This window comes from Pelophylax lessonae (assembly GCF_965119305.1).
Source record: "Pelophylax lessonae genome assembly, chromosome: 3".
In the NCBI taxonomy this organism is placed as follows: Eukaryota; Metazoa; Chordata; class Amphibia; order Anura; family Ranidae; genus Pelophylax; species Pelophylax lessonae.
In genome coordinates this window covers 196,560,242-196,632,330 of record NC_138770.1, presented here as the reverse complement: position 1 = coordinate 196,632,330, position 72,089 = coordinate 196,560,242, and the positions used below count along the sequence as shown (strand labels likewise).

The 72,089-nt window shown below is 43.1% G+C and overlaps 1 protein-coding gene across 1 annotated transcript; it reads right to left on the bottom strand.

Annotated features, from left to right (window-relative positions):
* Nucleotides 1-14,110: 14,110 nt before the first annotated feature.
* LOC309550441 (autoimmune regulator-like) lies at nt 14,111-68,589 on the bottom strand (the record flags this gene model as incomplete). The annotated part of the gene is made up of 13 exons (XM_082250820.1): nt 14,111-14,305; nt 19,892-19,960; nt 26,341-26,827; nt 31,434-31,507; nt 35,339-35,429; nt 36,636-36,751; nt 47,681-47,731; nt 55,621-55,718; nt 60,530-60,625; nt 63,702-63,782; nt 65,922-66,056; nt 67,487-67,661; nt 68,443-68,589. The coding sequence occupies 13 exons, from the start codon at nt 68,587-68,589 to the stop codon at nt 14,270-14,272; spliced, it is 1,656 nt and encodes a 551-aa protein (XP_082106946.1). The 3' UTR covers nt 14,111-14,269.
* Nucleotides 68,590-72,089: the final 3,500 nt, after the last annotated feature.

Sequence of the window (72,089 nt, the reverse complement as noted above, 5' to 3'; positions counted from 1 at the left end):
ACACTTTGGCAAGCCAGGCAGTAGCAGGATGCAAACAGGAACAGACTGGGAGTATGCTGTAGAGAAGTCAAGAGCCAAGCCGAGGTCAAGTATAGGAGCAGACAGCAGGAAACCAGGAGTAAGCCAAGGGGTCAGGAGCCAGGAGAAACAACGTCAGACAGTCCGGGTCGGCAACAGGGAATCACGATCAGCAGGTTACAAGGCACAGGGAACACGGGAGGCTGTTGATCATCCAGCAACTTGTTGTTGAGATTGCTGGCTTTAAATAGGCCGTTTAGCGCCAAGCGCCATTACGCACTTGCGTATGCGCGTGCGCATTGGCGCACGCACATTTCGGACTGCGTTCGCCCGTGATTGGGCGCGCATGCGCGTTCGCGCCAATGCGCGAATTCGCTGATTAGCAATGACGTTGGTAGTGCCCTGACAGAGAGAGTTTTGTTAGTCTGAAGATATTGGAGATTTTTATGGTCCGTGTATATAAGTATTGGTAATTGGGTGCCTTCGAGTAGATGTCGCCAATTCTCCAGAGCCAATTTTATAGCAAGCAGTTCCTTTTCACCCACGGGGTAATTTATCTCTGGACTGCTTAGGGATTTAGAAAAAAAGGCGACTGGATGAAGTGGTGAAGTGTGAGTTGGTCGTTGGGAGAGTATTGCTCCTACTGCCATGTTTGAGGCATCTACTTCCAGAATGTATTGGAGGGATGGGTCTGGATGGCGTAATATGGGAGCAGAAGTAAACCTTGTCTTTAACAGGTGAAAAGCTTTATTTGCTTCATCTGACCATTTGAATGTTTTTTTAATGCTAGTGAGCTGTGTGAGGGGTCTCACAATGGCAGAGAAGTTTCTGATGAACTTCCTGTAGAAATTCGAAAATCCAAGGAATCGCTGTAGCGCCTTGCGTGTGGTTGGTGTAGGCCAATCCTGAATGCAGGATATCTTACTCATGTCCATCTCGATTCCTGTTTTGGATATGATGTAGCCTAGAAAGAGTACCTCTTCTTTATGAAACAAGCATTTTTTCAGTTTCACATAAAGGTTGTGTGCAAGCAATCTCGATAATACTAGTCTTACATGTCTTATGTGTTCAGACAGGGATCGTGAATATATAAGTATATCGTCCAGATATACCACAACACAGACATCTAGTAAGTCTCTGAAAATATCGTTTATAAATCGTTGAAAAACTGCAGGGGCGTTGCATAGCCCGAATGGCATTACAAGATATTCGAACAATCCGTATCTGGTTCTGAATGCAGTCTTCCACTCGTGTCCAGCACGGATTCGAATGAGATTGTATGCTCCTTTCAGATCCAATTTTGAAAAATAGGTAGCTCCACGCACCTGCTCAATGAGCTCAGGGATAAGCGGTAGAGGATAGCGATCTTTTATTGTAATAGCATTCAATTGCCTATAGTCGATGATAGGCCTGAGACTTGAGTCCTTATTGCGGACAAAAAAGAGTCCTGCTGCTGTGGAAGAAGTGGAAGGTCTAATAAAACCATTCTTCAAATTCTCATCCAAATAGTCTTTGAGATGGGAAAGGTCATCCTGTGAAAGAGAATAAACATGACCGAACGGCAATTTGCTATTTGGGAGTAGATCAATGCTACAATCATAGTCTCGATGGGGAGGTAGTGCTTGAGCATTTTTCTCAAGAAAAACCTCAGAGAGATCCTGATAACATAGTGGTGCAATCTCATCTGTCACCACAGACAGGATCTTCCCAAAAGACGGGAGGTTACACGTACCCTCGCAATAGCAAGAGAGGAAGGCCAGGGTCCGTTCCTTCCAATCTATGGTTGGTTGATGTGTGTGCAACCAGGGAAGTCCCAACACAATGGGAAAGTGGGGTGAAGGTATTAGATCGAAGGTAGTGGTCTCCATATGAGACCCGTTAGTAGTGACTAGGAGTGCCTGTGTCTGATCAGTGATCGGACCAGAGGATAAAGGAACACCGTTAATAAGACTTACTGAGACAGGTTTAAGTTTAGAAATAATAGGAACTTTATTTAAAGCAGCAAAACGTATGTCAATATAATTTCCACAAGATCCTGTGTCAATCATGGCCTTAGTAGTAATCCTGTTCTGGTCCCACTGTAATGTTAAGCAAACAGAAAGGTAAGGGTTAGTGATTGAAGTTGTCAATCCCCCTAGGAGGACATGTGAACACTCACCCTTCTTTTTGTAGACTAGGGGACAGACGTTTATCTTGTGATCCGGGGATGCACAGTACAAGCAGAGATTACCAGATCGTCTTTTGGCTCTTTCCATAGTTGATAGAGGTGGGCGTATGGTTCCTACCTCCAAAGGAACGGGGTCAACGGCCGAAATCCGAGAAGAACTGGATAATGGCATTCCCATTTTCTCAGCCTTTCTTTCTCGTAGTCTTCTATCTATGGTGATACTGAGTTGTATCAATGTATCCAGGGTTTTTGGCAGATCCGCTCGGGCGAGCTCGTCTTTAACGGCCTCTGATAGGCCAAGCCTAAATTGGGTTTTCAGAGATGCATCATTCCATTCTGAATCAAGGGTCCATCTCTTGAATTCTGCGACAAAGTCTTCTACAGGTCTCCTACCTTGTTTCAAGGATCTTAATTGAAGATCGGCAGTACTCTGCCTATTGGGATCATCATATAGGCTAGTGAGTTCTGCTAGGAACAAGGCATAGGAGTTGAGAAGCTGGTCGTTTTTCTCAAAAAGAGAGTCTGCCCAGGCCCGAGGATCGCCTGTTAGGTAAGAAATAATAGTACAAACCTTAATGGGATCAGTAAGGTAGGTATGGGGTTTTAGCAAGAAAAGTAACTCACATGCGTTTTTAAATTCGCAAAATTTTTTGCGATCGCCTGTAAATACCAAAGGAGGATTTATTTTGGGTTCAGGGGACTGAGCAGTGGTAAGTTGTGTCAGTCTAATTACCTGCTGCGACAGAGCCTGATTGTCTTCTTTTAATTCAGCAAGTGCGTGTATTAACGCAGTTACTTGCTGTTTTAATTGTGTCATCTGAGTGGTTATTTCTGCTGAATCCATTTGTGGTTCGTTCAATCTGTAACGCTCCTGCGTTTTACGTATGATGTGGATTTTCAGCTGCAGAAATATTCCACTTCAGTAGTCATGTAGAGAAACGCTGAGACACCAATCCCAACTCCCAATGACTCATCATGTGTGGATGATCTCAATTCAGCAAGTAAATACACACACTCAATAAGATGTTTCCTAGAGTGACTTATGTATATAGTAACACAGTGATGATAGGCTGAAGAGACAGGTTGGGTAGAGATGGTAGATGACAGACACTTGAAAGGAAATGTTCTTGAAAGTAAGATAGTAGCAGATGGGATGCAGATAGGTTTAGCAATCATGTATGGTAGCAGATGACAGAGTAGCAGGTGGACATACAAGAGAGATCAACCCAGTGCAAGAACAGGTGGTAGTAGGCTCAAGAGCTAGCAATCTTAGATAATGCAGATGTAGTAATAGTCCTTAGTATGCAGAGCTAGATAGTGTAAGCTTTAGTATAAAGGTTATAGAGGTTTCCCCTGTGGGATACTTATCACTAATAGCAATGTAGCAGAGGAGAGGTTCGGCAAGAGCGGATGATCCGGTAGCGGGATACAGGGATCAGCGCAGTGTGGTTCCGACAGCGAGGTATGCTTGCAAGCATGAGAGCTTCAAGACAGGTTAGCATCAAGGCACAAAGCAGTTTGAACGAACACATGTGAGTGAGAGCCGGCGATCTATATAGCCATCCAGTCCGGCGCTCAGTGATGACAGCATCAGTCTTAAAGGTGTATGCGCACCTTACCAAAAGAGAATGGTGGGGCGCATACACTTATGAAAGAGTAATTAGGGTACCCAAAGGTACCAGAACATTACAGAAAGACATGACAAACATGAGGGGCCCCAAGCCAGGATCCGCCCAGAGGCCCAGTCCACATGGGGAGAGTGGAGCCGTAGCCAAGGAAGGCCCAACACAATGGGTTTAGAGATTTTGGGTAAGATAAGAAAGGATATCCATTCCTGGTGAAGAATCCCTACCGACATCCTAATGGGTAGCGTCTGGAAGCGAATAGGGCCCCCTGGGAGAACAGTGCCATCAATTGCCGAGACCACCAGCGGCGTAGAGAGGGGTGAAAGGGTGAGCTTCATAGAACAAGCAGTTCTCCAATCCATAAAGTTGCCGGCAGCCCCGGAATCCAGATATGCAAGGGTCGACTGAGGAGGAGTGCTTACGTGGAGACACACTGGAAGAAGAATACGGGAAGGTGATGTTTCTGGGTCCAACATTCCACCTTCTTAATGTATTACCCGAGCGTTTCCCAGGCGAAGCGAACAGGAGACACGAAGGTGGCCCTTGCCTCCACAATAGAGGCATAAGCCCAAAGTTCTGCGTCTAGCACGTTCTTCGTGGGTAAGTCTGGTCCGGCCCAGCTGCATAGGTTCCTCAACAGGCAGAGGATGCTCCACGGAATGGAGAGAGGGGAGCTCAGACTGGCTAAGACCTAAGGAGTGTTGGCGTCTCTTTTTTTGGACCTCTCCTGAAAGCGAATATCGATCTGGTTGCATAAAGAAGTGACATCGTCCAGACCGACAGGGATGGTTCTTCTCACTCGGTCAGAGAGGCCATGCAAAAAGGTAGCGACCACGGCCTCATTGTTCCAGCTTAATTCAGCTGAGAGGATACGGAACTGGAGAGCATATTGTCCCACTGAACGGGATTCTTGGCGGAGACATAAAAGAGCACTAGCCGCTGAAGAGACCCGAGCCGGGTCCTCAAAGATGTTACGAAAGAGCTTCAAGAAGTCGGGCAGGTTGGAAACTACCGGATCATTCTTCTCCCATAGGGGGGCAGCCCAGGCTAGAGCTTCGCCGGAAAGGAGGGAAATAATATAGGCTACTTTTGCCCGATCTGACAGGAAGTTTTGCGGCTGAAGCTCAAAATGGATGGTACATTGGCTAAGAAATCCCCTGCAGGCCTTGGAGTCTCCAGAAAAACGGATTGGAGGAGGTAGTTGCAGCGGATGCGAATCTGTGACTGGCACGACAGGCCCAGCCACTGGTTGTTCTTGGGGTTGCAGATTCGGGGTCCCCAACGAGGTCTGAAGCTGTTCAAAGCGGGAAGCCAGATCCTGTAGGAATCGCATCACCTGAGTCTGATTAGTTTCATGCATCTCGAGTCTGTGAACTAAGCTCTGTAATGGATCATCTGGGGGGAGCGGCACCTCAGCCGGGTTCATGGCTGTTCAAACTGTCAGGTCACCTATGGCCAGGTGACAACTGCACCCTGTTGGAGGCAGGGGCGCAGCGCAAGGTAGTGAACCCTATAGCAGACTGCTGCTGATGGACCGGAACGTGAACCCAAGATTCCCCAGGGCGCGGAGTCTAAGACCCAGCAGGTGTTCACCAGGGCCTCAAGTGGTGAGGATGGACTTCGCTGCAGGTCACGCTCTGTAGGGAGTGAAGGGAAGCAGCCACTCGGGACACACAGAATGGTGAAGGGTAAGCCAAGGTCGGGGTAACAGGCAGACAAGGGTAGTCAAGGGACAGGCCAAAGGTCAGGGTAACAGACAAACAGGAATAGTCAGAGACAAGCCAAAGTCGGTACACAGAGGAGTAGTTTCAAGCACACGGCAAACAGGTGTAATGTTCCGGTACCTTTGGTACCCTAAATTACTTTTCACAAGTGTATGCGCCCCACCATTCTCTTTTGGAAAGGTGCGCATACACCTTTAAGACTGAAGCTGTCATCACTCAGCGCCGGACTAGATGGCTATTTAAAGCGTCGGTTCTCACTCACATGTGTTCGTTCAAACACCCTTACCTGGATGCTAACTTGGCTTGAAGCTTTCGTGCTTGCAAGCATACTTCGCTGACGGAACCTCGCTGCGCTGATCCCTGCATCCCGCTTCCGGATCATCCGCTCCTCCTGAACCAACCTTCGGCTGTATTGCTATTAGTGCTAAGTACCCCGCAGGGGAACCCTCTATAAACCTTTACTAAGCTTACACTATCTAGCTCTGCATAGCAAAGACTATTTATCACATCTGCATATCTAGATTGCTAGCTCTTAAGACTACTGCTACTTATTCCTGCACTGGGTTGATCACTCTTGTATGTCCACCTGCTACTCTGTCATCTGCTACCATACATGATTGCTAAACCTACCTGCATCCATCTGCTACTGTCTTACCTTCAATTGTCTGTCACCTACCACCTCCACAACCTGTCTCTTAAATCTTCATCACTGTGTTACTACATACATAAAGTCACTCTAGGAACCAGCTTGTTGAGTGTGTGTATTTACTAGCTGAATTAAGACCTTCCACACATGATGAGTCATTGAGGTTGGGAATGGTATCTCAGCATCTCTCTTACATGACTACTGAAGTGGAATATTTCTGCAGCTGAAAATCCACACCATACATGAAACGCAGGAGCGTTACAACAGGAAACTAATACTGTTGAACAGCAAGGCAGGCCTGCAGTGCGCTGGTTAATATAGGCTTCCTGTGATGACCTGAGCAGGCCAGGAACAGGAAGTAGAGGTGATAAAAGCAGCCAGAAGGAAGAGTCTGGCCCTTAATGCAGACATGAGGAACAGGTAAGCTAACAGACATTATTGCATATCCATGACACATGGATGGATGGGGGAGTTTGCTCTGAATATTAAAATTGAATTAAATAGTGATATTGGTTTGTGGTGCTCAGATGCAGTGAAGATCCGCTTTAAGCCATGCCTTTGCACTTTCTGTTTGCCAGATTATTGTGCTCTCCCCAGCCAATATCTTGCTCTTGTCACTCCTGCTGCCATCCATATCTTCGCTACCATCTCTCTCTTCGCTAAGACTCATTACTGATCCTTGGCTTGTTCCTCGACTATGCTTCAGCTTCATCCCAACCTACAACCACTTGTTACTGACCTTTGTTTTTTTTACTGACTGTGCTTCTGTTTGATCCCTACCTGCTATATCAGTTACTGGACTCCAGCTTGCTCACCTCCTAGTGGGACACTCATGAGAACCACCACCTGGTACTAACATGCAGCAAAACGCTATTCCACCATCAGAACCCCGAGCAACAATAGACCTCCCACACAACAAAAGACCCCACCATAGCAACAATAGATCGCCCACACAACAATAGACCCCCCCACACAGCAACAGTGGACCACCCACAACAAAATACCACACCCAACAATAAAATATCACTCCAGAAGCTGTGCAGGGATGACGCGCCTGCCCCGGAAGTGACGAGCGGGGCCGGTGCAGGGCATTCTGGGACCGAACAGGACATGGAAGAGGACGCCCTGGCTTCAGCTGCCCACACCTCAGATGGCAGCGCTGGACAAAAAATTTTCAAGGTAAGTATTTCTTCTAAAAGGTAAGTGCAACCTGGGACTGTTCAGAGGCTATCCATTCTGAAATGCCCTAGCCCTGACTGTCCCGGGGATATTTTTATCTCAACAATGTTTTTGAGGGTGGAACTCCGCTTTAAGTACTATAGAGTCCATAATTATACCTGATTCAACAACCCTGGTTTGTGATTTTGTGTGTGTTGTAGGCAGTAATATTGTAAGATTGATAGATGACGCCCTGAGAAGAGTAGATGAAGGGAGGTTTCCCATATTTTGATTGCATTGGTGCCAAAGACAGTCATAATATTCTCCATGACTTACACGTGACCTTTAAGTGTCAAAGCTGTTTCCTCTTTCTCCAGCTGAAGGGGAACAACCAGCACTGCACAGGAAGTTTCAAGCTTGCTCAATGTCTGCCTATGAACACTTCCACAGCTCAATTATCACAAGCAGTGCTTAATTCTGTTGTCAATAGTGTGCCATACATGGCAGTGTTGAAATGGTCCCCCTTACAAATTTTTTTTGAAAATTATTTTTATTAATACTCTTATTAATAGAGTAAGATACAAAAAAGAGCCTAATGGGCATACCCAGGCTGGGAACATTATGGAATTCCCTGGTGTGGATCCCTAAAAAATATTTTAGCCTAGTCTCATTTTTCTGGGGTTCGCAGCAGTCAAGATTCAGATTAGCGGTGCTTCAAAGGCCGTGGCTGCAGGGAGGATTGGCATGCCCTGACCTATATAAATATTTTTCAGCCGCTATGTTGACACATGCTTACAACTGGCTGATAGAGGATGACTCTAAGGCTCCATGTACACGGGACGCTGGAAATGGCCGTTTAGGAGCAGTTGGACGTTTTTTTCAGAAGCCCCTGAACCCATCTACATTTTATCTTATCTGTCCATGTACACCAGGTCGTTTACAGTCATTTGCAGGCAGTTGCGTTCAGGGACTTTTTTTAGAACGCAATTATTTGCGTTCGAACGTGTGTTTCCTGGCGTTTCAAACGCACAAACGCGTCCGAATGCGTCTGAACGCGATGACCCGCGTTTAGCGTTCGCGTTTTTCCATTTTAAAGGGGAATAATTTTTTTGACCTCTAGGAATGGTTCTAAACGCAAACGCCCGCAAAACGCGGGTACAAACGCGACCGAATGGACGTTTCAAACGTCCTAAAAATTCCAGCATTCAAAGGGACTTTTAACAACGTCCCGTGTACATGGAGCCTAATGCCACTGTGGCCCTGAAGGCTGCCTGTGTGGGCTCTTATGAGTCATTAAAAAAATCTAATTTATAGATGTCCAACTACAGCCCTTTCTCTGACAGCAGCGATAAAAACAGTACTAAAGGCCTGGTTGATGGCTCAGGCAGAAAGACCTACTCCGCCCAAGTCCCGAGCACATTTCCCAATATACTCCATGGTGGTTCAACCCGCTACTCCCTGAATCCTCCTTCATTCCCCTTACAATTTTTTGTTGAACTACAGACATTCAGAAGACTTTTGAGTTAGATACTTTTCTGGTTCTTTGGAGATTCAAGTTAGCTTACTTTGCAATGTATTCCGGCAGATGCTGGGTAGTATTTTGGCCACTGCAGCCACTGTTTCTGGATGCATGTACACTGGATCTTTGATGAAAGGTTAACTGGTAATGAATCTTTAGAGAAAGACGTTAAGTTGATGGCTAGGTTTAAGGGGAAAAAAGAAAATAGCAGAAGCTTTTGGAAACTTTCTGAGCATCAACCATAGAAAGAGGGTACTGGAGTAGAACAAGATTGTAAGCAGCAGTGGTTTGTGTAATGTGTGTTGAAACAGCCATTGTAGTCTGATGACAACCCATGGCATTGTACATTCCTACTATCGTCCCCCTTACAAATGTGCAATATAAAAACAAATAATAATTTTAATAAAATATTAGACATATGAATGTGGAAGTTTTGGCGGTGGCCCTTTATTAGGATTTCATTTGACTTTTAGTAGCTTATAAACCATAGCCAACACCAAGAGGTCTATGTATAAAAAATTAATTGGAGGAATGTCGCAAGCATTCACATAGCCCTCACACATTTAGCTTAAAGTGACTGTATAGGCTTGTGTTTTTTTCCTGAAAAAAATAAACACGTTATACTTACCTGCTCTGTGCAATCATATTGCACAGAGCCTTTCCTTCTATTCTAGGGTCCCTGCTGCCACTCTTGGCTCCTCCTCCCTTCTGAGTGACCCCATGGCAAGCCGCTTACTATTGGGACACTCGTGCAGGCTCAATCCCAAGCTGGGATGTGAGCGTCCATAAACAATTATAGCCTGGCTCAGCCCCCTCTCCTGCTTCCTCCTCACAGGATTTGATTACCAACAACAGGAGCCAAAGCTGCTGCCTCTGACTCATGTTAGGAGAGAGAGCGGGGCACAGAGCTGGATCGAGAATGGATGTAAATATTTATGGGGGGCTGCCAGGGATCTGATCAGGGTAGGTTTTTTTTTTTTTTTTACCTTAAAGCGGAGTTCCAGCCTAAACACACACTCACCTGTCCAACGGTCCAGCGATGCGGCTGCCCGAAGCCTCGCTCTTCTCCCTCTCTGCTCTGCGGCGCCGGCATCACTGGTGTGGGCACCCGGCTGTGACAGTTGTCGGCTTCACAGCCGGGTACGCACTGCGCATACGCGAGTTGCGCTACGCGTCGTGATTGGCCGGCAATCTTCTGGGACCTCTGACATGTCCCAGAAGATTGCAGGGAGGAAGGGGGAGAGGAGAACTTCCGCTCAGGGTGCCGCAGCACTCCGAGCGGAAGTGGGAGCGGGTACCTGTCAAAACTAGGTACCCGCCCCGCCCCCCCACAAAAAAAATGACATGCCAAATGTGGCATGTTGGGGGGTTAGAACTACCTAAAGCGGAAGTTCCACTTTTGGCTTTAATGCAGAGAATGTATTAGGGTAAAAACCTTACGCCTTTACAACCACTTTAAAGCAGAACTACACTCTTCTTCAGTCCAGCAGTGCAGCTTCCTGGAGCTCTCGGCCAGTCGCTGACATCTTTGAGCAGTCGGCTTTTGGGTATTGATTGCCAGCTACATTCATTTGCTTGGCTTAGATATCGTCACTACCACGCATGTGCAGGAGTTCAGTCAGCTCCTCATTCCCAAATTTGTGCAATGAGCTGCGAGTGTACTGTACAGGGATAGACAGGCAGGCAAGCAGCTTTAAGGCAGAAGAGACATAACATGTCTCTTCTACAATAAAAATACTGTCTGTTTACCCATTCTTAATATTTGCCATAATGTTCCACTTTAATATGTTGATTTTCTAGGATCAGCAGCTCTATCTAGTGGCTGTAATATACATACAGTATATTCACGAAATACCTCAATCAGGCAAACACAGCATTATGGCTACTAGATGGAGCTGACAATCATAGAAAATCAACATATTAATAATAAAGCGTAACTCCACTTTTGTTGAGAAAAAACATTCCCCTCTGGGTGATCTCTGTACATTACAAGGATTTTAACAAACTTTGTTGCAGATTCCTACCTTTTGTTATTCTGAAGAAACCATTGTTTGTTCCTCTGTGCTGAGTGGGTCTAATGGGAGTGGTTTCATAATTATCTATCAGCTGTGGCAGCTGCAGGGCTCTAATGAGGAAATCTGCTGGGCCTGCATCCCTTTTAGATGTGATCCTATTGGGAGTATCTCACCAAAAATGACATTTTGGTTGCAGGGGATGCCAGAAATCTAACTTGTGTCTTAGGCAAACTTCTGGGAAAATTGGTGAGCCAATCACACAAGTAGGAAATTATGTTTCTGGGGTGTGGTCAGTATACATTCTGTGTACAGAACAGCTGCAGGTAGCCATATTGTATTGCATTTTCAGAAAATACAACAGCTGCAGATTGAAAAGAAAAGGTCATTTGTAATAACATTCAATCACAATATGTTTTGTGTCGCAATTGTATACGCTGTGTTGTTTTTTCTTTATTTGCTCATTTTTTCCCCCACGAAAGTGGAGTTACCCTTTAAGCAAAATACAGCCAGAAAAGGGTAAATTCTCAAAGGCTAGGTAAATGTCTGTGACATTTGTCCAACACATTTTTTATTCACTTTCGCTTCAAGACTGAAATTCTTTTCCTGTGCATCACACAGAGGGATAAAGATCTATCTACTGAGAATAACAGCATTATTTACAATAACTGACATATACTGTATATAAAAAAATCGCCTAAACAATGGGGACCAAAAAAAAAATGCTAATCACCCAGTGAGAGGCAGGAACAGAACCATCATGCCTACTTTTGGATGTGTGTTTTTACTCTTAATTTGGTATATATGGTCTTGGTCTTTATGACTGGTTCATGTGGTGGGTGGCGTCTGGTTTTCCTGTGTACTGTTCTTCCTTCTCACTGGTTGCTTATGGACAGTTTATACGCAATTTTTTTTTGTCCCCATTGTTCAGGGAATTTTTTTATTTATTGGTATTGTTATACAGTACATATGTCAGTTATTGAAACTGATGCCGTTTGTAAATGGATCTTTATTGCTCAGTATGATGCACAGGCAGAGCTTACATTTCAGTGCTGAGGAAGTGGAAATGCTGCGAAACGCGTAGACTAAACGACTGAATGTTTAGATATTCTGTAACAACATATACACACTGGTTGCTGTATTGAGAAAGATTCCTTTTCTTTTTATTTCATGATTGAGGATATTTTTAACATAACATATACTATAAACGTGTAATATTTTATTGGAAACTGATCTTTTATTTATTAACTCTAGAGATTTCTGGGTAAGCATATTGAAAGACCCGTATTCTCTGTGTGGTGTTTTTTTCTGGAACATATTGGGATGATGCCCCCCATAAATATAGTCTAATTATATCTGGTCACTGAACCCACATACATAGAAAATCCCAGACATACTGACTGGATCACTAGGTGAAAATAAAGGAAAGAAAAGCTAAAAAAGAAAACTAAACAGCCATCACATCTAAGTATTGGTAAGCTGCAATTTAATACATTTTTGTTTTGGGGTTTATTATTATTTTAGGATTTAACTGGTGGTTCTGTGTCTAGTGGTAAACCCTAGACAGTACATATTTACACTAGACAGTACACATTTTTGGCTCTATCATACCTAGCTGGGCAGCAACTTCTTTTTAGGTCTGAACAGGTTTCTCCCTAAACCTGGTGGCTGATTGTGTCTGCCTGCCTCTGGACGAATGTTCCAGAAATAGTGTAGGAGGATCAGTCACTGGATTCTGAATATTCATCTGACCTCAGCCAATCCCCGGGAGGTAGACCCATATGGTGTGGCAGGGGAGAAGATAAATGTTTGGAAGGGTCTGTTCAGAAGAGCTCTCTCTTCCAGGGCCTTTGCCCCTGGGAGGCAGCCTGAGTGTGATAAAGAAGAATTACTGATGTTACGCTTCAGCCGATACTATGGCTGATGGTCTGAAGGTAGCCAGTCTTAGGGAAACTTGCTGGAAGACAATACCTGTAGAAACTGGGCTGGAGAGGAAACCTTTTACAAATGAATGTTGCATCTGGACACTGTGAGTAGGATCTTTTCGCTTATAGGTGTACAATTGCTTTGAGGGTTAGATGCCAGAGGTGGCTGCAAGGACTGAGACTGCTCATAGAGTCTCTGGCAAACTCTAGGCTTGCCCCTCCCTAATTTCAGCATTACTTTAAGGACACTACTGGAAGGCCCAATACTGCTGAAACAGGACTTTATTTGAGAATTCTTCCTCCAAGTCTTGCAAATGCTTTTGCGTTTCCTGCACCTTCATCCCCCTTCCTGCCTATGCTCAAGATCTACAATAAAACCTCAAAAGATACCCCTAGGCTGAACCTGTATTTTGTCAGTGTGCCTCCAGAGCTGATACCTGGGCTGGCAGCCTCTGAATAGGTAAAACAGACCGGGTTTATTTGTAGCGGCCTCTCTGGGGTGAGTGCTATACTTAAGTGGAACTGTCTGCACTGCATCTGCGCACCACAAACCAAAAATACTATTGGATTCAATTGTATTATTCAAAGCAATCTCCCCCATCCCTCCAGGTCTCCATGCTTTATTGTGCTGAGAAATAATTTTGAAAAAAACACCCCCTAGCATTTCTGGTCATGGTCATCTTGAGTAAGGGCAGATTATTCATGTATCATTTACTTCCTGGAATCCATCTGCTCTTAGCTCAGGCATAGGTTGAGCTGCCATCCCTGTTTTGAAGACTCCTGGGATGCATGACATCATTTGCCTAGGCATGGAAATGAGAAAGTAACTGAAGAAATGTAAAAAAAAAAAAGTTTAAAACAAGTAAATATGATATACTTTCCTATCTATTTACTAATGCTTGCAGCATAAGGATTAAAAAATAGTGTTGATTTAGAGAGGGAAGTTCCACTTTATTTAAGGAGTGGACTCACACATTAAAAAAAATAAGTAGTCTGTGTTCAGTGTAATAATACCTTACGTTCGATGTAACATCATAACATCATACAATAAACTCCTTGTTTAATATGCTTCAAGCACAATGTCATAGGATTGTTGTTACAGCTGTTATTGTTGAGGTCACTCTTATTGTGGCAGTGATGTAAAAGTCTAATTTATGACTAAAGGTTTCCTTTAAACAAGAAAACATTGCATAGAAATATTGTAAATGACAGCCAACTAACAAACTATATTGAAAAATACTCGCCAAATAAGTTGTCATTTCCAAAGCGTATATTTACTTTGATGTTGATTTTTAGATTTGGCGTTTCATATTTTAACTCGTTATAACATGAAAATTACGTTATTGTTGAAAGCAAGGAAAATATGAAATATGAAGCAATTTCCATATCAGTAGTGATTGGTAAGTTAAACAAAAAAACAATTCATTTGTTCTTCAGATGACTGTAATCAAGGCAGAAATCAAGGTGCTCTCAGATCACATCATTGGCCGGCTCATATTCTGGAAGGCCCACTGTAAGAAAAAAAGAATCAAATGAGCTTTGTCAGGGGAAAAGAGTATGCAACCACACAGGACAAAGCAATCCTAAATTAATGTTTTCTTTTAGGTTGGTTTTATGGACACTTCTGGGAGTCAAACCTGCAAAATACATTTATTTGTTTTCTTGCATTAAAGTAGTATTAAACCTGCATCGTTTGTTAAAGTAATATTACAGCTTTACATTTTTTTCTTAAAATAACAAACATGCCTATACTTACCTGTTCTCTGAAATGGTTTTGCACAGAGCAGCCCCGAGCCTCCTCTTCTTGGGTCCCACACTGGCACTTCTAGCTCCTCCTCCCACCAATTGTCCCTGTAGGAAGCAGCTTCCTATGGGGACACTCGTGTGTGCTCGATCTCAAGCCGGGCTGTTTGCATCTATTCTGACACACAGCTCAGCCCGGCCCCTGCCCATAGGTTGACTGACAGCACCTAGCCTGTGAGACAGGGGAGACGGCAGAAGGGCTGCTGCAGATGTGCACAGCGCTGGACGGAGAATGGGCTCAGGTGAGTATTGTAGGGGGGGGGGGGAGCTGTATGTAAAAGGTTTTTTACCTTAATGCAGAAAATGCATAAAAAGAGTGTGGGTTTTTTTTTTTTTTAAGAATCATACTTGCCTAAGTGGATGTCCCCCGCCAGCACCAGTGCTGAATTTTGGCCTAGGCCAACAAGGCCCAGGCCTAGGGCGGCACTTTGCAGAGGGGCAGCTAAATAGCAGCTGCAACGTCTTTACACAGCGAGCGGGCAGCTGGCCGGCCCTGCAAACTAGCTAGAACTGAGAGCATGTGAGGGACTGCCACGGTGCCACCCTGTCCTAAGCAGCAGCGGGTGCAGCATCCCTGGTGCCTCCCAGAGTCTGCACTCCTTCTCAAACCTCCTCTCCGCTCCCAGCTGGGACATCAACAGGCTGACCGTGGGCCCAAAAGACGAGGACAGGCGGGAGGTAGGTGCATCACACACCTACCCACAGACAGGGGGGAACAAGAGGGACTACAGGCAAGGTTAGGGGGTCTCCCACCCCCTCTCTCTCTGCCCCTCACTCTTTCTCCCCTCTCTCTCTCTCTCACCCCCTCTCTCTCTCACCCCCTCCATCACCCATCCCTCTCTCTCTCTCTCTCCCAACCCCTCTCGCCCACCCACTTGTCTCTCTCTCACCCCCCCTCATGAGAACTCAGTGGTTCTTGCTGGGACTTGTAGTCCTTCAATTTTGGAGGGCGTCACATCCGTTAAACAGGAAGGGATTGGCAAATTTAAATAGGAGGGGGGCGCCCAATTTTAGTCTTGCCTAGGGCAGTACAAAACCAAAATACACCACTGGCCAGCTCTAACACTGAGAACTGAGCAATCAAACACTGCCAATTGCTCAGTTCTCACTGCTCCCCGAGCAGAGAGCTGGAGACTGTCACTCACCGCTGTCTGCTCTGCGTCCCCCCCCCCCTCCCCAGTGCTCACTAGAGGGGGTGGAAGCGACCGGCTCAGGCTCTTAGTGAAAAAGGGAAGGGGTTAAAAACTGCTCTATGTCATATCCAGTGACCCTGATCTGATGGTTCCTCCATGTAATGCTGTCATACCCAGTGACCCCATTGTTCCTCTGTCACATCAGGGGTCCCTGATATTCCTTCATGTCATACCCGGAGACCCTGATGTTTTTCCATGTCACACCTGGGGACCCTGATGTTCCTCCATGTCACACCTGGGGACCTCAATCCCACATGGCACACCCAGGGATCCCAATTCCTCATGGCACACCTGGTGACCCCGAACCCCTGTTACACTTGTGACCCCCTCTCCCCCATGTCACACCTGGTGACTCCGATTCCCCATGGCATACCTGGTGACCGCCATTCTCTTTCACACCAGGGATACTCCATGTCACACCCAGGGACCCTGATTCCCTGTTCTGGGGACACTTACTAGGCAGTATCAAGAGAGTGGCCTGCACTCTGCCCTCCTTCACCATGATCCTGCTTATTCCTTCTCCCAGGACGCTCCTCTCCTGGATCACAGTGCTCACCACAGCTCCAACCGACTCCTGGTGGAGTGAGAAGCAGCAGTCAGAGAGCTCCGCACCTCCTTCATCACCAACCTCCTCAGACCATTCCGGTACCTCGTGGCTTCTGCTCCAGTAAAGATGCCGCCCTCCAGTGCCGAGCTCAGGTTCAGCTCTCCTCCACTCCCTGCTTAATACCGACCCAGGGAAATGAACGGCTGCCCATCAGCTCAGATTGGAGAGTCACTTTCCGCCCAGGGATTACGCCGCTCACCTCCAGACGAAGAGGATCATTATGCAGGTAGCACTCCGGTGGGCTCCTTTCCTGCCCCTTGGGGCTCCCCCAACAATGGTGGAAGGCCAGGGCCTGGTAGTTCTGCCACTGCCCCAGACACCTGGCATCTTCCTCTGTCCTTTCTGTCTCCCCCACTGCCGCCCCTCCCCTCAGCTCACAAGGATCATTCATGACGGAGAGTGAGTGCTGACTCGTGGCTGCGCCCCTAGGTGGCAATGCGCCCTAGGCGGCTGCCTAGTTTGCCTAGTGGAAGCACCAGCCCTGTATACACCTCACTGGACTTGGGCCCAATGTAAGCCAGCTCTTTTTAAAAAGTTGCTGAATTCCTGGAGTTCTTCTTTAATATATTTGGATGACAGACTTTCTTTAAGCACTTGCCGACCAGCCGTCGTAGTTTTACTGAGGCAGGTCGGCTCTATTACGCGAAACGATGTACCTGTATAGACAGTTAGGGTGCGCGGGCGCTGCCGGAGGCGCGCACACACACACCGATTGGCCGGAGGAGGAGCCAATCAGTGGGTCCAGCGGACGCAATGTCCACCGGCCATCCGCGATTGCTCCCAATAGAGACAGAAGGAAACAAGGCAGACCGCCGTTCTGTCACAGATCAACACAGGGATCCTGCGTTCCTACTATTTAGGAACACAGGTCTCTGTGTTCATCTATTGAGTCCATCCCCACACAGCTAGAAAGCACCCCTAGGGACAAACTTAACCCTTTGATCTCACCTGGTGTTAACCCCTTTCCTGCCAATGTCATGAATACAGTAACAGTGCATATTTTTTAGTAATGTCCCCTCAAAAGTGTCAATTAGGTGTCCGATTTGTCCGCTACAGTGTTGCAGTCCCGCTAAAAAACGCTGATCACCGCCATTACTAGTAAAAAAAAAAAATAATAAAAATGACAAATCTATCCCCTAGTTTGTAGACGCGATACCTTTTGTGCAAACCAATCAATATACACTTATTGGGATTTTTTTTTAACAAAAATATGTAGTAGAATACATATTGGCCTAAAATGATGAAATAATTCGATTTTTTAATTATTTTTTTTTTGGATATGTTTTATAGCAGAAAGTAAAAAATATTGTGTTTTTTTTTTTCACCGCTCTTTTTTTGTTTATAGCACAAAAAATAAAAACCGCATATAGCACCAAAAGAAAGCTCGATTTGTGGGAAAGAAAGGACATCAATTTTATTTGGGTACAGCATCGCACCACGGCGCAATTGTCAGTTAAAATAACGCAGTGCAGTATCGCAAAAAAATGTCCTTTTCATTAAGGGGTAAAACCGTCCAGTCCTTAAATAGTTAATAAAACGTTTTTGTGCAGCAAAATAGTCTCATTCTGGATTCAGCAGGTTTTTCTTTAATCCTCTACAGCAGGGCTATCAAACTCAATTTAATCGTGGGCTGTATTAGCTTTGGTCATTATTGTCCCGTTTAAAGGGCCACTTCTATCTGCACCCCCACCATTAAAAGTCAAGAGTCCCTCAACCTCCCTTAAGTCACACTGCACCTCCCTTACCTTGTGTTGGAATAAGCTATAGGCAGAGATGGGAAGCAGAAAATGCAGGGTCTGGAGAAGGACAAAAGGAGGGCTGAAGTCAGCTGCCAGAGTCTGCTGAGACCAGTAGAGGCAGAGACAAAGGAGTGCTGCGTCCGCACAGAGAGGTGCAGGATCTGTGGGAGGAGTTGTGTCCTCCTCTCTGCTGCTGACTGCTGAGATTGGGGGAGGGGTGACAGGATTAACACTGCAGGAAGGGGAAGAGAGGTTGATGTGTATGGGCAGACAGAGAGGGGCAGCACTGCAGGATGGGGAGGAGAGGTGGATATGTATAGAAAGGCAGCAAGGAGCGGTAGTGCAGGAGGGAGAGGAGAGATGGATGTGTATGGATGGACAGTGAGGAGCAGCACTGCAGGAGGGCGAGGAGAGGATGATTGTATAGACGGACAGTGAGGATCAGCACTGCAGGTGGGGGAGGAGAGGAAGATTGTATGGCTGGATAGTGAGGATCAGCAGTGCAGAAGGGGGAGGAGAGGTAGATTGTATGGATGGACTGCGAGGAGCAGCAATGCAGGGGGGTGAGGGGGAGGAGAGGTAGAGTGTGTGGATGGACAGCGAGGAGCAGCACTGCAGAAGGGGGAGGAGAGGTAGATTGTATAGATGTACAGCGAGGAGCAGCACTGCGGGGGGGGGGGGGAGAGGTAGAGTGTATGGATGGACATCGAGGAGCAGCACTGCAGGAGGGGGAGGAGAGGATGATTGTATAGACGGACAGTGAGGATCAGCACTGCAGGTGGGGGAGGAGAGGAAAATTGTATGGACGGACAGTGAGGATCAGCACTGCAGAAGGGGGAGGAGAGGTAGATTGTATGGATGGACTTCGAGGAGCAGCACTGCAGGGGGGTGGGGGGGAGGAAAGGTAGAGTGTGTGGATGGACAGCGAGGAGCAGCACTGCAGGTGGGGGGGGGAGAGAGGTAGAGTGTATGGATGGACATCGAGGAGCAGCACTGCAGGAGGGGGAGGAGAAGTAGATTGTATGGATGGATAGTGAGGAGCAGCACTGCAGGAGGGGGAGGAGAAGTAAATTGTATGGATGGATAGTGAGTAGCAGCACTGCAGGAGGGGGAGGAGTGGTATATGTGTATGGACAGGCAGTAAGGAACAGCACTGCAGGAGGGGGAGGAGTGGTATATGTGTATGGACAGGCAGTAAGGAACAGCACTGCAGGAGGGGGGAGGTGGGTGTATAGGACAGACAGTGGGGAGCAGCACTGCAGGAGACAGACAGCGCACCACCATCATGCAACAAATTAATTGTCGCGCAATATTTTTATTTATTTGGTGCATAAAATGCTAAATAAGGGGGCATAATAGAAATTGTTGCATTTTTCTCAATGCAAGAATCTTTAATTAATAACCCTGTATATCTACTTTTATTTCTATGTTATGAATGAAATATACCTAAATATCTGGAAATATCAGCGTTTCACCATACAGTTCCAGAGAATGAATGCACTAAAATGTATACTGTATGTGTAGGAAAAGAGAAGTGCTATTTTAACTTCACAGGAAAGAGATAGTTTGTGGTCAGCTAGATATAAAAGCCACGTGAACCACATGTTCATACTTATTTAAAAAGTATTTATATTAACTAAACTATACTTATTACTAAACTTTATAGAAAAACTGGCAGTAGCTGTTAGGCGACAAGATAGATAAAAGATATAATGTGAAGGGTTAAGTACACAAAACTGATACCAGGACATTTACCTCAGTGATGAGACATTCCAGCTCATGTCGGCTCAATGTCAGGTTGCTGCCAATAGTTTCAGTTAGTGCCTGAGGAAAGAGGTATAACAAAATAACGATTGTAATTTGTACCCGGAATTAGAGTTCATTGAAATATATAAGGTCAGGTAGATACATAACAATAGATACATTATCAATGTTGAATGTGGTATGAGCTTTTTGCAACATTTGCTTTTCACATGTATAATACATTTATAATAGCTCTTTTACTAAGCTGCATATCATTTTCCAAAAATCCTTTTCCTATGTCTAATTTATCAAACTTGCATATTAGTCTAGGTTCACACTAAAATGCCGTGAGGGAAACCAGCAATATGTGTGCGTTTCCCACACCATGTTCAAACCGCATTGCAGTTGTGACCTGCAGAGGTCGTCAATGTTAAATTAAAGACACCCCAAATGCAGGTCGCAAGAGGCATTGTGCTACTGCAGTGCCCCGTAACTTTTCATCACTTTGATTTTCTTGTAGCCAATTTCCACCTCTGAGCTATTGACCTTCCATTACAGGCCTGAGCCAAAACAACTGCTCACCCATATGTTAATCTTAGCTCCAGAACATGTGGATGTTTCAGGGAAATGGAGAGAGGTTTAAGCCACCAACCTTTCTTAATTCCCAATATGACGCGTTTCATCATAGAAATTACATCATCGGAAGCTCCGATGACGTCATTTCTATGACGAAACGCATCAAGTTGTAACGTACGCTGCCTTGCTCTGGGCCCGTAACTGAACCGCACGCCACTTCCCCACTTCTGGGTACGGCGCGGCTCCCGCAGGAGATATTACGGATAGCCGCAAGGCACCTAACCTGCATAGGAGCTTAACTAAGGGCACCAGCTTTGCTTATCCAGTTGATTTTTGATTATAATTGTCATTGCGTTGAATTTTGAGGATTTATTTTAATAAGGATGGACATTTTTTAACCGTCTGCACTATGAGGAGCCTCTTTTTTCTTCCATACCCTTGAGTGCAAGTAGGCGAACACAGCAGGTAACCCACATATCTTCAGGAGACCGGAACCACTGTGGATAAACACCCAAGCCTTTACTGATTCCTGCTGGCATATACTAACAGGAATCAACTCCATCTGGTAAGTGTGCCATCTTACCATTTAGCACCGACGGTGAAGTGGAGGGTCACACCATCACTATTGCATATGTGTATGCACCATCACCTGATCTAGCAGCACCAACTTTATTAAAAGGACTTTTTTTCATCTTTTGCACCTTATATAGTATTTGCACTATTTTTTTAGTAATATTATGGACTTTTTTATTCACTTTTGTGATTATTTGTAAGCACCTTATCTTTGCTGCTTCACATTGCACTTTATAAATGAGGAATTCAGTAATATTATTTATTTATTTTTTCTCTGTTATTGATGCTTTTTATCTGCACTCTATTTATTTATTGTGACTAGTTTATTACTATTTAATAGCACTTTATGGCACAAGGTAGTAATACGTTAACACCAAATATATATTGATTTTTTTTGAGCATTGTCACATATACACATATTATTGGTTAATGCCCTCCACCATTGGGGTTAGCGCAGTTTTTTCACTCTTGCACCAAGTGAGTTTAATTACCACCTTAATCAGCCACAGAACCTGTGTAATTAATATGTGTCCTGGTTTAACGGGATGAAGTGGCAACTCTACATGCAGGCAGGCTGTTCAAAACAAGGATCTGCACGGATCTTAAAGCGCCTCTCCAAGTGTACATCTGTGAAGGTCCAATGCATGGATCAAATTCACAGCGGGAGTCGGGCCAGGGGAGGAGCAGCGGCGATCGCCGCTGCTCTTACCCGATCGTCGGGGATCGAGTCTGGAGATCCGCCCGCTGTGTGTAAACACAGCGGGCGGATCTCCATAGTGACAGGGAGTGACAGATCGGAGTGTTCAGCATAGCTGGACATCCGATCTGTCCCTGTCTCACAAAGTCACCTCCCCCCCCACACGTCAGTAAGCACCAAGCATACATTAACCCCTCCCTCTCCAATAAAATTAACCCCTTCACTGCCAGTGTCATTTTTACAGTAACAGTGCATATATATAGCACTGATTACTGCAGTAATGTCACTGGTACCCCCAAAAGTGTCAAAAATGTCAGTCAAGGGTCCGATCTGTCCGCCGCAATGTCGCAGTCCCGCAAAAAAAATCGCAGATCGCCGCCATTACACGTTAAAAAAAAAAAACTCCAAAAATGACAGAAATCTTTCCTGTAGTTAGTAAACGCAATAACTTTTGCGCAAATCAATCAAAATACGCTTATCGTGATTTTTTTACCAAACATAGGTAGCAGAAAACAAATTGGCCAAAAATTTAAAAAAAAATTGATTTTTACATTTTTTTGGGGGGGAATTTCATATAAAAAAATGTGAAAAATATTTTTTTCAAAATAAACGCTCTTTTTTTGTTTATAGCGCAAAAAGTAAAAATCGCACAGGTGATCAAATACCACCAAAAGAAAGCTCTGTTTGTGGGAAAAAAAGGACGTAAATTTCGTTTGGGTACGGCGTCGCACGACCGCGCAATTGTCAGTTAAAGTCGCACAGCGCCGAATCGCAAAAAGTGGCCTGGACGGAAGACAGCAAAATCCTCCGGTGGTAAAGTGGTTAATGCCCCTTTAAGACCCTCCCACTGAAATTTTACCACATCCACTTGCAAGGTGTGTGTTTGGCTGGGGGGGGGGGGCGGGGAGTTGGGGGCTCGTGGTTAAGTTCCTGCACCTATTTTCTGAGAAAAAAGCCCTCCTCAGATCTCCTCTTGTCTATTCACAAGTGCTGTCTCTAGCATCTGGCTTCAATCAAAGTATGATTTTTACAGTAACCAGCAGCCATCTGCACCTAGTATATACTAGTGATCAACCGATTATCGGCAACACCGATATATCAGGGGTCGATATGCACTTTCCCCGATAGATCGGAAATCAGCCTTTTGATTTACCGATATTGCCGTTATTTCGGGAAAGTGCTGTACTGGAGTGATGTCTGCAGCTAGAGGCATCATCCCGGTATCGGTGTCCATAGCCGATGGTCGGCTGTCTTGTAATGACAACCGATGCAGCTGAGAAGTCACTCAGGTGTCGTTCCAAGGAGCGGGAGGGGACGTCCCCCCCTCCCGCCGCCTTCCGTGGCTCGCCTGGGGTCTCCTGTCCCACCGGGAGACCCGGGAATCCTACCGCCGTCTGACCGGGTTTCCATTTCTTTGAATTCGGCGCCGCCGAGTACCCGGAAGTGATGTCATTACACTGGCGGCGCCGGATTAAAAAAACTTACAGCATTCAAAACAGCCAAACTTGGGGTTTTGAATGCTTTTAAGTGCAGAGGAGGGGTTTGGGGTCTATTAGACCCCCAGATCGCTCAACAAGGGTACCTGTAGACATTAAAAAAAAAAAGATTTAATGCCCCTTCTAGCACAAATCCTCCACCCCTAAAAATTCCCCACCAAGTCCAAACCCTCCCCCCACTCTAAATTTCCACTTCCAGCACAAATCCCCCTCCCCAATCCACCATCCTAGCACAACCCCCCCCCCCCCCCCCACACACACACAAATTTCCCCTCCTAGCACAAACACCCCCCAATCATCCCTACTAGCAAAAATTCCCCACCCCAAAAAATATTGCTCCTCTACAATATTATGTTAATAGAAAAAAAAAATCCCCTCCTAGCACAACCCCCCCCCCCCCAAATCACCACACCTAGCACAGCTCCCAAAATTTGCTCTCCTAGAAGAATTCTTACCCTCTGCTGCCCCCCAAAATATCCTTCTCAACAACAATCCTTTTCCCTGCAATCTCCTTGTGGTGCCCACTCCCACCTCACATGATACCACAGTGCCCAGGGCAGCCTCCCCTCCTGCCCACCCCTTGTCCCAGCCCTGTCTGGGATGGTGGGTTGGCAAGCCCAGAACATGATCAGTGGGTTACCAACCTGCCATCCCAGAGCATCAAAGTGCATGGAGCCAGTGCCAGCAGCAGAGGAAGCAGGTGGCCCCAGAGGGAGCAGGAGCCGCAAAAGCCAATAAAAAGACTGGAGACCAATGCCAGCAGAAGCCTAAACAGGAAAAGGTCAGTGTATTATGCATCACATACACTGCATGTTTGCAAAAGACATAATAGCAAATGGGTTATTGGGCTGTTTTCACACTGCACCCGTGGCTTTCTTGCGGGTTAGCTGCAAGGAGCCATTGATTTCTATTACATAATGAATATTTGGTGCAATTTGTGAAAGCACACCACAACTGCTGAATGGAGGAGTTTTGGTGCACTTTCAGAACATACACCACAACCACAAGATGTAATAGAAATCTAGGCAAAGCGCAGCTAACCTGCCAGAAAGGTGCAGGTGCGCTGCACTTCACCCGCTCTGAAAGCAGCCTTTTAGGAGGTCAGGACAGTTACGGCTCATTTACAGTTGTGGTTTGTGGGGCGGTAGAACCCCATATTCCATTGTGGCCTGCCACCGGTTACCAAATCACTTAAGTGGCTCTCACTCTTCAAAAGGTTGAGCACTCCTGAGATCTAACCAACTTTTCACTACTAGAGTCACATTTTATATTTAGAAAAATTTTGAGGGCCAACAAAAATCTGTTTTTATACATGAAAAAATAAAATTGAAATTAATAAATAGGTTTTACTTGGAGCTTTGTTTGTAACCAGCATGATTTGATTCAGAACAGAGAAAGAAAATTCCCAAAAACTTGAGCCCATCTAATTCCTATTTATATCAGGGTCCCTCTGATGGAGGGACTTTTACGTAAGGAAGGGCTCTGATCTGAATCCTGATGTAAGGGGGGCTCTGATGGGGGACTCTCATATAAGGGGAGGCTCTGATCTGGACCCTGATGTAAGGGGGGGGGCTTTCATGTAAGGAGGGGCTCTGATCCAAACCATGATGAAAGTGGGGAACACTTGTTTCTAGTCAAACCCTCCCCTCTGTTCTTGCTACTACCCCTGTTTAGGCTGGAGGTCAGAGTGTTATTATGACTTTTGGGACTTACATCGTGCCATTCTTTTTCTTTTTCCTTTAGTAACTCAGTCTAATGACCTACATGAGTGCAATATTCTTACTGTATTTCCAGTTGTTTACTTTGTTTTTTTCTTTTTTGCTACTTGCTTCATTTAAGTTTTTCTTCGGGTTTGATTTTTCTGATTGAAAATATACATGGATGTACCTATTTGTTGCTTCAGTATATACAGAACTTACAGTCTTTGATACTCCAGTGCTGTGACAATTATATTTGTTTCAACTGTTTGTTGGTTAGTACTTTGCCACTGTATTGGCTTAACAAGTATAATTTGTACGTGCAATTTTTCTCAATAAACTACGTTTTATTTTAAAAGGGGGGAACTCTGACCTGGACCCTGTTGTAAAGGGAGACTCTGATGGGTGACTTTCATGTAAGGAGGGGCTCTGATCTGGACCCTGATGTAAGGAGGGGCTCTGATCTGGACCCTGATGTAAGGGGGGACTCTGATGGGTGACTTTCATGTAAGGAGGGGCTCTGATCTGGACCTTGATGTAAGGGGGGACTCTGATGGGTGACTTTCATGTAAGGAGGGGCTCTGATCTGGACCCTGATGTAAGGGGGGACTCTGATGGGTGACATTCATGTAAGGAGGGGCTCTGATCTGGACCCTGATGTAAGGGGGGACTCTGATGGGTGACTTTCATGTAAGGAGGGGCTCTGATCTGGACCCTGATGTAAGGGGGGACTCTGATGGGTGACTTTCATGTAAGGAGGGGCTCTGATCTGGACCATGATCTAAGGAGGAAACTCGAATCCAGACCCTGATGTAAGGTGGGGGGAAAGGGGGGGGGGGGCCTCCAATGAGGATTTTCATGTAAATGGGGACTCTGAGGTATGGGGGACTTACAAAATAGGTTGTTAGGACACCGGCAGTCGTTACAGTGACAGCACAGTCAGGGGATGTTAGGCAGAAACAGAGACAGCAGACTGTCTTGAAATCCTGTGTGAGGGGCCACTGACGCTAGATGTGAACCAAATAAAATCATAGTTTGGAGACCCCCTGGTGTAGGCACTAAAGCAGTGATGGTGAACCTTGGCACCCCAGATGTTTTACAACTACATTTCCCATGATGCTCATGTGCTCTGCAGTGTAGTTGAGCATCATGGGAAATGTAGTTCCAAAACATCTGGGGTGCCAAGGTTTACCATCACTGCACTAGAGTGTGCCCAAAACGTTTCATTCTGGCATTATGCAGTAACACAGGCAGGCAGTTTGTTAAGGTGTCAGGTTCTGGTAATACCTATCAGCTACTCTCACAATTGATAAAGAGTAGCTAAACCTGTTAATGGGATATGTTTATTTATTTATATTTGCATATCACTTAAAATCAATATCCTGCTTTGTAATCAAATTGGGGTTCTTTAACCCAACTCACCTCTGTCTGTAAGGTTCCAGGGTTCTGGACCATTTCTGCCCGAGTTGATGACCCTGGAGCTTCTGTTCTGGAGGATGGGAGAGGGTGTCTTTCATTCTGATGTACTGCACTATAATCATGTCTGGACTCAGTGTGGGTACATGTGCCATGTGTGTGACTGATGTCAGTGCTGGGAAGAGGGATCTGAGCAGTAGTTGCCGTATTGCGCTGAGGTTGGGCAGCATGTGCGGTAGTTGTTGGAATTTTCTTTGAGTTTCTCATTTGTTGCCCAAATGGGAGCGGTGGGTAATTTTGCCCGGACAATTCAGAGGGACAACTGTGAGATGACAGCTGAGGCTCATTCTGGAGTTTAGGTATGAGCTGATGGAAGCTGTGTAGTTGTGGTGGCTGAGGGCAGGCCTGGGATGTAGAGCAGATTTTTGTCTGGGGTGTAGCCTGATGATACATGATCGGCTGATCACAACTGTACTCTACGTCCTGTACTGCACTGTGATGACAAAGAACAACAAGCATTATATATTTATATATATATATTAAGGATATTGCAAACTGTTGCATGACAATAGGAACAACCTGGATAAAAAAATTTTTTGTTTTATACAAAAGCATTTTTTTATTTAGCTTACAGACCTGACTGCGCACGTAATTAATGACATGGAAAAAAGAGCTTTCTACTTTGTAGCTCCCCTACATACATTTTTTTTTTACAGATGAATATCTGCTGGTAGGTTTGCATGCTATTCATACAGACAAATCCAGCAAGGGAATACAGTAATTCAATAATGAGGATCACTCAGTCTACTGAGCCTCTGCAACTTAAAAACTACCATCTTGCTGAAAAGACAGTTTTCCTATGAACATCAAAATGACATTATTCAATATCCTTAAAGTATAATTAAAGGCAAAACTTTTTTTCTCGTTGGTATGGAGTAGAGATGGGTTAGAACACCTGTCAGTTTTTATTGCTGTCTGTGCCCCTGTTAATGAGATTCATCCTCTCCACTTGTCCTGTTTACCATTATCATTGAAAGTGAAAGTAAAAGAAAATCCCAAAGATTAGGTTGTCCCAAGAAAAGTAATAAAAGGGAAATCTTCCAATGGGGACACTAGTTCTAGTAACCTAGGGGTCCCCAAGGAATTTTCCTAATTTGCAAGGATTTCCTCTTACTTCTGTTTGGCTATAGGACAGAAGGTGAAGGGAAATTTCCACAATGGGACACAGATGACAAAAAAAAAAAAAACTCTCAGGGGTTATAACCCTCCCTTACTCCATCCAAAATGAAAAAAAAATTGTTTTGCCTATAGTTCCACTTTAATCTCCAAAAATAATCTATACAAATCCACAGCCTAATGACCCTGCATTTTATTTTTCATGAAATAATTTCTTACTGTGCTTTCTGGCTCCTTGTAACATCCTCTATGAGCTCCTGAGCCTCTCCTTTTCCCCCTCTACTGTAAGTTTGCAATGAGCAGTGCACGTTAGTTGCAGTAATGTGCATGGTTATGCACACTACAAATCCAATAGTTCATAGTCCCAAGTTCATCTTGGGAGTGAGCAAGAGGGGGTGGCTACATACCTGCATACAGTGAGACCATGGAGAACAAACATAGCCACCCTGTAACAGGAAGTCAGATCGCAGCAGCAAATTAAAGGAATTTGGGAATTTGGAGGAAAGCAAAAAAAGTACTTTTTTGAGTTAAGAATGCATACTTATGTAGGGATCTACTGCCCTCTACTGTCTTTGAATGGCTCTGCTGTTTATTGTTCACTGAGATTATTTATGTACATCACTTCCTCTATCTGTAGGTCAGGGTCAGAAACACCAGGAGGTGGAAGCGGAGAGAGAGAAAGAGAGAGACAGACAGAGAACTGAGCTACATTACCTTTTATACATAGGAGCTGCTACTGATGCTGTATTTTTACCCAGACCAAAAGCAGAGACTATGTTCTGATAATTTAATTGCAGCTGCCCATAGCTTCTTGGGTATGTATCTAAATCTATGTAAACACAAAAATACAAAACATCTGGAGTTTTTGCAGTGATTTTCCAACCTGATGCCTTACCTTGGACTCACTAGCTCCTCCTGCTGCCAGCTGCGAACAATGTACAATTTACCTAGCTGTGAACAATGTACAATTTAACCAGCCTTTAAATAGCAGCACTTCCTGTTCCTCTATGCCCGTTTGTTTTGGAATATCTTGCTGGGTGTGCTGTATGCTCGCTTACTGACTATTGTGTATGAACTTTTGCCTGTATTCTTGACCCCTCTTCAGCCTGCCGAATCTGTACTTCACCGCCAGCTTGTGTATGACTTCTGCCTGCCTGACCATTCTTTGGATTACGTTTGGATACCGCTTTGCCCGATCTGTTGCCGGCCTGATCTCTCTGATTACGTTTTCGCCTAAATCCTCAGCACTCAAGCTCCCCTTCGGACTTTACCTAACAGGTACCTAACAGCTGACACTGTGCCCATCCTGTGGTTTTGAGATATTAAATGGCAGATAATAAATAAACTGAAAAAGTCTTATTCAGGGAGGTATGGAAATAAATGTCAAAAGTGATGTTTGACTGATACTGATGTGCTTGTGAGACTGCCTATTTCTGTGGGCTGGGAATCCACAATCTGAAATTCAGGAAGGGAGGGAAAGAAAGGCGCCAAGCAGGCAAAGTGTAGCACAATTTGTTATGATAAAATACAATGTGAACTAAGATTGGCCATTTACAAAGCACAGCCACAGTCTCATCACAGTCTGTGCTTCAAGAATGGCTAAGTGGAGGGAGTTGGCACAACATCGGTACTATTTTCTGTATGTTCTGGCAACTGCTCAGTGGGGGCTTTTACACACTTATTTCAATAAGACACATATACCAAAGTACAGAATGTTTCAAAAAAGTAAAAATCACTGTGCCTGATTTGGGCTTTAAAGTGGAACTCTACTTACTTTCAGGAAGAAAACCAATCCTCTCAATAGGCTCAATTCAAGTCATAATATATGTGTTATTTGCCATAACAGTCTTTATTTTCAGCCATGTTAAAGGCGTTTCCAGTTAAGATTAGCTCTGTTTGTTGAATATAATGGTTGTTATGGCAAATGATGACTGTAACAGCTTAGTCAATTGCGTCTCGGTCAATTATATACAGTAAATGGAAAGGATTTTCACAAACTGTATGGATTCTGTTCTGTAGAGGCTGATAACAGGCATGCTCCCTTCCCCAGATGAAGAAGGGGGAGTGCTAAGTAAGGCTCTCTAGCTGCTATAATCACATGCTTGATTCTAGTGTATCGATAGTTAGGAATAAATTAATTATTGTGAAATGGAGTGAATAATTGTTGGAAATGCGATACAAACAGTGTTGTAACGGTCGCCCCCTGTATTGCCATGGTTATATTGGCTACAATGTGTCAGTTTATAGCTGGCTGACCACTGGAAACCTGCTTTTAAGGGTACTAATGTAAATCTACAAAAAGTTTATTTTTTTTTCTAAAATAACAAACATGTCATACTTACAACTCACATTCTTCCGGGGTCCCCTGCTGGTGCTGCTGGCTCCTCCTGCCTTCGAGTATCCCAAATAGCAAACAGCTTGCTGGGGGGAACTCATGCCAGCTCAATCTCAAGCTACACTATGTGGGTCTATTGACACACACTTTGCAGCTCAGCTCTGCCCCCCCCCCACCCAATCCTTTCTCACTGGATTTGATTGACAGGAGCAGGAGACATGGAATGCATTAAGATAAAAAAACCTTCTGACTTTACAACTCCTTTAATGTAGAGCAGGGGTGTCAAACTCAATTTTATCGTGGGCCACATCAGCATTATGGTTGCCCTCAAAGGACCAGTTGCATCTGTAAGACTAGATGTCCAGAGCATCCCACCCCCCCCCCCCTTACATCAGATGTCAAGAGCTCCCCCTTCCATCAGAAGTCATGAGTCCCCACACTCCTTTACATCACAGTGCACCCTTTTACCATGTGCTGCTGCCAGTAAGAAGCTAGGGGTGGAGCTATGAAGCAGAAAGTGAAGTGTCTGGAGGAGGACCACAGAAAGGCTGGAGTCAGCTGTAAGAGTCTGCTGAATACTTAGACCAGGGGGGGGGGGTGGAGACTGGGCCGTGCCACAGGAAGGTGCAGGATATCTAGGAGCAGCTCCGTCCTCTTCTCTGCTACTGACTGCTGAGACAGTGTGGGGGATTGGAAATGAACCTCTGTGCAGCTGCACAGAGAAGTGAAAGATCTGGTAGAGGAGTTCTGTCCTCCTCTTTGGTGCCAACTGTTAAAACATGGTGGGGACAGAGATAAGGGGGTGCCGTAGATGCAGGAGAGGTGTGAGGGCCACATGAAATGGTTCGGCGGGCCAGATTCGGCCCCCGGACCTTGTGTTTGTCACCTGTGATGTAGCATTAAGTTAAAAAATCATTAATCTTTACAACCACTTTCAATTTATGAAATACATAATGATTATCTTTGACATGACTCTCTTGCTAGAATAAAAAAAAAAAAAAAAACTAAAAAGAAACACCCTGTAAAGTAGTTCACAAACACCTGCCTGATAAGGAATACATTAATCTGACACTTCTGGATGTTTTGGATAGCCATCACTGCTGAAAGCAGCAACTCCTGTAGCACCACAGAAGAGCAAAGATTGGAGGAGCCACTTAGAGCAAAAGGGTTGCTTTAACTGGGGCCATGTGTATGAAGTTGCTTAGACCCTACATTTGGTATCTGTTCCACAGAACATCTAAAAACATCAAATAATATTTAGGTAAATTATTTAGACTGGGTTCACACCTAATACCGATGTGGATCATGGCAGGGTCCGGTGCATCCCTTTTCTCCATTTCAGAGACCAATCAGGCCCGAATTTCTGCCTGAATTCAGACCTGAAACGGAGCCAAAGATGCACAGGACCCCTTGTGCAATGCGCTCCGCAGCCGCCCTGGAGATGTGTGAACCGGCTCCATTGAGAGTCAGCCACACTCTCCTGTCATGCAAATTGGAATGCGGGGAAACCAGGATCCAATTCATAATAGTGTGAACCCAGCCTCATAGAGTATTTTAGATGTGGGTTCAGAACATAGCAGTCTACTACCTGAAAGGGCCACGTTTCTCTGATAGGATTTGACAATCTTTGCTGCTTTCTTGGTGTCTTTTCTCTTGAGGTGCCTATAATGATAGAACAAGATATCAATGCTTGCATTTTTAGTGTGGAAATAGTTGTCAGTATTAACCACTTAAGCCCCAGCCCTATTTCGGACACTTTTTGTTTACAAGTTAAAACCAGTATTTTTTCCTAGAAAACTACTTTATATATATTTTTTTAGCAAAGACTCTGGAGAATAAAATGTCGGTCATTGCAATATTTTTTGTCACGCGGTATTTGCGCAGCGTTCTTTAAAACACCATTTTTTGGGAAAAATTTTGAAAAATAACATTTCACTGCATTTAAAAAATACTAAACAGTAAAGTTAGCCCATTTTTTTGTATATTGTGAAAGATGATGTCACGCCGAGTAAATAGATACCCAACATGTTACCGTTTAAAATTGCGCCAAATCCCCCCCCCCCCCCCCGTGGGATGGCGACAAAATACGGTCAATAGAGATCTCAATAGGCGACGCTTTAAATTTTTTTAACGGTTACCTAAATTGGGTTAAAGTGTAGCTCTTTTTTTTTAATTATTGCTCACGCTCTGGCGATCGCGGCGATACCTCACATGTGTGGTTTGAACAGCGATTTCATTCGCGGCTCGACTTCCGTATACGTTTTTTTTGTGCGCGAGCTAACGGTGACGGGGGCGGCTAAAATTTTTATTTTTTTTCCCCCTATTTATTTTATTTTTTTTTTTAACTTTATTACAGGTTTTTTTTTTAAAAAAAATCTGATCACTTTTATTGCTGTCACAAGCAATGTAAACATGCCTTGTGACACCAATATGCAGTGACAGGTACTCTTTATGGAGGGATCGAGGGTCTAAAAGACCCTAGACCCCTCCACTACACTGCCATGTATGCAAAACGCAGAAAACTGCGTTTTTGCATGCAGCCGTTTTTTAAGATTGCCGCCTTTTGCAGCACAGTAACCCGGAAGTGACGTCATGGACGCCGCCTCCGGGTTACATCATCGGAGACCCGATCAAAGCCGTTTCCGGCTTTGATCGGGACTCCATCCAGCTGGCGGACGTGCCGGCTGGGTGCTCGGGGCTCCCAGTGGGACGTCCCCTCCCGCTCACCCGGGTAAGGATCGAGCGGCTCCCGAGCCGCATCGGTCATTACCGACGGAAAGCCGACCGTCGGCTCTAAACCACGGTACCGGGATGGTGTCTCTAGCTAGAGGCATCATCCTGGTATACTACCGCAAAGTTTGCCATCGTAGTCCTACGTCACTTTGCGTCCTTCGTAGTCCTACGTCACTACGCAAACATTTATTATATTGCAGCTTTTATATTGCAGCTTACCAATTTTTAGATGTGATGTCTGCATCAGTCTTCTTTTTAAGGCTTTTTTTCTTTTATTTTTATCTGGTGATCAGGCCAGTAATTCTGTTATTTTTCAAAAGAATAAACTCTTCTGCAGATGTATCAGTTTACAGGGATGAGGCAAACCATTTACTACTGACAGAGGTGCTTACAATGTAAAACCTTTATCCCAAATGGAAAAAAAATATGCTGTTTTCTGTAATTGCCTATAAAGTGTGAGCTAGAATTTTAATTCAGTGTGGTAGTGTGGATTTAAATCTGCTAGTCCATCCAAGACTACCTTCCCCTCAGTCTTGCCAACCGTCAGTATTTTCACTGGCAGACAGTAAAAAACAGGCATTTTTCTCCTGCCAGTAAATGCCAGTGCCAAAAAAGGTTGCCAGTAAAAAATATGGCTGTGGCATCTGCTACAGTGTGTTCAGGTGGCTCCGGCAGGGGGCAGGTTTGGTGGAGTCGGTGCCTGAGCGTGTTGTGTGATGTCATGGTGCAAGGGAGCCAAGCAGAGAGAGCCTCGTGTGCGGGTCAGCGGGATGGGAGCAAGGCATGCCAGGAGCGGGACTGTCAGTGCTGTTTAGACTAGAGTGGACTAAAGGGACCACCTGGTGTGGACAAAGATTGTCACTGTGACTCAGGAGGGGACATGCCGTGTCGGTGAGGTCTCATCATCATCTGTGCTGCAGCACACTGCTGTCAGTGTCACTCTAAGAGTCAGTTTCACGTGTGTGTGCCTGCCCGTTCTAATTTCTTGCCCTCCTGAGTCCTGTCCCTGAGCTGCTTACTTACTATATCGAAAATAAAAGAAATATGTTTTTTGCCTTAACATCTAACCTAAATCACATTGCTAATTGCATATTGTACTTGTTTGAAGCTTAAATACTAAAATTTGCAATTACAGTAAAACTGTAACTTTGTAACTTTTATAAATGCCAGTAATAACTTAAACAAAAAACAAAACAGTAAGGCTCCATGTACACGGGATGCTGGAAATGGCCGTTTAGGAGCAGTTGGGCGTTTTTTTTAGAAGCCCCTGAACCCATCTACATTTTATCTTATCTGTCCATTTACACCAGGTCGTTTGCGGTCGTTTGCGGGCAGTTGCGTTCAGGGACTTTTTTTAGAACGCAATTATTTGCATTCGAACGTGTGTTTCCCGGCGTTTCAAACGCAAAAACGCGACCGAACGCGTCCAAACGCGACCGAACGCGATGACCCGCGTTTAGCGTTCGTGTTTTTCCATTTTAAAGGGGAATCATTTTTTTGACCTCTAGGAACAGTTCTAAACGCAAATGCCCGCAAACGCCCGCTAAACGCGGGTACAAACGCGACCGAACGGACGTTTCAAACATCCTAAAAATTCCAGCATTCAAAGGGACTTTTAACAACGTCCCGTGTACATGGACCCTAAATTTTGAATGTTGTGTCAGTAAATTTCAATCTAGTAGGTTGGAAACACTACTGCCCCCAGACTAACAATGCCTTTGTCCAAAGGTGCCCCCTGTTCTCCTTCATCTAGAGCAGAGGCACTCCAATACAGGAGGTGTGTTACTGGACAGATCACCAGGCGAAAACAGAGGGGGGAAAAGCCTAAAAAAGAAAACAAATTTAGACACCACATCTAAAGATTGGCAAGCTGTAATATATTAAATTTTTGGGTTTAATACTGCATTGAATATCAAAAAAAAAAAAAAAAAAATTAAAATGTAAAAAAAAAATAAATATATATATATATACAGTTTGTTTTTTTAAAGTGGATCAAAAGTATAAACCTACCTCTTTTCTAAAAGTCTGGGTCCCTGGCCGGCACTAGCATGTTCTTTCCAGGTGCCAGTCTTTGGGTATCTCCATTGGCCAGCCTAGGATGATGTAACTCTTGCATATGTACAGGAGTCAGTCATCCCAGCACACAGGACAGTCGTAAGCGGAACTGCACATGCGCAGCTCAGTTTACATACCGCAGAAGAAAGCGAGCAGGCAGGTAAGTGTTTTTGTTGCTCGCAGTCTGTTATAAGAAGACTTAAGTTCCGCTTTAAAGGTACTTAAAAAAAAAAAAAAACAGACTTACTGCTTGAAAAACAAGGAAAAAAGTCTATAAAAAATAATGAATGCAGGCACTACATTTAACAATTGGTAAGCTGCAATACAGTATATTTAAAATTAATTCCAGGTATTGATATTTTTACTGTACATAGTTATATTGGTCCAGCTTGGACCAATGTAACTATGGATGTATGATACCTGTGGGACCCTAGAAGCTGAAAATCAGTATAGCAGGCACCCCTACTCATGTGATCTCCACTAGCTTCCAGGTCCCCAACTGCCCAGGGGCATTGCCCACACAGGAGTTCGGGCATTGGGTGCAGGCGTTGTTTAGGGAATGCTTTGCACTTCTCAATGAACACAAAGCATTCTCTGATTTAACAAGGTGTAGAGGCGGGGCGCAGTGACATCATGATCCAGTATGTCTGTTCTAGTAAATGTACAGTAGAGGCCAGTGCTGAATCTGAATCATCTGATACTTACTGACATCAATGAGACTTCAGGTTCAGCATTGTTCCTTTGTTCAGGTGGTATTTCTCCTTCTGTATTGCATGATCCACATCTCCATGTACCACTAATAGGGAAACAAGGAAGAGAATAATACTTATGGACCACACATACACACACCATATATAAAATTATTCTGTATGGACTCTCAGAATTCTAACCTGCCCCATCCCATACCTCATAACTGATGGGGCTGCCTATTGCAAGTGGTGAAGAAATCATGAGATACTAGAGACAGACAAGGGCAGGGCTCAGTGTGACTTCTAACAGACAGTCAGTACTTGCATATTAGACAAATGTCCCACTTTTGAGGATCTTGAAGCTCTTAACAATATAACCAGTTTATTTTTTGCACTGGGGGCCTGTTCTAAGACTGGTCTGCCTCCACAATCTAAGCACTGAAACTGTGATCTCCATAACTGATCCAGTAGGGGCAAGATAGCTGTAACTTACAGTCTTAGTAGAATTAGCAGACAGTTACTCAGTTTAAATGACATCTTGCAGATTGTAGAAAGTTTTAATCCAAAAGTTGTGCAGATCATAACAGATAAACATCAGATAGGTCAAATAATCATAATATGTATAGCAAGAGCACTTACATGTGCTCCAAAAAGAAACTAAAGACATATTAAAAAGAGGGTAGGCCTCTAACAGTACAGAGTGAGGAAAGGACAGAATTATTGTCCTTAATGTACAGACAGATCCAATTTGACTTAAAGTAGAACTAAAGTATAGGTAAAACTTTTTTTTTTTTTTCATTTTGGATAGAGCAAGAGAGGGGTATAACTCCTGTCAGATTTTTTATTGCCATCTGTCTGTCCCATTGCAGAGATTTCCCTTAATTTCCTGTCCCATAGCGAAACGTGAAGTGAGATGAAATCCCTTAAAATAAAGGGAATTCCTTGGGGACCCCCAGGTCACCAGAACTAGTGTCCCCATTGGAAGATTTCCTTTGTACTACTTTTTTGGGTACAACCCAAAATGTAGGATTTTCTTTTACTTTCACTTTCAATGATTATGGTAAACAGGACAAAGAGAGAGTATGAATCTCCTTAATGGGGGCACAGACGGCAATAAAAACTGACAATCGTTCTAATCCCTCTCCACTCTATTCAAAACTAGAAAAAAAAATGTTGCCTTTAGTTATACTTTAAATTCAAAATCAAAAATATTTCTGTAAAAAAAGCATTACACAAAGGCAGACAATATGGTATTTGTGTTTTATAGCAATTAAAAGATGACTGAAACGTAAATTAGATTGTGAATTGTGTACCTTGGAATGTGGCTAAGTGGTGGTACCAGACACGTTAGATGAAAAGAACGAGGACAGCCATCACAGCATAATAGCTCTCCACCATCCCTACACACTGAGCACTCATCATCGTTACTCTGTGAATGGCAGGAAACCAAAGAGGTACTGAGTACAGTGACAGCTAACGCATGACAAGTACATGAAGCAAAAAATGGGAAAGACTGGGCGTATTTAACAAGAGTTGAACAGCTTTCCTAAGATCTAAAAAGAATGCCTATCATTCCTGACCCTCTTTTTACCATGTATAGAAAATTAATAGAAACATAGAAACATAGAATGTGTCTGCAGATAAGAACCATTTGGCCCATCTAGTCTGCCCAATATATCTGAATCCTATGAATAGTCCCTGGCCCTATCTTGTATGAAGGATAGCCTTATGCCTATCCCATGCATGCTTAAACTCCTTCACTGTATTTGCAGCTACCACTTCTGCAGGAAGGTTATTCCATGCATCCACTACTCTCTCAGTAAAGTAATACTTCCTCATATTACTTTTAAACCTTTGCCCCTCTAATTTAAAACTGTGTCCTCTTGTGGTAGTTTTTCTTCTTTTAAATATGCTCTCCTCCTTTACCGAGTTGATTCCCTTTATGTATTTAAAAGTTTCTATCATATCCCCTCTGTCTCTTCTTTTTTCCAAGCTATACATGTTAAGGTCCTTTAACCTTTCCTGGTAAGTTTTTTCCTGCAATCCATGTACTAGTTTAGTAGCTCTTCTCTGAACTCTCTCTAGAGTATCTATATCCTTCTGGAGATATGACCTCCAGTACTGCGCACAATACTCCAAGTGAGGTCTCACCAGTGTTCTGTACAGCGGCATAAGCACTTCTCTCTTTCTACTGTTTATACCTCTCCCTATACATCCAAGCATTCTGCTGGCATTTCGTGCTGCTCTATTACATTGTCTTCCCACCTTTAAGTCTTCTGAAATAATTACTCCTAAATCCCTTTCCTCAGATACTGAGGTCAGGACTGTGTCAAATATTCTATATTCTGCCCTTGGGTTTTTACGCCCCAGGTGCATTATCTTGCACTTATCCACATTAAATTTCAGTTGCCAGAGTTCTGACCATTCTTCTAGTTTTCCTAAATCCTTTTCCATTTGGCGTTTCCCTCCAGGAACATCAACCCTGTTACATATCTTTGTGTCATCAGCAAAAAGACAAACCTTACCATCGAGGCCTTTTGCAATATCACTTATGAAGATATTAAACAAAATTGGTCCCAGTACAGATCCCTGAGGTACCCCACTGGTAACATGACCTTGTTCTGAATGTTCTCCATTGACTACAACCTTTTGTTGTCTGTCACTCAGCCACTGCCTAATCCACTCAACAATATGGGAGTCCATGCTCAATGACTGCAGTTTATTGATAAGTCTTCTATGTGGGACAGTGTCAAAAGCCTTACTAAAATCTAGATATGCAATGTCTACTGCACCTCCACCGTCTATTATTTTAGTCACCCAGTCAAAAAAATCTATAAGATTTGTTTGACATGATCTCCCTGAAGTAAACCCATGTTGTTTTTCATCTTGCAATCCATGGGATTTAAGATGTTCCACAATCCTATCCTTTAATAGGGTTTCCATTAATTTGCCTACTATTGATGTCAGACTCACTGGTCTATAGTTGCTCGATTCCTCCCTACTACCTTTCTTGTGAATGGGCACGACATTTGCCAATTTCCAATCTTCCGGGACGACTCCTGTTACTAATGATTGGTTAAATAAATCTGTTAATGGTTTTGCCAGCTCACCACTAAGCTCTTTTAATAATTTTGGGTGTATCTCATCAGGACCCTGTGACTTATTTGTCTTCACTTTAGACAGCAATCTTAGAACGTCTTCCTCTGTAAAGACACATGCATCAAATGATTCATTAGTCATCCTTTCGAGTGGAGGTCCTTCTCCTTCTTTTTCTTCTGTTAAAAACTGAACAGAAGTATTCATTAAGGCAGTTGGCTAGCCCTTTATTCTCTTCTACATACCTTCCGTCCTTTGTTTTTAATTTAGTTATTCCTTGTTTTAATTTCCTTTTTTCATTTATATATCTGAAGAATGTCTTATCCCCCTTTTTCATAGACTGAGCTAGTTTTTCTTCTGCCTGCGCTTTAGAAGTTCTTATAACTTGCTTGGCCTCTTTCTGCCTAATCTTGTAGATTTCCTTATCTTCATTGCTCTGGGTTTTTTTATAATTACAAAATGCTAGCTTTTTATTTTTAATGATTTGGGCCACTTCTGCTGAGTACCACAGTGGTCTCTTCCTTTTTTTGCTTTTACTGACAAGTCTAATGCAATTTTCTGTTGCCTTCAATAATGTACCTTTTAAGTAGTCCCATTTCTCCTGGACTCTATGTAATCCGTTCCTGTCTGATAAGGACTCATTTATGACTAATTTCATTTTTGAAAAGTGTGTTTTTCTAAAATCTAAAACTTTTGTTTTTGTGTGGTGTGACTCTTTCACAGTTCTTATATTAAACCACGCTGACTGGTGATCACTAGATCCCAAGGTTTCGCCTACAATGACATCATATACCGAATCCCCATTTGTGAATACCAAATCCAAAATGGCCTCCCTCCGGGTTGGCTCCTCAACCACTTGTTGCAGAGACAACCCCAGTAGGGAATTTAGAATATCTGTACACCTGGTAGAACTTGCTTTTTTGGTTTTCCAGTTTATATCTGGAAGATTGAAATCTCCCATAATGATAACTTCTCCTTTCATTGTCATTTTAGCTATTTCTTCAACTAGTAGATCATCTAGTTCTTTAACTTGACCAGGTGGTCTATTTATCACACCTACACGAGTTACTGCATGATTAGCAAACTGCAACGTAACCCAAACTGACTCTATGTTGGCCTCACCAACTTGTATTAGGTTAGATTTAATGCTATCTTTCACATACAGGGCCACTCCTCCTCCTTTCTTGCCTTCTCTGTCTCTTCTGTATAAAGAGTACCCTGGTATGGTTATGTCCCAGTCATTTCTTTCATTAAACCATGTCTCCGTAACAGCCACTAAATCTACATTCTCAGATGCCATTATTGACCCAAGTTCATTGATTTTTTTACCTAAACTGCGAGCATTTGTGGACAGGACTCTGAGCTTATCATTTCTTAACCTCTGTGCTTCTGACCTGTTCTGGCATTGTTTCGGGGGGCAATTGGACTCTTGTATTTCCACTCTTTTGCCCCCCCTTCCTAGTTTAAATACTCTTTCGCAAATTCTTTGAGTTGTTCACTAAGTACATTTGATCCTTTGAGAGAAAGATGCAAACCATCTTTTTTGTACAGTTCCTTTCTATTCCAAGTAGAGCTATCATGAGAAACAAAGCCAAATCCTTGCTCTTGACACCATTTACTAAGCCATATGTTGAACTCCTTTATGCGCCTCTGCCTATCATTCTGAACATTATGCACAGGCAGAACTTCAGAAAATGAAATCGTGGATGCAAAATCCTGTACGTCATTACCAAGTGTGATAAAAGATTTTTTCACCTCTGACACTTCATTGCAAGCCAGGTCATTTGTCCCTAGATGGACAAGAACATCCACGTCCCCTTCCTGCTTTGCTTGCTTAACAATATTAATAATACGTCTTCTATCTCGTCTAGCAGGAGCACCAGGGAGACATCTCACAAAACCATTTTCTTTAAGCTCCACACTTCTTATGATTGAATCACCCAGCAACAGCTGCTTCCTTTGAGACTTCACTTTATCTTTTTTGTCCTTGGCTGCAGTCTTGCATACATTAGACATAGGAGTCGATGGTTTCTCACCCTCTGTGCTTGAGTCCATATCCATGTTGTCCTTACATTCTGAGAGTGTTGCAAATGAATTATGGAGAACCACCGACTGTGGGACATGTCTTCTATCCACCACTTTAAGTCTTCCAGAACCTACAGTAACCCATCTGCCATTTCTTGGGGTCCTCTGTGGCAGTGGCATTGCAGCAGTCCCAGCTGGAGTTTGTTTAACAGATAATTTAAATATCTCTGATTTCAAAAATGCAATTTCCTGCTGCAGTAAGGAGAATTGTCTACAGATCTGACAGTATCCGAATCTCCAAAGAGTGGAACATGAAATAAATGCACAACAATTCCTGCACTGAACCAAGTCTGCCATTTTAAAGAGGAGAAAAAAAAAAATTTAAATTATTTAAAAACAAATCTTACCTTTTTTTTTTTTTTCTTTTTTCCACCTTCCAGCCTACCTCCTGACTATCTCCTGCAATATCTCTTCACTGTACTTAAAATGTTGTACTTGAATGGTGTACTTGCAGCTAATAAATAGTAAGACCCTTTAAATACCTACCTAGTGGCAACAGCACAAATCATATGGTGCTTGTTCAGTATTGTTCATCTCCTCCCACTGACCTGATCCACCACTTTATGCCTCTGAAAAACTTAGTACATCATGGTATGGGGTACATATAACAACTTTTTCTGGCTCCCCAAAATACTGCACTTGGGATCTGATTAGCCAACTACAAGGCTCAGGCACTGTCAATTGGGGACAGGAAGAGCTTACCTAACCCCTTCCTGCCCAGCTCTGGCATCTCTTTATGTGGGTCTATATGCCCAAGGGAAGCAAGACAGATTTCCCATATTACATGACCATTGTTATTGGCTGTCACAGTGGTTAAATGATTGGGAGCACATCCTGCCTGCTCCCCATTATAAGGAGACAGCTCAGACATTGTGTTGGGAGAATTCAGTGAAAGTGCTCTCATTCCAGAAAACTCAGCTATGCATGGAAGTCTATGTGTGGCAAGTGGGTGCTAAAGCCCCTCTCTTTGCAGCCACACATATGCATTATGTGGGCAGCAAGAGAGAGGTTCACCTTTTGCAAGCTTTGTGCATGTTTCAAGTTTCAGAAAGTAAAAACATAGATGTTTTTTTCAGTGAGGTTCAAGTATAACTGAAAGCAAAACATATTTTTTTTTAGTTTTGAAAAAAGTGGAGAGGGATTGGAACACCTGAATGGTTCCTACTACTGTCTGTGTCCCCAATAGGGGAATTCCCTCTCTATATGTCCTGTTGACCATTATAAAGTATGCAGGTACTAAAAGAAAACCCCAAATTTGAGTGGTGACCGAAGCACTAATAGATGAGTAATCTTCAAACGGTGACAGTAGTTCTGGTGACCCACACAGATCTTCCTTCACTTTGGAGGAATTTCCTCTAACTTCCTGTTGTGGCTCTGGGACAGGAAGTACAGGGCAATCTCCCCAATGGCAAAAAACTTAACCTTTTCTAAAAGTTTTGCCTTCAGTTCTAATTTCAGGGCCAGAGCAGGAGGCAAGGAGTGTTAGGAAAGCAACAGCAGACATCATATGGCGCCTTTTTCCTAGCTGAAACATTTTTTTTAATTTTTATTTATTTTTTATCACAGAGTCACTTTAAACAAGCTTTTAGCTGCTGATAACTTTAGCATTGCCTGCAGCTTAGCTTTTAGCTGCTGATAACTTTAGCATTGCCTGCAGCTTAAAGCTTGCCCAATTCTTGTTTAAAAGTATAACTAGCACCCTCAATAAAATGGACTCAGAGCAGAACTTTACTTGAAAGTGAAAGTTCCACTTATCCTCCTACTTCCCCCTCCTCTACTCAGAGATGTATAGTAACTAAGTAGAACTAATTCACTACTGTACTTAAGTACCGAAAGGCGGTATCTGTACTTTCCTAGAGTAGAATTTTTTTCTCCTACTTCCACTTTTACTTCACTACATTTTTTCAATGATTTCAATACTTCTACTCCGATATTTTTTTTTTGTGCTGCATAGTTACTCGTTACTATTATAATAATTACCACTGCCAGAACAGTAGATGGCAGGTTTCATGAAGCTCAAAACGTGTATTATCAGCGCATTCGAAAATAAAAGCTACTGTATGTATAATTAAAAGCTGCATTTGAAATAATAAAAAACAATATGATGTTCAAACTTTTGACTTCTTTCTTTAATAATTACATAACACAGTACTTGTACTCTTACTTTCAGTACTTGAGTAGCAATTTTTTTTTCAAAACTACTGGTACTTTTACTTTCAGTACTTGAGTAGCAAAATTTAAAAAAAAACTACTTGCAATACTTAAGTACAAAAAATGTTGAATACTTTAGTACTTCTACTCAAGTCACTTTTTGATCGAGCACTTGTACTTTTACTCAAGTATGGGTTTCGAGTACTTAATACAACTCTGCCTCTACTACAATTGCAACTTTTTCTTTTTAGTGAGTACCTTTTACCAATTAACAAGTACCCACTCCAACTTCTCGACTAGGTAAAAATAGTGTAAACTGACACAGACCCCCCCCCCCCCTTCTCCTAAAAAGCAACCTCCTTGGACACGTCACATGTCCCACAAGACTGTGGAACCATTCAGAAAGTGCAGAGAGCCGGAGTTTTCACTGGCTTTGAAGCAGCAGGAAAACACAACTGGCTTCCCACAGTCAAGATGGCGGTGTCAGGGACGCAAAGACTGGCGAAGAACTGGCCCAGGTGAAGACAGTGCTGGATCCCTGGGTTGGTAAGTGTATGTTTAATAAAAGTCAGCAACTAAAGTATTTGTAGCTGACTTTTAATTAAAAAAAAAATACTGAAGATGCTCTTTAATATCAGATGTACTTTAAATGTATGTATTGCCGCTCACAGAGATTACTCCCTCTGACAATGTCTTTATCTGCTTTTCTTTCCAGAACAATAGAGCCATGTTTGTTCTACCATCATTCAGGACCAATATCTACTTCCTGGACTGAGGTGCTGGATGGCAGGATGATGCAGTCACTTAAATCCAAGGTAAATAATATAATTACTGTATATTAAGACACGTCAGAAAAAATGTTCACGCTCATTTTTTAAAAGTCCACTTTAATGTATATGGCTACATACCCAATAAATTGCCCTTGCCCCCAAAAGATCCTATAACTATGACTTTTCTGAGCACCTGCTTCCACACACGTACGTAACTACTGTATGCTCATGGTGGGTGAGGTGATAGGTCACTGAGCACTGCATTGTGGGATGAAGCAAAGGTTTTCATGTTTTCCTAATGCTATGAAGTTTAGATGTTTTAGGGGTCTGCAGTGGTAGGTCATAGATGGGAACAGAAACTCTTCATAAAATGTAACATTAGTGATGTAGCACCCTCCTAGGTAGGTGCTAGAAAACAGAATCATTTTTGGGTCTTTCTGCTTAACCGGAAGATTGCCAGGCAAATTTAGAGTGCTCTCTGCCTACCAGGGAGCAGGATCTATTAGTGAGGTCTGCTCATGGTGCTCAGGTACAGCTCAGCTTGTCTGAATGTTACACACTGGTCCAATAGGGAGACATATTGGACAGTGGGAGGAAACCTGACAAGTGAGGGCACAGGCATTGTTACAACCCTGGCAATTGGCAGAGGAAAGTGCCTTGTTGCATGCTGGGTGACTTTATAAATGCCAAGGGCACTTGTGCTCCTGGACTTCAGCTGGAGAGCGGGGTCCCGAAGGAAGGGGGAAGCTGTCCCTCCTCTCTAGAAGCTGCCATGCGGCCTTAAATAGAAGACAAGCGGGCCTGAAGTTAGAGAGAACCTGAACCCTGATGTCCTTCGGAGCTGACTCTAAGGGACTGGAAAGGATATGAATCTGCCTATTGTGAGTACAGATCTGTGTCATGGGGCATGTCCTGTGAGGGCCATCCCTACAGCTAGAAGAGTCAGTGGACGGGTGTTAGTCAGGGGCATGCTAGAGAGTGTCCTGAAGATAAAGTAGTCACATCAAGTCTGCTGCTAGAGAGAGCAAGAAGACTTCATTCTTTTTTTTTCAAAACAGTGAGGTTTATTGAAATTTTTGGTACAATACAAAAATAAACCGTGCATTGAAACTGCAATCAGGTTCAGAACACATTGGGGTACAAAAATACAAATATACAAAATGATCAGCACCGAGAGACAGAACAGACATAGTAAAAAACAAAACAGTAGTCAGTGGCTCTCCGTCGATCCAACCCTCGAACAGAAAATATTGATTTACCAGGGGCGGTCAACATAAAATAGTTACCCACTTCATTACTGAGCCGTATCAGGGCACTGCACCCATTTGTCCCAAATCTTGTTGAACTTCTGAGGGCACCCCCTATGTTTATATAAAAGTTTATGAAATGGGATGACACTATTAACCTCCTTAATCCACAAACCTAGAGTAGGAGGAGTAGGTCTCATCCACCTCCTGGCTATCAGTTTACGTACTATAAACAAAGTTTCCTGAAGAAATATGACAGTGGATTTGGGCATCTCTCCATCTGGGTAAACCCCCAGGAGACACTCCTTAGGGGAGAGTTGCAGAGGAGACCCCATCTTGTCATGGAGGAATGTGACTACTTGTTGCCATAGAGTCTGTAATTGGGGACAGCTCCACAAGAGATGAAAGAAGGAGGCGTCAGGGTCTCCACACATAGGACAAGAAGGGACCAAGTCAGGGTGATATTTGGACAGTCTAAGTGGGGTGAGATAAGCCTGGTGTATTATAAAGGTCTGAGTTAGGCGATCCGACAGTTTTGGCGACACTCTGCGGCACGTCTCCAGGGCATCCTCCCATTCCTCATCCTCCATGGCCCCTACACTGCGCTCCCAGCGGGTCTTAAGTGCAAAAGCCAAGGTGGTCGAGGAAGGTGTGTGAAGTTCAGAGTAGAACATGGAAATAAGGTGACTGGGTGCTGTACTTTTAACAATCTCAAGGGTGGTAACCGATTCTAGCTCAGGAGGGCCATCAGGGAATTGAGATCTATAGGCATGGGAGAGCTGTAAGTACCTGTAGTGCATGGGGCCCTGGATCGCAAACTGATCCTGCAAGGCCTCGTAAGACCGCAGACCAGTGGTCATGGAGATATGGCTAAGGAGAAGAATACCCCTCCCGCTCCATATCGACAGGTCAGGGATGGAAAGGAACTCGCGTAATGCGCTGTTATGCCACAGAGGGGTGAATGTGTGAAATGGAGGGCACCGAAGCCTGGACGCTACCACCTCCCAGATCCGACAATAGTGGTATAGAAGAGATCTGGGGCACAAGGGCTCCGGCGAGCCCCTGACACCCCTAAGGATAACTAGGAGGGGGTCCCCGAGGGGATGAGCCCACCAGAAGACTTCATTCTTACATGGAAGTGGCAGTATGGTTAAAGCAGTGTGTCAGCTTCCACAAGTAATCGGGTGAGGCCAAGTGAGAGTTGTCCTTATCTACTGTGAATAGTTAAGTTGGAGTATCCCACTATTCCCTTCTCTCATCCAAGTTCCACAATAAATTAAAAAACCAAATCCCCTAGAATGTTTATTGAGTTACGAGCAAACGGGAGTAAGGAGGCATGTGTGAACCCCCCCCAAACACCTGTTTGCAGATATTCAGAGACCTGAGAAGTAATCACACAGCAAGCCCTACGGGAACAGTGCAACAGGGGGATCCTTTTGGGCATCTGGGGTTACTTTAATGTTTTCTTTACACTTACGTAGGATTTACAACCCAGCCAATCAAGATGAGTGAAGAAAGAAGAACGGGTAAAGATGGCATTTGCGGGTGGAGGCAAGTCCAGTTCATCTTTAAGGACCTGTTAACGTCACAGCCTTGTAACAATGCATGAAACACAGTGTTAAGCATTGACATTGGTACTAAAAAGCACCAAGGCGCCTACAAAGCGCAGCACAACACGCTTGCATTGTATCACACCTCAACGTAAGAACAGGAACCATCTGTACATTGTGATGCTGTGTGTTGAAGAAAGAATGCTGCAGAAGCCTTTTTAGTGACAAGCTTTGCACGTTGCAGTTTGCTGCAATAATCGCTACAAAACTGCACCGTGTTTTAGGGGAGATCCCAAAACGCCAAATCTGAATGGAGCCTATCTACCATAGAGGATATGCCTCAATAAATCCGCACCATGTTTGAAACGCCATTAAAAATGAATGCCACCCTAATTGGCTTAGCATGCTCTGAAAAAGAGGCGCTGCCTCGAAACGCGCAAGCCTGTACAGCTTCGGGGGATGATTGAATTCCGATCTCGATGCTGAGGATCAATTCAATTTTATAATGACATTTGCCTATTGACTGGTGAATTAGTATGTTTTACATTTTATTGTAGAAGTGAGACTCCATGGTAGGAGACAAACAGGAAAAAGCCAGCAAGAACATTAAATGTTAAAATATAACTAAATGCAAAACTTTTTTTAGTTTTTGATAGAGTGGAGAGGGATTAGAACCCCTGGCAGGTGTCTGATGCTATCTGTGCCCCCATTAGGGAGATTCACCCCCTCTATTAGTTCTGTTTATCGTTATCACCAAAAGTGAAAGTTAAAAAAAAATCCCAAATTTTAGGTTGTTCCCAGAACAGTAATAGAGGGATAATCTTCCAATGGGCACATTAGTTCTGATGACAAACAGGTATTCCCTCACTTAAAGTGGTTGTAAAGTCAGAAGGTTTTTTTATCCTAATGCAGCCCTCCTTAGCCCCTCTAATACTTACCTGAGCTCCCACTCTATCCAGCGATGTGCATGACTGCTGAGACACAGCAGTGGGGCCATTGGCTCCCACTGCTGTCAATCAAAGCCAATTAGCCAATCAGGAGAAAGGTGGACGGGGTCGGGCCATGGCTCCATGTCTGAATGGACACACGGAGCTGCGGTTCGGGTACACCCATAGCAAGCTGCTTGCTGTGGTGGCACTCGACAGGAGAGAGGAGCAAGGGGCACCGAAGAGGGACACGAGAAGAGGAGCATCTGGGCTGCTGCAAAACCAACTGCACAGGGCAGGTAAGTATAACATGTTTGTTATTTTTTACAAAACAAATCCTGAAACTTTACAATCAGTTTAAGAATGATTTTCTTTCACTTCCTGTTTTGTCTGTGGGACACAAAGTGAAGGGAAATCTCCCTTAGTGGAGACACAGATGGCCAAAGAACTGACAGGGTTTATAATGTATAACCTTCCTTTACACCATCCAAATTGAGAAAAAAAAGTTTTGCCTCTAGTTCTACTTTAAGTACCTGATGATTTGGTACTTCGGAATCAGATTGTGGAGGAGTTATGATCCCAATCTAGAAATTGAAAACAAGAAAGACTATAATTTAGCATCAATTGAGAGAAAAAATACCATAACTGCCTTAAAGAAATAAATAGCATTTTGTAGAATTTCTCGAATACAACCTAGATTATACATGCATATTATATAACAGTGCATGTGTGTGTTCCATATGATGAATGATAAGTATTACAGAATGATACATGAACATATGTGTGGGTTTTACAGAGAGGATGATTAGAAATAAAAAGACAGAAAGGGATTAAAGCCCCACTCCAGCTAATATAATACTCTGCCATGATTAAATGCTATAAGAGATTTCCCCTCACATCCTCCTATGTCTGAAACCTATCACCTGGACAAAAAACGGGGAGAAATCTCTCAAACAGGACTAGACAGTAATACAAAACTGATAGAGATTCTAATCTTACACACTCTACTAGAAAAAATGGAATTGATTGCTCTCAGGGTCTCTGTTGTAGAGATTTCCCCGACTTTCTGCACTAACATCCTTCTCTGAGCTCAGGCATGATCAGATCCTAGTCGGAAAACACCTGAGCCAGCCCTCCAGGAAACTGTCACTGCATGGAATCCCCCACCATGTATGCAAAGGAGGGGGGATGACCATGACATCATTGCTGTAATATAATCATGTGGCTATATTAGGGCAATGATGTCAGGAGCAGATGATTGGCCCATACAATGACAGCTTGCATGGTTTTATTGTGACATTATAGTGACAGTTTACATTGGCTTATGACATTGGCCTGTGCAGTGGCACCTACAAACAGGAAAAGGAAATAATGACACAGGAAAGTGAATGCAAACTCACAAGAAAGAAAATGCAGCTAAATGCAATATGTAAAAAAACCAAAAAAAAAAAACCAAAAAAAAAAAAAACAAACAAAAAAAAAAAACGTAGGTAAATGCACAATAAAAAATGGATAAAAAATGGAAATTAATTTTTACCTGCATTTCCTATACACACAAGTGTAAACCAGCCCCAAATGATAAATAGCAATCATCAAAGTAATATTCAAATATTATGACTGTAAAAATTCAAATGAAATAATGAGCAGACAGGAAATGTTAGCCTCATTTATACGGGCCTCCTGTGTTTGTTTTATTTAAATGCAGGAAATATTGATTTGGGATGCAGTGGTGTATTTAGGTTTTGTGCTGCCCTAGGCCTGATTAAGCTTGGGCACCCCTAATTTAAATATGACCCACCCTTCCTGTAAAGGCCACACCCTTTCCTGTTTATGACCTGCCCTGTCATCTGTAAACCACAGACCACAACCACAGTCTATCAGTGCCCATCAGTGCAGCCTCATCAGTTCCCATAAGTTCAACTTCATCAGTGCCCATCAGTGCAGCCTTAACAGTGCTCATCGGTGCAGCCTCATTGCTGCTCATCAGTACAGCCTCATCAGTGGCCACCAGTGCAGCCTCTCAGTGCCCATTAGTGCAGCCCATCAGTACTGCCTCATCAGTGGCCATCAGTGCAATATATCAGGGCAGCATATCAATGCAGCCCCATGAGCTTTGTTGCTGCCCCCCTTCAAAGTGCTGCCCTAGGCCTGGGCCTTGTTGGCCTTGGCCAAGATACAGCACTGTTGGGATGTATAGTGTTTGTTTTGCATGTATATTTTCTCCTCCAAAACTCATGCACTTACCCTGTTTAGAGCATCTAATCTGCCTCTGGACACACAGATTTTTATTTTTTTTTCCTAAACTCAACTACTGTGCCTCAACTACTATATACATTCTACAGTCAAGTTCCTCCACCCCAAACTCGCTCATCCATGTCTTTATGGAACTTGCTTTGCGCACTGGTGCACAGTCATGTTGGAACAGGAAGGGGCCATTCCCAAACTGTTCCCACAAAGCTGGGAGCATGAAATTTTCCAAAATGTCTTGGTATGCTGATGCCTTAAGAGTTCCCTTCACTGGAACCAAGGGGCCAAGCCCAACCCCTGAGAAACAACCCCACGCCATAATCCCCCCCCTCCAAATTATTTGGACCAGTGCACAAAGCAAAGTCAATAAAGACAGAAATGAGCAAGTTTGGGGTAGAGAAACTTGACTGGCCTGCAGAGTCCTGACCTCAACACCTTTGGGATGAATTAGAGCGCAGAGTGTAAGCCAGGCCTTCTCTCCAACATCGGTGCCTGACCTCAAAAATGCCCTTCTGGAAGAATGCTCTAACATTCCCATAGGCACACTCCTAAAGCTTCCCAGAAGAGTTGAAGCTGTTATAGCAGCAAAGGATGGGCCAACTCAATACTGAAGCCTACGGACTAAGATTGGGATGCCATTAAAGTTCAGTGCGTGTAAAGGGAGGCGTCCCAATACTTTTGTTAATATAGTGTAGGTGCCAATAAAAGGATTCCATCCACGGAGATACAGATTTTTCACCTTCCTGAACCTCAAAGAAAAGTTTTAGTCACTTCATCTACAGGAACCAGCAGGGGACAATGAGAAGGTCCCAAACGTCTGCAAACATTGAGTCATGTAAGAAGATCAGAGTCTTCTATTTTATTATTATTATATAGTATTTATATAGCGCTGACAGTTTACGCAGCGCTTTACAACTTGAGAGTAGCCAGTACAAATACAATACACTTTAATACAGTAGGAATCAGAGGACCCTGCTCGTTAGAGCTTACAATCTAAGAGGGACGGTCAAGAGATACAAGAGGTGATAACTGGGGGGGATGGGCTGATGGAGAAAATAAGAGCACAGTTGTTAGGTGGTTGCCAGATAGGTTTCTCTGAAGAGATGTGTTTTCAGGGATCATCTGAAAGTAGTCAAAGTTGGAGATAGTCGGACAGATGGGGGTAGAGCATTCCAGAGGATGGGAGAAGCTTGGGAGAAGTCCTGGAGGCGAGCATGGGAAGTGGTTACAAGGGAGCTAGAGAGCAGGAGGTCCTGGGAAGAACGAAGAGAACGAGTTGGTTGGTATTTTGAGACCAGATTAGTGATGTAGCTGGGCGCCAAGTTATGGATGGCTTTGTAGGTTATGGTTAGTAGCTTGAATTTAATTTGTTGGTTGAGTGGAAGCCAATGGAGGGATTGGCAAAGAGGGCTGGCAGACACAGAGCGGTTTGCAAGGTGGATGAGCCTGGCAGCAGCGTTCATGATGGACTGAAGGGGGGATAGTCTTTTTAAAGGTAAGCCAATGAGAATGGAGTTGCAGTAATCGAGACGAGAGATGACCAGGGAGTGGATTAGAAGCTTTGTGGCATCATTGGTTAGGAAGGGACGTATCTTGGAGATGTTGCGGAGGTTGAGGCGGCAAGCTTTGGACAGTGACTGGATGTGTGGCTGAAAGGATAGTTCAGAGTCCAGGATTATACCTAGGACCTTGGCATGGGTGGACGGGTTGATAGTTGTGCCGTTGATGTTGGCAGAGAAGTCAGGGGAAGAGGACCGTGGGGTAAGAAATACCATGAGCTCGGTTTTTGACAGGTTGAGTTTGAGGAAGTGATGTGACATCCAGGCTGATATGTCTGTTAGTAAGTTGGTGATGCGTGAGGAGACTGAAGGAGTGAGCTGAGGGGTGGAGAGATAGATTTGGGTGTCATCAGCGTAGAGATTATATTGAAAGCCATTGGAGACAATCAGCTGACCCAGGGAGGAGGTGTAGATTGAGAAAAGGAGTGGTCCAAGAACAGCTATTTTATCTCTCATAAACACTAAAATATTAGTTGCAGAGAGATAAAAATAATTCCTTCTGATCGCACACATTTTGGGCTATGTGTATGTGTAAAACCGTATTAGTAATGTGTACAATCAAAGAGAAATCCCTAAAAAATGTTGAAACCTTACAAGCGGACTTGAACAAAATAATGGGGTGGGCAACTACATGGCAGATGAGGTTTAATGTTGAGAAATGTAAAGTAATGCACTTGGGCGTCAGAAACACAAAAGCAAGCTACTCACTAGGGGGGAAACCTCTGAGTGAATTTAAGATGGAAAAGGACCTGGGGGTACTGGTAGACAACAGGCTTGGCAGTGGCATGCAATGCCAAGCCACTGCAAGCAAAGCCAACAGAATACTGGGATGTATAAAAAAGGGGATTCACTCCAGAAATAAAGAAATTATACGACCACTCTACAAGACTCTGGTCCGGCCACATCTGGAGTATGCTGTCCAGTTCTGGGCACCGGTCCTCAGGAAGGATGTGCTGGAACTGGAGAAAGTCCAGAGAAGGGCAACAAAAATGATTAGGGGAATGGAGGACATCAGCTATGAGGAAAGACTACAAGCACTGAACTTATTCTCTCTGGAGAAGAGACGATTGAGGGGGGATATGATATCCATGTACAAATACTGTACTGGCAACCCTAGCATAAGGAACAAACTTTTTAGAGAAAGGGAATATAATAAGACACGTGGCCACTCACTAAAACTAGAGGAAAAACTGTTTAACCTTAAAATACGCAGGGGGTTCTTCACTGTCAGAGCAGTAAGGATGTGGAATTCTCTTCCACAAGCAGTGGTATCAGCAGGGATCATCGATATTTTCAAAAAACTATTAGATGGGCACCTTAAAGACCACACCATACAAGGGTATACAATGTACGGTTAACAGCAAACACACACACACACACATCATAGGTTGAACTGGATGGACTGATGTCTTTTTTCAACCTCACTAACTATGTAAAACCGTTATACAGCATCAAGCAGTGATTGGTATTGTTGCGATCGGAGTGATGAAATCCTGTCTCCGACCAAGCCATCAGAACTATTCATGGCCTATTTTATCTTGGTCACTTCAGACCCCCCCAGGGTTGATTGGCCAAGGGCTAAAGTCCAGCCAGCATCCATTTTTCAATAAATTTCAATAAATTGAGGACCCTGAGATAAGGATGACGTGCTTCATGCAAAGACAGTCTGACTGGTGGATCGCAGACTTTCCGACATGCTCATGTCACAGAATAATCCTCTGAAAAGTTTATTTCTGTTTTTATCCCTTTTTATTTTCATAGTGAATAGCCAACTCTGTATGTCCTTTTTGTCTTTTTTTTTTTGTATTTTTTGTAATTCTCCTCCTTTGTACATATATGTGATGCCCACTTTTGGGATATTAAATTTAAAAAGTAGTGGCTTCTGGGTTCTAAGCTAGGACTCCTATCCCTAGAGAGATTTTTGCATTTTAGTGTCTATTTACTTGGTCTAAATCTGTTGCCAAACTGTATGCAATTGTACTAGGTGTTGGCAGATTGCATACAGATCATAAACTAGCAGCCAGCTAGATTGGAGTGGAGTCTCCCTCTAATGGTGGCCAGAGGTAGTGCGGGCTGTAAAAAGTGTATCACGACCAGTCTTATCTGCTCAAAATAAGCTTTCCCTCATTCCCTACCCACCCCAGTCAAGGTCCACGACCCGGTTACCTAATGGGCATGCATTTCTTTATACTGGTCGTCTGCAAACAGGAAGTGTGCCTGATGTAATGCTCTTCAAATAAAAATTTGGAGGCACTCAAAAAGGAGGAGGAGAAACAAAAGCAATAAAGAGTGCAACCAAGCGCCACAAACTGACGTGACAGAAACAGGTGAAGCCGCCATTCCTCTGTAAGATGGAGCATATGGAGGGAGAAATAGATATTGTTAAGCAGTATGGCAAATACTCTGTTACTTAGTTGACAAAATAACATTGTTTTTTCCAGCACCATAACCAGGGGCAGGGGGAATAACTGGAACAGAAAGCAGACGATTCAAACCACAGGAAAAAGAACATCTTCTTTCATCGTGGGGATAATCAATCATGTGATGAATAGGGTTAAAGCTCATATACACAAGCATTAGACTCAGAAGCAAGTTAAACACAGTTAGGGAAATTCAAAACCGCCCAAATTACATTTTTTTTTTTCATTTTTGCATTGCCTATACCGATACCGATATTTTGGCCTATGCATATCAGTATCGGCTGATATTTTCGTACAAAAAAAAATGTTTTTTTTATTCGACCGGTAAACTTGTGGAGGGATCTGGGGTCTAAAAGACCCCAAACCTCTCCTCTGCACTTAAAAGCATTTAAAACGCCAAGTTTGGCTGTTTTGAATGCTGTCATTTTTTTGTAATCTGGCGCCAGACAGTACCCGGAAGTGATGTGACTCATGACATCACTTCTGGGTTTTTTACATGGAGCCCCGATCAGAGCCGAATGCGGCTTTGATCGGGTCTTCGGCGGCCATGCAGGCTGGTTGCCCGGTTCTCCCGATGGGACAGGAGACCCAGGCGGGCCGCGGAAGGCAGTGGGAGCGGGGACGGACGTCCCCTCCCGCTCCTTGTAATGACAGCCGAGCGGCTTCTCAGCCGCATCGGTTGTCATTACAAGACAGCCGACCGTCGGCTATGGATGCTGGTACAGGGGTGATGCCTCTAGCTGCAGGCATCACTCCGGTACAAGCACTCTCCCGAAATATCGGCAATATCGGTAACCTCCGGGTGCCGATTCCGATATATCGGGAAAAGTGCATATCGGCCTTCGATATATCGGCTTTGCCGATAATCGGTCGACCTCTATTTATAACCCCTGTCAGATTTTTGAGCTGATGTACAGAAGTATGCCAGTGCTGAGAGTGGACAGTCACTTTGCTGAGAAGCTTTTGTGTTTGTGTCACCTTCCTGCACAGTGCTGATTCCCCAGCAGAATGCTAAATGTAAGCAGGAATACGGGTGATGTCATTAACCAAATATGAGCAATGTGCCCATTTGGTTTGCTTTACTTTTCACTGAGTCTGACAGTGCATGGCACTAGGTGGATTCAAAAGCTGCTATTGGACTGACCAGTGGCTATGGATCTGCCCACTGCCATGCGCTGTTAATCAAAAGTCAAGTGGACCTGATAGGGAACTAGTTTCTCAGTTCATTTCCCCATCGGGTTCCTCCCACCCCACTACAAAACTCCTTGGCCATACACCTGTTAGTGTGATAGGCGCAATGGCCAGGGAGGGAGGTTGGTGGTGAATGTACTGAGAACTGAGTGTACAGCGTGGACATGGACAGTCTGTAACAGGTACATGAATCGGGTGCAATCGCCAACAGTTTCCATGATACGCCCCAAAGGAAGTATGCGCAGGTAGGTTTGTTTGAATTGCTTCTAACTTGATTATTTGCCTTGTTCATTTTGTTGCTTCAAGCTGCTTTTTAGGTTTTTTTTTTTTTTCCATTCACTGATTTGAATGGGGATAAAATGCAGCTAAAGTGGGGTACACACTAGTAGAAAATCTGCCGAAAATTCCCGTCCGAGGTAAAATCGTACGATTTTCGGCTAGTGTGTACACAACCTTCAGCAGCCGATGCCGACATTTTCAACGAAAAAAAACGGAGGGACAAACACCAAAATTTTTATTGTCCGTCCCCAGACGACCAATTTTCGTTTAATGTGTATGCAGTATGTCGGTGAAAAATCGGATACGAAACACTGCGCATGATCTGAAGTTGCCGACGACCCGGAAGTCTAGGAACAAATGTCCCAAAAAAAAAAAACATTGGACGAGAAATTTCGTGAACATTTATGCACTGTCAACTAAAAACAGTTATGAACGCTGAGCAAGAGAGAGAAAAATCGGAGGATATTTCGTCCGATTTCCGTCAAGTGTGTACGGGCCTTTAGACGAAAACAAAAGCTTATACATATGAACAGTAAAGTAGTTGACCATAGATAGAATGAATTTAAATTTTCTGCAAAATTTCTTTCTGTGAGTGGCCCTGTCGGCATCCCCCAGTTCAACATAAGTCAGATGTTCCTTTTTCAAGCTGTAAATGATTTTGTTTTATATTAAAGGTAATCCTTAGACTTTAGCATCCAAACTCACTGGCTTTACTTCATTTATATATATTTTTTATAACTAAACATTAATATAATAATATGTATTATTAGAGCTTACAAGACCAGAGGGTGGTTTGGGACGAAGGGTCAGCTTTAGCGGATGGTTGCGGCTTTGATCTACGCTCTCCAGTTCTGTTTCCTTTGGTCTTGCCCTGTCTGAGTATTAGAATGTTTTCAGCCTATGACAGAACTGGTAATTTATTTAATTGTCAATAAAACAAGTGTACTTTTTAAATATACAAATCACACAAACATTTCCCTTTTTGTAGCTGTAAACTTTTCTGAGGTTTTAACACAAAATATTGTTAGTGGGGAGCATGAAGAACTACAGTAGCTCACAAATGTGAGTACACCCCTCACATTTTTGTAAATATTTTATTATATCATTGAGGGAACCATGAATGCCAACATGTACTGTGACATTAATGGCTGTGTGTTGAGTTATTTTGAGGGGACAGCAAATTTGCACTGTTATACGAGTGAGTTGTACACTCACTACTTTACATTGTAGCAAAGTGTAATTTCTTCAGTGTTGTCACATGAAAAGATATAATAAAATATTTACAAAAATGTGAGGGAGGGGTGTACTTACTTTTGTGTGATACTGTATATACAAATTTCTGACATTGTTATATACTTGAATTATACTAAATGTATCTTGTCACATTTAAAAAGCTGAACATGTATCAATACCTTTATTAGCCTAGTATTTATTAAGAGACAACAGATTTCTTGTGTAGTTAAAGATGCATTTTTATTGTTCAATAAGTCAATGTTCAAAACCTGGGCCATTTCTTTGGCTGAATATTTCCCAGGAATTAACATTTAACAGCAAGGGCAGTCCTGGGAAAGCAGAAAAATCAGAAACTTTTCAATAATACTTACATATCAAATAAAAAGGTTATTCTACCGACAACTAAACCTTGTGGGCTGAACAAAAAAAACATACAAAAACAAAAGAATAGATCCCTCTATTCATACAAAGGAGGTGGATGGAGCAATCCCCCCAGGACATTGTATTCTGACAGCAGGACCCCCCATTGTCAGAATATATTGATCAGCAGTTGTAGCTGTTTGGCTGCAGAACATGATTGACAGAAGCTTTCCAGCACATCCCTTTGACAGAAGTTGATCAAATTATTAACTTCTGTTGGGCAAGGATGGCCACACACTGATCGAAATTCAGCTGGTCCCTGCTGAACCGGCCAAATATCAACCAAATATGACCACCTTTAACCAGATAAAATGGCATAATCAAATATAAAAGATAATTAAGCCAAAAGGCAACTTACATTTTCTTGAGCTTTCTTACAATACATGTGTTGTTTAATAGGACTTACATGACATGTACAAGACATGCCCATACTAAACTCTAGATAGAAGATGCCCACAAAGATCCATAGGTATCTGTAGTGCAATACCTTTGGTAAATCTGTCCAGCAGCAGAAGAGTGAGCAGACCAGACTCCAGACAATTCATGGTGCTCTGTTTAAAGTGTAATATTGGGCAAAATAGAGAATGAAACATGAAACAGTCTTTTACTAGCATAAATACACCAATTTTGTTTATGTGCCTCACTTATCTTATCATAGTTTTGTTACCTTCTGATCCTGGCATAGATCCATCATTTTTCCATTTCCCTAAAAAAGTTGACACCATTTTTTGTTCTGCAGTGACATTGTATAGCAGCATTGTTACCCTGGCACAGGACATGGTACTGTGACACAAGGTGAGGGTGCCAAAATTCCCTCCCATTAACCCTCCCACAAGCTGTTTAATTTAGCACTGCAAACTGTAGTCAGAAATATTCAATTTTTTCTGTTTGTTTTTGTGTGAAAGCAATAATCTCTAATGCAGAGGCCAAGCGTAAAGAAGTCAGCTTATCTGCATAACTGACCTGTAAGTTCCTTTGCCACACAGGGGGTAGAAGGTGAGGCTCCTCTCAGCAGGTAGCACAGACGTCATTGTATCCTGTACCTGGAGAAAGCCAGACATCTCGGCACCGGCAATCTGGTGCCAAGGTCATGGCTGAATTCAAAGTACAATAGAATATCCCTATGCTGGCAGAAAATGTCAGCCTTTTCAGAGCTTCCCCTATTGATGGACACAGGGGAACCTATGTTTGGAGGTTCCACTGGAAGGAGACAAGAAGATGTTTAGAATCACAATATTACAGAATTACACAAAAAATTACACAAAACACAATTACACAAAAAAATTATAAATCACATAACAACAAATGTGCCATAAATAAAAATAATAAAAGGTCTTTCAAAATATCATATAAAGTGCTCCAAAATCCAAGGTGCAGAAATGCTTGATGTAAAACATGCCACGAAGTGTGCCACACTCCCCTCTTGTATCCTCACTCACCAGAAAGAATAGACCCGCAGCTTTTCAGTCTGGGGGTCAACCAAGCTTGTGTCTGGTGGGATGGAATCCAGGCAACTAAACAATTAAATCAGGTCCCACCAATTGTTGGTCTTGGGGTGACTTTAGTGATCTTTGGACTGTCAGGCTTATCGGCCCTGGAGGCAGATCTTGCCTCCACAGCGACATCCCTTCCTGACCTCCGTGGAACGCACGCTACCAGTGGCGAACTCAAAAGACCCTCTGATATTGCTATATGCCTGTGTTTTCTGCAAATCTTGTAAGTTATTTTTATTGTGCGCAATAAATGTTTTTTTTACTGTACTTGACTATGGGCACCATATATTTCATTAAGTCCAAAGGTCACTAAAGTCACCCCAAGACCAACAGTTGGTGGGACCTGATTTAATTGTTTAGTGGCCTAGATTCCATCTCACCAGACAAAAGCTTGGTTGACCCCCAGACTAAAAAGCTGCAGGTCTATTCTTTCTGGTGAGTGGGGATACAACAGGGGAGTGTGGCAAACTTCGCAGCATGTTTTACATCAAGCACTTCTGCACCTTGTATTTTGGAGTTTGGAGCACTTGAGCACTTTATATGATATTTTGAAAGACTTTTTATTATTTTTATTTATGGCACATTTGTTGCTATGTGATGTATAATTTTTTTATGTAAGCGCTGTAATATTGTGATTGTAATTTTCTGAGTTTTGCACTTGCTGTACAGTAGCTGCACACTGATGTTTTTTCGATATATTTATTCACATAGTTATTATATGATTTTCGAGAAGATGTTTAGAACTGCTGCCTGCATGGGCTGTTTGCTACTCTCCGGACACTAGGACTGCTGAGACTTGCTGTATTTGCTACTCTGTGGACTATTTCTCCTTGCTGTGTCTCACAATTGCTACATATGTGGTCCTGAAGCTGATACCAGGACACCCAGCCCTCTGAGGACCCACAATCAGCCTGTGAATGACCTTTGCCATCTGTCCTCTGAACCTCCCCTCCCTGCCCCCCTACCTGGATCCCCTTGGCTGAGGTTGCTGTCAGCTATTGAGTCACATGACCTTTGCTGTGTCCACATTGCTGTCTACCCTGTGTGCCAGATTGCCCTGCCTGTCCTCTCTGTTTTGTGCCCAGAGTCCTCCATGGATTGCCCTACATGCACTTTCTGCAGTATGCCCAGCGTCCTCTGCAGAGTGCACTGCCTAGACCCCTGACGTCAAGACCACCACACCTACTACCCAGGTCAGTTGGACTTCGGCAGTGTGAGTCTTCAAACTCTTCTGCCCCTCATTTCTTTTTGCTGTTCAATGTAGCTACCTGTGGATTTTTTATCAGTGCTGTGCCCCATTGCTTCTTTGCAAACTGTTTACCTGTCCTTTGCCATATTACCACCCTGTGGACTTTCTCTTTGTGCTATGTCACACTGCCACCCCTACCATACACCTGAGTTCCTCAATAAATGCCTGCATGGCGAGTTCCATGGGACTTGCCTCTGTGTGTCTACTCTGCACTCCTAGTTTGTCACAAAAAAACGAATGCAAAGTTTAAAAAAAGATTCTCCCAGTGTAGCTATTGGAGCTCCTTGAGAGCCGGGCACTGTGCTTTGTTTAGTGAACAGCTGTCACACTGACAGCAGAATGTCACTAGTTACACAGAGAAAGCTGCTGAGATTTATAGCTCAGTTCTACACCATGCAATGGCAACAGAGGCTCCTGCTCCAGCTCTGCACCCTGCAGCAAGGTGCCCAAAGCAAAAGCCTCTTATGCCTCTGCCTCAGCTTAGCCCTGGCTCAGCTATACCCTGAGACAGGGTAGCCTTAGATGCACATGTATCAATATCTATATTAAAATATAGAAAATAAGTGGCTAACAAATGCTTTTTAAGCGGTTACAGCAACATTATTATTCTTTTGGAAAAAAAGGTTTAAACCATGAAACAAAGTGAACTTTTAGGGCTCTTTCACACAGTATGTCCGTCGGACGGACCCCATTTATCTCAGCGGGGGATCGATCAGCCGATCCCCTGCTGAGCAGGAGGATGACAGCTGTTCTCCACACTGTGTGCGGAGACACAGCTATCAGAGCCCCATACATCTCTATGGGGGAATCGGATGGGAACGGACCGTTGGTCTGTTCGATCCGATCCGCTGGACAGATGGAAAATAGGGTTTCCATCCGTCCAGATTTGACGGATCGGATGTCAGTGGACATGTCTCCACTGACATCCGATGCCCCATAGGGATGCATGGGGGGACCGTTCAGATCCGCCAAAAAAAACGGACAGGCGGATCTGAATGGTCCGTCTGTGTGAAAGGGGCCTTAAGCTGCCTCCACCAGTGTTAAATGATTAGTGCAGACCCTGTAACTGACAATTTTGCTGAACAGTTTGGCCTGTTACAGAAAGAGTTAAAAAAAAGATCTACTGATAGGATTATCAGGTTATAAAACTATGTTACCTAAGGGAATACAATTGAAACAGACCACTTGATAAACAACTACTTCTTCTTCCCTCACTGATCTTTTATGTAGTTAGCTCAGCCTTGAATCAACAAAGTAAATCAATAAAAAGTCCAAATGCTTCCAAAGTTACCTGTGTCCGTTTTCTTGTCCACTGCTGGTTTGCTGATGGTGAGGACAACAAGCTTCCCATCACCCCCATTCAATGAAGTTGGGATTTTTGGAAGATCTGAGGATGTCATGACCCAAAAGTCAAATTTACATTAAAGGTGAGACTGAGTATTGAATGTAAGGTAAAAATAAATAAATAAAAGATATTTACAAACTGTATCAAATCCTGATTTTTTTTCTCTCCAGTGACATGTGAAAAATATGCTGGCAGTCACATGACTTCTAAATCACATCAAATCATATGACTTTCTATGGTGCTCTACAAAATAAAATGGCACTGATGGAAAAAGGACTATAACCCAGTGGTGTCAAACCTGTGGCCCAATATAAAATTGTAAACTTACCGTACTAAGAATTTTTTTTATTTGAAATGCGTTTACACTTAGCGAACACATCCAGCTGAAGACAAAATTGACAGTGTCTCTTTACTGAACTTTTATCTTCCCCAAGTAAAATCTCCCACTCCTCACAATCACACCTTAAGGCCCGTACACAGGATAAGAAAATCTGAAGGGAAAATTCGTCCGACGACCGATCTGACGATTTTCGGATTGTTAGTATGGTGCTTTCGACAGCCAACTCCGACTTTTCGGCTGACAAAATCCTGATAAGCAGGCTATAAAATTTTTGTTGTCCGTAATACAACGTCCGATTTTCGTCTCATTAGTACAGATTTCGACAGAAAAAAATCTTAAGAGCAAGACTAGGCATGCTCAGAGACGAAAGAGCACATACAAAGCAATCCAACACATGACATCACTTCTGAAGTAGAATTCTGTCGTACGGGAAAATTCGTATGAAAATAACCTCTTCACTTTCCACATCAGACAAGCATGCCACAAAAAACGGACGACAGATCGTTCGATAATCTGATCGTGTGTACGGGGCTTTAGTCATGTCATCAGTTTTCAGCAGCACCTATATTTGTGAGCAACTATTTTCAAGGATGAAGCACGTGAAGGGCAAAATTAGAACCAAAATATCGGATGAGCACCTTGAAAATGAATTGGGAACTGCAACTCCACCCATCGAACTTGATATTGCTGCGTTAGTTTATCAAAAACAGTGTCAAATATCGCACTAGTTTTATGTTGTCCTCTTTTCCCATAATAAAAATATATTACAAAAAATATGAAGTTTTATTACTCAAATAGGTACATTATATATATCAGTGATCGTTAACTTGGGATCTGCCAGACTTTATCTGCTCATCAGCTATCCTTATTGTTATTGTATTTTATGTGTGGACACCCGTGCTAGAATCAGTCAGCGTCCAATGACTACAGATACCTAAATCTGACCTGGTGAAGAGACACAACATTGAAATATAGACCAGAAAATCTACAATGGGCCAAAAAGACGACAGAGTCATGTCACTTTCTGCTGGTATCTTAAGCTTTAATTAGAATTTTCTGTCCCAGCATTTTTTTTAGGTCAGGCACTTTCATATAATAAATAGAGGAATGGAAATGGGAGACATTGGGGTGGTTAATCTACTTAAGGCAAATAGGCTGTTTACTTTGCAAGGTAATTTATCCCAGCGCTTTTACTTTGTAAATAATCTTGTACAATGAAATAAAACAGCATGTTGGCTTGTGTGGGGATCCACTGCCTTCCAAAGTTAGCTGTTAACATCACAGGGTTATTTAAAGTTATGTATTATCACTTCCTGACATCACATGTCCATATACAGAAGCTGTATTACTGCAGTACTGTATTTTACCCAGACCAGAAGCAGGGACTATTCCTGTGTTTTGGCTGTTTATTTGTAGCTGTGCATAACGTCCTGTGCTGATTTATAGTGATAGACAAGTCTCTTCCCTATTGTTATTAACTCACATGCACATTGCCAGATAGCTAAAGTAGACCTGTGCTACTGTATGTATGTAGTGGTCACCTTCTAATATATTATTAGGTGAACCTGTTTATTGCAATAGAGTTTAAATGCAGTCCCTGTTATTTTAGTTAACCCTGTTAATTCAAGTCGGGATTCTATAGCTAGTTTATGCTTAGGGTTCGATAACCAGCATAGGCTACAGCCAGGTTAGGTATTTGACAGTCACTTCTGGTAGTTTGAGGTCCACTTACATGTCAGATTAGAAACTACTAGGGAATAGATAGGCTGATTCTGAGTTCCAGTGCCACATCAAAGTTTCTGTGTGTGAGAACCTGTGTTCCAGGCTGGTTGGGCAACAGTTGGAGGATCTCCCCATCACTGCTGATCTTGTCTTCAAGTCTTTAACATTAATACGGATGCTGCAAACATCCTCAGGAGCACCTGCAATTGAAGTTTTCTGCAACATTCATCTGGAGGTATATTTTATAATAACTATATGTACCTGGGTGTATGTGCACAATTCCACCAGGACTCTTGTTGGGGCCTTTGCTGATAATACCTGTTTGTATATTGGATGTACAGTATGCACTATTATTATTCTCTTCTTATATAAAGCTTATATTATTTTTATAGTGGTGAGCATCTATATACATATGGTTAACTCTGCTCCCCAGTACTTTGATTGGATTAGGATAGGTTAATTTCCCAGGATAGGAATCCCTTCACTGAGGCCCTGTCCTGGGTGATAGCACTGCCAACTTTATTATCAAACCCACTCTTCCACTTATCGAAGGATTTGGTTCTCTTATTTACCTACAGGTGTAGTGCCATATCCTGATTGGGAGGGCTGGTTCTCATAACCCCCCTTCCAAAAAAGGACTACACTTGCACATGATTAGATAATGGAAGTCAGCAGAGCTTCACCACATTCACTAAGCTCTGGGGAAAATTCCCTAGCAAAGTGCAACTTCCCTTGCAAAGTAAATAGCCTATTTGCTTTTAGAAAATCGATCCATTGTCTAGTACATACAGTAGATATAAAGAGTATGCCTGCAGATATAAGATGCCAGTCACTTGAAGTACATTTCTACCTATTCACACCCAATTACCAGGTATCTACTACAGCCCTGAAGGAGTGCTTAGTAGGAAGAACTCCATGGCAAAATTGATTAGTTGATAGAACCAACATTTTTTCTTCCATTCATCCTTTATATAGGGTTCAATTTTCATACTTTGTATTTTTTGCCTTGTATATCACATCTGAAGATCAGCAAAACTGTCAATTCATGTAACTTACATTGTGCTTGGGATAGCTCTGATAATCCCATCTTGTCATTTTTTTCCAGTTTACGAGGTAACTTGGATTTGGTTGGTGTTCCTGGTCAGCATAAAGAGTAATCAATCAGTTATCATAACATCAATAGCATACCTAGAATAAACTATGAAGAGGAATAGGGTTGATTATCAGGAATTCAGAAAGCGTATTTAATTCAGGCTTCAGGATGTTTCTTCTTTAGATAAAACCACCATGAGCACCTTAATGACTATATTTAGCAGCATCAGAATGTGTCACTTGACTATAACCATATATCTCATTTCCCAGATTGACAATTTGGGTCAGAAAATTAAAATTTCCCACAACTGTGCATTCCTAGTTTTCTGCTGCAACACTAATAATTGTTTTAACTGAACACAGCATAATGTCTGGCATATTGCATTCACAAAATGCTTAACCGGACCCTAAACTCTAGAATAAAATTTAAAAAAATCTATTCAAGCATGTATTTTTAAAAAGTTCCTTCTATTGCTCCAAGCCTTCTCCAATTCTCCAAATTCCTTTGTTTTAGCAACTCTGACTTTGTGTAGGAGGGTCTCTATGTTCCTTCTCTATTGCCCCACTGAATGTAGGAATGTAGACACCCTCCCTTACTCACTCCCCAGATGGACTATGAATGGACTATGAATTATAAACTATGGAATTTGTAGCGTGCATACAGCAGTGCATATGACAGCAAATAACATGTACTGCTCGCTGCAAACAAACAGAAGTAAGTGGGAAAAGGAGAGATTGAGGAGCTCATGGAGGACATTACAAGGAAGCAGAAAAACACAGTAATAAAGAATTTCAAGAAAAATAGATTAAATGGCCATCAAGTAGTAGATGTTTAGGGAATATTTTTTGATTTTTGAAAAATAAGAACATCCTTTAGTTTCACTTTAAGGCAGGCCATACACAGTGCAAATTTCATTCCTGCAACCAAGGGTTGCAGAAAAAAATTAGCACAATTCTTTCATTAACCCACACAATGCTAACAGGGGAATCCCTCCTGCCCAGCAATTGTCTGCTCCCGGTAGGGGCGACTTCACCCGCCCGCTCCTGCTGAGAGAAGACACTGATTATTGCTAGCGGCTATAGCAGCGGCTAGAGATAATCGCAAGGGAATCCGACAGGCTGCTTGTACCCAAGTTGATCAATCGTTCAACTTGGTACATTCAGCCTGCCCATTAATGACTAAGACTAAGGCCCCTTTCACACTAGCGGACCGTTCAGATCCGCCTGTCAGTTTTTCAGGTGGATCTGAACGGATGCCCAATTCATCTCTATGGGGCATCGGATGTTAGCAGAGACATGACATCTGATCCGATCCGATTCTGGCCGTCAAATCTGGACGGATGGAAACCCTATTTTCCATCCGCCATCGGATTGGATGGGATCGGATGAGAACGGACAGGCGGTCCGTTCTCATGCGATTCCCCCTTAGAGGATAGTGGGGACCTGACAGCTCCATCTCCGCACACAGAGCGGAGACAGAGCTGCCATCCACCTGCTCAGCGGGGGATCGGCGGCTCGATCCCCCGCTGAGAAAAACGGAGTCCGCTGACGGACTCTACAGTGTGAAAGGGGCCTAAGACTTTTTGTATAAATGATAGAGTCAGAATTTAAAATGCCAAGCCCACCTTTAGTGATAAGCCCTTTGTGATAAGCCTCTGCCACTCCTGAGTGTGGCTGCTTTAGACATTAGTTAATGGCACTTTAGAAGCAGCAGAGGGGTGCAAATTTTTAATCCCAGCACTCATTTTATAGTGCACATACAACAAGGTCAGAAAATTAGCCAAAATCCCAAACTACTCCTAAAAAAGAAACAAATTCACCTTGCCTAATTTCAGAAGTATTATTTTAAAAATAACGCTATGCTTAACAACACCACATTTTTTTTACGTTTTTTTTTATTTCGGGCATATCACAACACAGACAGGCCAGCCTTGATGCACATCATATTAAATTGAGAGTAATACAGCAATATAAGATACATCCCATACATAAAACCATGATCTCGTCAAGTACATAGCCTTTTGTTATACAAGGGTGTTCTTGACATTTATGTCACTGCTCATACTTGCCTGCTGCGAAAGACCCTTGGAAAAGGACCCCAGACCATGAGCTGTGCATATGAAGTGTCCAAAAACACCAAAAACATTAATCTTTCTCATCTCTCCTGTGTTCAGTCCAGTTTACCTGTTGCAGAGGAATGCCCTGTGGATCCACTTTCCTCACTTCCAGCTTTCCGTTTTGCCTGAGCTTTATGATGGTCTGACCGTTTGGTGGTTGAAGGATGACGACGTGCCTTGCGCTGAGACAAGCTATTAGATGCTGATAAATGACAGGTAAAGGTGAACTCCAGGCAAATAAAAAATACATGTATAAATATAGATTTGTATACACTGGTAAATAAAGAATGTAAATGCAATTTGTGCAAGTATTTGAATCTGACATAGTACAAGTCTCTGTAAGCCAATGCCCTGGTATAGGAGTGATCTGCTAAGACCAGCAGGCTGCTTTAGCACAGGCTGTTTTAGCTGTTGTTTACATTGTGTAGAGGCAGCGCAATACATTAATACATAAAAAAAAAAAATTAAATGGTCAGGCCAGATTAGGCAGCAGACAGGGACAGCCAAAATACAAGCCAGAGGCCAGGGCAGGCAGCAGAAATGGATAACCAGGATTTAAGCTAGAGCAGCAGACATGGATAACCAGTATACAAACTCCCAGTTAGAGAAGGCAGCAGACACAAATAACCAGTGTACAAGTCACCGGTCAGGGAAGGCAGCAGACACAGAAAACCAGTATACAAGCCACCGGTCAGGGAAGGCAGCAGACACAGATAACTAGCATACAAGCCACCGGTCAGGGAAGGCAGCAGACACAGATAACCCGTATACAAGCCACCGGTCAGGGAAGGCAGCAGACACAGATAACCAGTATACAAGCCACCAGTCAGGGAAGGCAGCAGACACATAACCAGTATACAAGCCACCGGTTAGGGAAGGCAGCAGACACAGATAACCAGTATACAAGCCACCGGTCAGGGAAGGCAGCAGTCACAGATAACCCGTATACAAGCCACCGGTCAGGGAAGGCAGCAGACACAGATAACCAGTATACAAGCCACCAGTCAGGGAAGGCAGCAGACACAGATAACCAGTATACAAGCCACCAGTCAGGGAAGGCAGCAGACACAGATAACCAGTAAACAAGCCACCAGTCAGGGAAGGCAGCAGACACAGATAACCAGTATACAAGCCACCAGTTAGGGAAGGCAGCAGACACAGATAACCAGTATACAAGCCACCAGTCAGGGAAGGCAGCAGACACAGATAACCAGTATACAAGCCACCAGTCAGGGAAGGCAGCAGACACAGATAACCAGTATACAAGTCACCAGTCAGGGAAGGCAGCAAACACGGATAACCAGTATACAAGCCACCAGTCAGGGAAGGCAGCAAACACGAATAATAGGGATACAAGCCAGAAGTCAGGTCTGGCAGCAGACAGGGATAACCAGGAAACAAGTCACAGGTCAGGAGAACTTGTCAGAGGTCAGTACATAGGAATCCCTGAACAAAACACAGAAGGGTGTGCGTCGATGTGTGATAAAGGCAGAAGCGGCACTACATCATGGAAGGTTAGTAGTAATGATAGTTCTTTGTCATTTCCCACACACTGACTTAGTCAACTGTTAAAAAAAATCCTTTTATTAAAAAAAATCCTTTTCAATTAACAACAATTGAGTATACATTTACCGGTTTGGAGTGCTTTGTGAATTCCTGAAAGACGGGGGTAGCTCTTCAGAATATATTCGGAGGATAAGAGAGACCAGAAGTTGCGGATATTGTCCTTGTCACCAGTCAGAAGCCAAGTAAGAAGAGCATGGAAGGCTTTCTGTGCGCCCATCCCTTCGCCTGCACGCTGGGTCTCCTGTGAAGTCATGGTAAGAAAAGATCTAAAGCAGGGTTGTCCAACCTGTGACCCAAGACAACTATGATTGCGGCCCTACACATGATTGTAAACCTGCCTAAAAATGTTACATTTTTGGGGGGTTTTGTTTTGTAAAAATACGTTTACACTTAGCAAACACACGTGGCAGAAGAAATATTTGACAGTGTCTCTTTATTGGACCTTTCTAAGTACAGTAAAGAAAATTACTTTACTTACTAAGTCTAGTTACTTTATAAGATATTACAAAAAAAGAAAAAATAAGTTTTATTACCCAGATAGGTACATTATCTATGTCAGTGTTCATTGACTTGTGATGTGCCTGACTTTTTCTGCTCATAAGCTATCTTTCTGTTAGTGTATTTTATGTGTGGCCCAAAACAACTACTCCTCAATCTTCCAATGTGGCCCAGGAAGGTCAAAAGTTTGGACACCCCTGATCTAAAGGTTCTGAAAGCTTAAGTTGACCATACTCAGAGTGTATTTCAGACAAATCCTGGCAAAACCAGCCAACATTCACTCAGTGGGTGGCCCAATCAGCCTCCTTCTCCTCAACATCCTTCATTTCAAAAAAATCGAAGAAGCCAGGCAGATTATTGTTGGCTGTATGCAGTCAGCATCAGGCACTGTTTGGGTATGTTGACAGGTGGTGGTGCCAGCTGTCAGAATACAAAATTAGGCACATATTTTATTCAGGCCAGGGAGATTTAATGGCATGTCACACATATGTCAATGATACACACTTGCAGATGATCACATGTACCTGAAATTTGTCTTCAGAAACAAGGTCTCTGTCCATCATACCATAAAGAAGTGGGAACAGATCAGTAATCGCCACTGCTATTTCTGTGTGGTGCCATTTCAAGAGTGCTTTGAGATCTCTCCCTCCAGAGGAGTCCTTTTCAGACATTTTCTACAAACAACAGAAATATACTTTCTTAACTACTACTGGAAGATTTACCCCCCTTCCTGACCAGGCAATTGTTTGTGATACGGCACTGTGTTACATTACGTCCAGGCCACTTTTTGCAACTTAGCACTGCGCGATTTTAACTGACAATTGCGCGGTCATGCAACCCTGTACCCAAACAAAATTTACGTCCTTTTTTTTTCCCACAAACAGAGCTTCCTTTTGGTGGTATTTGATCACCTCTGCACTTTTCATTTTTTTTTGCGATATTAATAAAAAATCAGTAAAAATTTTGCGAAAAAATTGACATTTTCTACTTTGACAGTTAAAAAATATCCAATATATTTAATTTTGTCATATATTTAGGCCAAAATGTATTTAGCTACATGTCTTTGACAAAAAAATCCTCAATGAGCGTATTTTTACCACTTTAAGATCAGGAAGATTTTACCCCATTCCTGACCAGGCTATATTTTGTGATTCGGCACTGCATTATTTCAACGGATGTCCTTTTTTTCCCCACAAATAGAGCTTTCTTTTGGTGGTATTTGATCACCTGTGCGATTTTAAATTTTTGAAAAAAAATATTTTTTACATTCTGATATATAAAAAATTCCCCAAAAAAAAATGTAAAAATCACAATAAGCGTATTTTGATTGGTTTGCGCAAAAGTTATCGCGTTTACTAACTACGGGAAAGATTTGTCATTTTTATTGTTTATTTTTTTTACTAGTAATGGCGTCGATCTGCGATTTATTTTGCGGGACTGCAACATTGCGGCGGACAGATCGGACCCCTAACTGACATTTTTGACACTTTTGGGGGTACCAGTGGCATTACTACAGTAATCAGTGCTATAAATATGCACTGTTACTGTAATAATGACACTGGCAGGGAAGGGGTTAACTTTATTGGTGATCAAGGGGTTAAATGTATTCCTCATGCTTACTGATGTGTGTGGGGGGAGGGGATTGGGTGACACAGACAGAGATCGCAGGTTCAGCTATGCTGAATCCTGTAATCTGTCCCTGTCTGTCACGTAGGAGACCCGCCCGCTTTGATTACACAAGTGGGCGGATTTCCTCACTCGATCCCTGACGATCGGGGAAGAGCGGCGGTGATCACCGCCTCTCCTCCCCTGGCCCCACTCCCGCTGTGTCTGAATAAACTGCCGCCGAGAGGGGGCGTTATCCAGAGACGTAGGTCTACGTCGCTGAACGATAACGAGCCACTTTGCCGCAGTACCAGCTCAGTGAGCGGTCGGCAAGTGGTTAATTTTTTGAACTATAAACAATAAAAGACCGACAATTTAGAAAAAAACATTTTTTTTTTACTTTCTGCTATACAACATAACCAATTAACCAATAAAAAGTTGAAAAAATAAAATGTCTTCATATATTTAGGCCAATATGTATTCTGCTACATATTTTTGGTAAACAAAAAAATCCCAATAAGCTTATAATGATTGGTTTGCGCAAAAGTTATAGCCTCTACAAACTATGGGATATATACTGGAATTTTTATTTATTTATTTTTTTTACTAGTAATGATGCGATCAGCGACTTATAGCAGGACTGCGATATTGCAGCGAAAACTAACTGACACTTTTGACACTTTGTGGAAACCAGTGACACTAATACTGTGATCAGTACTAAAAATATGCACTGTCACTGTACTAATGACACTGGCTGGGACAGGGTTATACATCTAGGGTAATCAAAGTGTTAAATGTGTGCCTAGCCAGTGTTTTTGCGTAAACTGTGCCCTACTTATACTAAGGAAAGTGATGGATTTTATTCCCTGCTTTGCAGGGACTCAAAATCCATCACTTTCCCCCTGTCAGAATGGAGCTCTGTCTTGTTTACATAGGCAGAGCTCCATCCTGTGTCCCTGCCCAACAATCAGCAGGTGTTGGCAGACATCCATTGCCTGACACCCGCAGATCGGCTTCTGCTGTGAGTAATCACAGCAGAAGCCATGAAGGGCAGAATCATATATATATATATATATATATATATATATATATACATATATATATATACAGTATAGGAAAAGCAGAATCATATATTTATAGGAAGAGCAGGAACACATATACTTTGTATATACGTGATTCTGCACAGAGCGGCCACCCTGTAGCAGTATATCTGCCTCTGGGCGTTCAGGGAGTGATTAAACCTGAACTCCATGAAAACCCCTAAATACACAAATGAAACACATATAAAGTATTGGAGCTATTTTACTTGTCAAACCAGTTGTATTTCCTGTCACATCACACAGCCTTGTCTGGCAGCATAGGAGACATAATGTTTCTCTGCTTCAGTTTAGCAACACTAACAGTTATCTTCCCCACCTTCCAGGGACTGTGAAAGGAGAAGCTAATCTGTTACCTTGCTCTCCTGCTATCAGAATGCTCATTGCTCAGGAAAACAATTGATTGCTTCCTTGTGCTGCTTCTGCCTCCCCCAGTCTTAGCTCTGCTGTGCAGTGGCTGCAAGAGTCTTATACCAAGTTCAATTCAGGTACTCATACTGCTTACATTTCTTAAAAATAAAGATGTATTACTGAATACAAAGCTGTTTATTTTATATATGCCTGGAGTTCAGCTGCCTTTGTTTTATATTATTTGTGCTCAATATTCCTTCTTTTTTCTATTAGGCATTGTGAAGTATATACTTTCACTTACCTGTAAGAAGAAATACTTACCCTGAAAATGTCTTGTCCAGCGCTGCCATCTCAGATGTGGGCAGCTAAAGCTCTAAACCTGTTCGGTGACGTGGGAGTTCCAGAATGCCCTGCTCGTCACTTCCGGGGCAGGCGCGTCATCCCTGCAAAGCTTCTGGGCATGCCCAGAAACTGTTCAGCAGGGAATGACGCGCCTGCTCCGGAAGTGACAAGTGACTCCGGTGCAGGCGCATTAACTCCTGGGATCGATGATGCTCATCTCCCAGGAGTCAATGCAAGCAGGAAGTGACGTCCTGCACCGTGTCCGCAGAGGGAGCAAGAGGAAGGAAGGTAAGTATATTTTCATTAAAAACAAGGTAAGTGAAACAAAAAAAAAATTTTAATTATCCAATTCTTTTTCAGGTTTTTTAAAGCAAGCGGACGGTGCAAAGATAATTTTTAGGGTGGAACTCCGCTTTAAGCTTTGACAATAAAACCTGGAGGCTGATTTGTTTCTAAGCAGACATGCATCAGATTTTGTACTCTTCAGTTTTAGTAAATCTACCCCACAGTCCTTAGAAAAAGTATTAACCCTTTGAAAGTTTTGATCTTTAATTGTTTTAGAACATTGAATCAAATTTTTCACACTGATCAACAGAAACAGACGCTTTCATATCAAATAGAAAACCGATGTATAATAAATATCCACTGTGATTCCATGTTCTATGACAATAAAGAATGAAAATGTCCAACATGGTGACTATTTTTTTTTCACTGTATATACGGAACAGGTTTCTAAAAAAATCCTCCACACCTAAGCTTTTTCAAGATAAACAGAA